The sequence below is a fragment of the Tasmannia lanceolata genome, unplaced genomic scaffold (genome assembly GCF_043159265.1).
Source record: "Tasmannia lanceolata isolate RefF3 unplaced genomic scaffold, GAP_Taslan_0.1 ptg000002l, whole genome shotgun sequence".
Lineage (NCBI taxonomy): Eukaryota > Viridiplantae > Streptophyta > Magnoliopsida > Canellales > Winteraceae > Tasmannia > Tasmannia lanceolata.
Window position 1 is genome coordinate 23,835,559 of NW_027518679.1, and position 72,089 is coordinate 23,907,647.

Here is a 72,089-nt window from a genome sequence, read left to right on the forward strand (position 1 = left end):
TTCGCCCATTCCCGGGTCATGCATGCTTAGATAGACGTTTTCTCGGGGATGATTGTTCCCATTTCGCATGATTTTTGCCCAAGACTCTTCAAAGTTAATTAAAAATGGCATAAGAGATCAAGTGCTTGTACTTGGGCGAATTAGGGGTGCTCTTCAGATCTTCCTCATTCGTCACCAGGCACAGACCTTTGCATCTCTGGTTATCCGTTGCAATAGAGTATTTATGGGGTTCCAGGGCCAGCTCCCCTGGATGGCGACTCTGAGTTATTTTAGGTGCGTCTTGGTTTCGAGGCTCTTGTCTCCGGATCAAGAGGTATCTCATACATATACATCGCCACCCATGCTGTGAGTGGCATCATTTCAAGAGTTCCTTGGTAGAGCTCTCCTTCACATTGTGGAGGTCTCAGAGGATTGACGGGGGATCTCGCGTCCCTTGCTCACCGTCCTCTCGGGATCTGGGGTCCACACCTAGAGTTAGGAGTCCAGCCTCATCACGGCCGGTTGCTATTATTCACATCTGAGTCATAGATTAGGTTCACTAGTTAATCCTTTTTTCCTATAAGACAAGCCTGGTTAACCTAGGATGTAGGACTCACCTGCATTAGTTTAGGGAGTGTCTTGCACTTAGATAGGATCATATAGCATCTTAGATGGAGTCCAAGGATAATAAAATATAATCAACTTGAATTAAATAATCTTTCTAAAACTATTAAGACAGTCTGTCCAGTCTAGATTGGTGTCCTAGATGAGTTAGGCATGTAGCTTAGTTTAGGTCACCGAACTACGTCGACTCTGATTCTAGTGAGGCTTGGGTACGTAGGCAACTTGGATGTTTGGATGACATACCAAGCACAAGTCGACCCTACACACATTTAGTAGGGTTTTAGGGTTTTATTTTATTTCTTTATCATTTTCCAACCGTAAATTAAAGTGATTAAATCACTTAGGATTTTCTCCAAATTAGAATTTCAAGAGGACTTTCACATAGATTGAATCTGAACTAATCAAGAAAATCAAAAGACATATTTAGGAATCACATTGGAGTTAAATCATCTAGGATACATGTCCCGTAGTTTTCACATTAAGAGAGTTTGAATGAGCCTTTTAAAGAAATTTAAATGAGTTATTCATTGGAATTGAAGACCGAATTATCGGGCAAGAATGGTGCATATGGTGGTAATCCGCCATACCTTCCATTCTCTTAATCAAGTAACGAATCTACATTTCTGGGATCGCATATCTTTGCAGTGTCACTTATGGGTCTTAGGTCCTTTACCTAGGTGGTGACTCTGGTCATTCTCTTTTGCGTGAAATTCGAATTTCTTTTGTGATCCCAAGTTTACGGTAAAGATGATTTATATCGAGAATAAAAAGCACACGCCATTCGCGTAGGTACGAGAGACCAAGAGAGAGGCGGGCCGCATCCCTCTCGCGAGATCGGGTCCCACACATACCTTTCTGGAAATCATTTACATTTTCAGATTCCAATCCGCGATCGCCTGGGATACCTCGGTCGACCGGCCCTGCCTGAAAATTATTTTTCTCATTAAAATATAATTTGTAAAAAATACTTTAATTTTCCAATATCATTTTGAAAAATCTTTAACAATCCCTCACCATTTTCAAAATAAAAGTAACTTTCTCATCAAGCTTAAAAATCTTAAGCATAAATGAAGGTATCTCTCGATTTGAACCTTCACTTAGTGAAAACATATCAAAGTTAGCCAGAATTGTATAGTAGACGTATCTTTGAACTAGCTATTCTATTCGGCTAACATGACATATCTCACACAAAAGTTTTTATCTCATTAGGCAGTTTCTAAGAGTCGACACATGTATTGGCCTTGTGTCTATATTTTGGTTTCATGAGCGCTCCAGAGACTAGCCAAGTCTCATAGGAAGCGGCACCACTCCCACATTCACATAGGTAGACTTATTAAGAGTGCCCCTGTAACTAAAACACTCCAACACCATGTTATAAGTCTATTAAGAGCCCAATTGCTCAGCCTTATCCTTTTAAACATTACAGGCACCAAGCACTTTACCTTAGGATGACAATAAAATATATTATAGTGCTTGCAACCACTCCATTTGATGTACTTGGACTCATTGAACTCAAGGCTTGGTGTTTGTTCAAGTGTTGAGTCGAGGTTCCTTCATTGGTGATTATAGGTTAATGGCTTTAACTCCATCCCCTTATGGCATTTAAACACCATCCATCTCGCGAGATCTTTCAATCAGATTTTGATCTAGATTTAAATAATCAATTGTTACCACACCACCTGTGAGTAACTATTTTACATAACCACCCTAAGTCATATATCATAACTTACCACTTGGTTGTAAGCCCTCAATAGTACAATAACCCACTACTGAAATTTTAAACAACATTGGCTTATTTCAAATTGAAATTTCCTAAACCAATTTGCCTCTTCATCCTATAAGCCCAATGCATTGAATTCTGGAGCCATAGAATCAATTATCCATCCATGCTTTTAGAGGCCCGGGAGATATACCCCCATCATGAGTGCATATCATTCACTCATTCATGTGTGCACAGTCATCTAACTGGCATTTCCATATCCTTTTATAATTACATGATACAAACTATAGACATTTCTATAGTTCAAAATTGTTTTCAGTCATTTGAAAATCCATACATGTTAATGTACTTGACCTGAACTTCTAGTAAACATACAAGTTTACATATTTCTTTTGTTTTACCAGGTCTAACGGCTATCAAAGAATACAAAAACTATCAATAACATAGTTTTACTTAGACTGAAAATAATTCTTCTACTTTCCAATTTTGGGTTTAAACCAAAATTATATACCTTGGTGAACATTCAAATGATTGAACCTTCGGGTATTTCTATATTGAGACATAACACGACCGTTACTCTTTCTCACATTTACCAATACCCAACAAATCATTTATAACACCAACATTTTATAAATGACAAAACTCTTTGGTATTTGAATACCCAAGTTTTTGTCAGATTTTGATCACAAATTACTTATGACATCTATAATACCAATGTCAACATCAAAATCACATGTTATCCAAAAACGATAACAACTTTAGAATTTTAGATTTGCTATAAGCATACTTATTGCATTATGTATCCTCAAATCATTTGATATTATAATCTTATGAAATATTTCTTATTCTATTTGGATACTTGAGCAAATCATACATTGAGCAAATTATACAATGACTTGCATATCTTATTTCTAGACTAGAAATAATTAAAAAACTCGAAGTCATTCAATATATATTTCTATATACTTTGCCATCAAGATTACCATTCAAGTTACTCTATCTCAATCATCCATTTCATAACTATGGATCTTAGAGAATATGAACATGGATTTCAATCTTAGCATTCAAAGCCTAATTGTGAAAACAATTTATCTTGGCTTCCTTTATAAATCTTTTACAACCATCTAGCTTCAGATTATCTATTGACCTCTATCTCTTGATCTTTGTTCTTGATCCTTTTAAAGATCCACTTATTGCAAAAGAACTTCCACAATAGAGTCTACTTCATTACTATCTTCATTCTACAATAGCATCTAGATACAATAATTCCTCTTTATAATCTGAGGATCAGACTCTACTCTTAGATATACTATGATGGAAGTTTAAGAGGTTATTTATTTTCTCCCACTAAATAAATTATGAAAACAAGATCACACTATCTTTTATTTCTCTTTTCCTTATTCTTATTCATTGGGTATATTCTCTTTAGATTATTATAATGACTTTAAAATGGATTAAAATCTTACAACTTTTGGATAGAGGGTAATTTAATCTCAAAAGATTACAACCCAAAGGTCAACAACTTCATGACCTCACATAGAACATCAAGTTCTACTTCTTAAAGCATGTAAATTTGCACATCTAGGAATATGTACTCAATACCCTTACTTCCTAACTTCTTAGACATGATTAGGTACTTTACATAATAATAACCCAAGTTAGGTTTTCATTTCTTTCAAATTTTATAACGATATACAAGATGTGTTTAGATTTTGGTAAAACTTACCCATTAACTAGGATTCATGCTAACATCCTATTAATTAGTTTTGCTTCATTACCTCATTTAAGTATATGTAAGGCAAAACTTATTTCACATCTTTCATTTATATTTTTATAAAATCAAGAAAGGGTTAATTTTCCTTAATATAATAACTAAGATTCTTGATCTTAGTTTCATTTTGATTTTCTAAAAGGTTTAAAATTTCTCAAAAGTCATCTTCATAATATAGCTAGAAAAGATGCACATACCAAAACTTAGGTAACTTACCATGATATTTCACATACTTTATTAAAGATCATGTATGTATCACCATATAGAGTTGTAAATATTCTTTTAGAAAATAATTTATACTTTAGAATGTATAAAAATATGTATTTTCTAATGATAACCATCTTTCATTATGTGATATCAAATTTGAAGTTTTCAATTGATATCAAGATTAAACATGCAACATATCATTCTTAATCATGACATTAAAATTTTCATACTAACAAGTATGTGGGTAATATAATTACTTATATGATATCAACATTATACAACCGATTATTCTCAAACTATCCTTGAAAGATATCACTTATTTCTTTAAAACAAGTTTATTCCACTTTATCGAAAGTGCTATTAAAGATTACAATATCTTTAGTTTCAAACAAGCAGTGTAAATCGAAAAGATCAAGGAATTTTCTTAGAATAAATTCTAATTCCAATATTCTTTATCTTTTCACTTCATTAGTGACGATTGCCTTTGAAGAGAATGCTTACATTCTCAATTTGACCACTAAGTCAAAATAGGCCATTGTCTTTTAATAGACACAACTTGTCACACCTAAGTCAATAGAAACATTTTCATCTTCGAGGATATAACCTCAGATTACATGGCTTCAAAATTCCTATATCATCTGGTGCATCTAACTTCTTCTAAGAAGTGTGCCCCAACCTAGGCCAACTTTAGCCACAAGAAAAATCAAGCCATATTTGTTCTTATCAAGAACACTTACATGTTTGTTTTTCTTTTCCGAATTCCAACTAAGGAATAAAAGGTTATAAAATTAACTATATCATACATGGATAACATTCACTTTTATCAATTATTATGTCCTAAATGACATTTCAAATTGAAAGTGAATATTCTTATATATATCTTCACATAAATTTTCCTTTTTACAAGAATTACATCTTAAACAAGAAAGTGTTATTTATGCTCTTTCTTACTTATTCATCAATTGGCCGTGTATATGATAGTAAAAGTTTATACTCTACTTTATCTAATTATTGACATTTAAGTCAATTTTCTTAAGAGATTCAACCATTTTAGAGGTAAGAGTTTTAGGTTCTACTTTTCTCTAAATATTGACATAAAGTCAATTTTTCAAGAGAATTAAACCTCCTTGAACACAGACTATTGCGATAGTCATTCCAATATGGTGGATTTCATTCTTTTAAGGAAAATATGAAGATATCACAGGACATATAGAATTAAATATAATTCCCTATGGTTAACTTGATCAAATCAAACATAATTTATAATTTGAAAACAAAAGCGTACCTTATGTAATCAAATCCAACAAAAGTAATTCACACCATTGTATCCAATTTGACTTCTTGTCTTCTTAAAAACATGCCTTGAAGATCTCCATGAAAATTTGTCTTAAGATTGTTGGTGGGATCTGTGGTTGATGGAGATGTAAGATCAACAAGATCAACAAGTAGTGATGCTTCAAGGCGCATGATCGCTTTCCTTAAGACAAATATCACCCCACCAGTAGTGTGCAAAGGGGATCCGCGAATTGCCTCCAAGATACAATGAAGTCTCGTAGGAATATCATACAAATGTTTGACGACGCTTTGCACAAGCGGAATCAAACCCAAAACACCCTTTACGAATTACAAGCCTTAGAGAAAATAACTAAAATATTTTCTGCAGAAAAACAGTATTTAGTGTATTGTTTAGTATAAAACTCATCCTTCAAAAACAAGAGAGTAAACAAGAAAGAAAGGGAATTTCATGAGAGAAAAGTCCAGCAATAACTAATTGTAAAAAGACAGATTTTCTGCTCTTTTTATAGAGCCACAAATGTCTTTTTAATGTGAAAAACATCCCTTCAAAGTACCATAGATTGGTTGTATGATGGCCTTTAGATCACACCTCTTTGCGATATAACTAATCTGGATCATCCATAAAGTGTCTCTTGAGTTTGAAATCATCCATGACTCTTGGGAAGCAAAAGGACACGAAGAGATTCAAAATTTGGAAGTGAAAAGTTGTGTCCACTTTAGCCCCAACGGATAAATTTTCACGCAGCCGCGATCGACCGGGCTACCCGCCGATATGTTTCTAGACTCTTTATTTTTTCGATCCAAAGAACCGCGGTCGACCGGGCTTCCGCGGTCGGCTGGCCATACTTTTCTTGAAATCATTTACATTTTCAGATTCCAATCCACGGTCGCCCGGGATACCCCGGTCGACCAGCCCTGTCTCAAAATTGTTTTTCAAATTAAAATATAATTTGAAAAAAGCACTTTAATTTTCCAATATCATTTTGAAAAAATCTCTAACATATTTCCGTTGCCAATAAATTCGATTTTGTTTAAAAAAGAGTTTTTTTGCACAATATCTATCGACCCTGCGAGATATAATCAAATATTAGTATAATAATAATAATAATAATAATAATAATAATAATAATAATAATAATAATAATAACAACAACAACAACAACAACAACAATAATAATAATAATAAATAATTGACTAAATGCTAATTAAATTACCTCCTCTCTATCACCATCACGAGCTACCCTTGCCTGCTTTGAAAATTGAGGTGGAGTATTGTGATCATCAGAATTTGTCTAAACATTTTCAATTAAAGAATATCAAATATGATAACACAGTTAAATTTCAACAATTCTAAATAATTTAAAACTTAATATTTAATTACCTATGAACTCTCACCAAGATCGGGTGACAAAAAGTGCAGCTGGTTTAATTCGGGATGCAGGTGTTGTAATAGCCTATGTATCGCCCCCATTTCTTATCTCAAGCCAGCTACAACCTCCTGGTCTACAAATTTCTTTATAAGTTGCTCCTGAATATTAACCCCCATCGTCGGTCCATGAGTATTGGATCCGAAGATAGTCCTCGGGTAACTCCTCCTCCAAGTCCCTGCAGATGGCCATGCGAATTCGAATTGAGGACCAGCGCAATGGAATCATCATGACACACTACGACCTTCTGAGATAGGTGATGAGCTCTCCACTTGGCTTTTCGTGCTGGGTCTTCTGGAGCTCTTGGATCTTATTCTATAAATAAATGAAAATTTAAACTAAATATTTCCTATACACAAATATTATTTACCTAACTCACAGATAAATCTATAAAACGTAAAAATTAGAGCAGAAGAACACAACTAAGAGAAGAAGAAGAAAAATTGGAGCAATGTGCAACCCAATTGATAGATTATTAGTTACATAAGTTAATCAAAATCCAAAATCCCCTTCCACACATGGTTTTTGTCCTCTAAGAGAAAATTCTTCCAAGCCTTACCACTAACTAGCTTAGGGACTTACATATCATAAATTGCTTTGAACTCACAAACTTGATTAGTTAGGGAACCCGCACAGTCTACTAAAACAGTGATAACTCTCCGACCACTTATCTGATTTACAAGTGCCTAAACTCATTGGAAAGATGACAAAAAGACCTACAACTTCCTAGTTTACCACTTTTCGAGATTCTGCTATCTAGAAATCCAAGAACAGGCTGTTGTATTATGGTGGCTGGAATGCACTTTAGAACTCCACCCAAGCCACCTAGGCGTGACATGGCTGCCATGTTGGCACTCATCAATTTCAGTATAGCCTTCTAGTTCAAAGATGATACCTTCCTTGCTAAGGAACCTTTAAGCAACTCTATAGAGATTAAGTGCTGCCTATATTTTGACAAAGCTAGCTACCATAGCTTTCAATGTATTGAAAACCAAGGTTTTAACTTTCGACCGAAATCCGAAATTTCAGGTTTCGGTCAACCCTGAAATTGAAATCTGTGATACCTAAAACGTTACATTATTTTGACCGAAATTTAAGAAATTTCACCAAAAAAAATCTGATTTAATTTATTCTTTAATATTTTCCCAAATTTTGAAATTTCGGTAATTTTGGCCAAAATTTTGTATGGGATAAAATATTAATTTTTTTTTTAATTTCGTCCCATTTCAACCCAAATTTTGAAATTTCGGCCGAAATTTCAAACGTTTTGACAACTGAACTAAGGTAATTTTTCTATATACTAACTTAGATGGCCAAATCAAAGCATGGAAATTGCTAAGCAGATGCTACTCACCAAACCCAAATATAAGATAACTCGGTTGTAGTCGAAACATATCTTAAAGAACGAGTCTTTTGTAGCCATTTCAGCTTGTCCACTTGACTGGACATTCTAAACCATCTTGTCAATGGACTTCTCTCCTTTAACGAGTCATGTAATTTCATATAATGCTTACTGATTATTATGGTAATATTATGACCGAGTTTACAACTTTTTTTGGAAAAGATGATTACAATTAAACATCAACGGGTATGGAAAACCAGGTCTACAACTTGTACATGGACTTTCATGCATGGATAATTATGCCACATGTACAATTGAAATAGGGGAAGAATACAACCTTCCTTAGGCTCTGTTCCTTTCAGATTTGGAGTCCCAAACTGATTATTGGACCCAAAATTGCGTTGAGGCCACGTCAATTTTGATATTTTGATAATTGATTGTGAGTCCAAAACAGATTGTTGACTCACAATCAATTCTCAGAAACCAAATCGAACATCACCTTAATTTTGAGTCCAATAATCAGTTTGGGACTCAAATCAATTCTCAAAATCCAAAACGAACAGGGTCTTAGTCTGGCTCTCATGTGAACATACATAACGACCAAGTAACCTCGGCAGAGAAACCTCTACCTAGTCAAAATTTAACCCATTTGTAATTTCATATATTATTCATATTTTACTATGATAATAATATAACTGGGTCCAAATCATATTTTACTATGATAATAATATAACTGGGTCCAAATCTTGTGCATGGACTTTATCCATACACTTATATTATTATATGAATATATGTTGCGTATATAAAGACATGATCTTCCCTCTCCATATCTCAAAACAAATCCCTCATCAGTCCTTCCTCAAGAGAAACTAGCACAAGCATGGCTTCTTTGTCCATTGCAAGATCGCCTTTCTTCCTAATCCTCTCATTTGCAGTGTTACTCCTTCATTCATGTTATGCAGACCCTGACCCTCTGCAGGACTTCTGCGTAGCCAACCTCGAAGCCCAAAACATATCTGTGAATGGTTTCACATGCAAGCCTTCTTCAACGGTAACATCCGATGATTTCTTCTTCGCCGGCCTAGCCAAAGAAGGTGACACGGGAAACATCTTTGGATTAAACGTGAGTAGTGGCGATGTCCTCAATTTCCCAGGGCTCAACACTCTTGGGGTATCCATGAACCGTGTCGACCTTGCTCCTGGAGGAACCAACCCTCCTCATTCGCACCCTCGAGCAACTGAGCTTGTGTTTGTTATAGATGGGAGAGTGCTTGTTGGGTTTGTGACCACTAGCAATGCTCTATTCTCGAAAGTCTTGAATGCTGGAGAGAGCTTTGTGATTCCTAAGGGGTTGATACACTTCCAATTCAATGTGGGGGTGGGAAAGGCGCTCTTAATTACAGCTTTTGATAGCCAATTGCCAGGGGTACAGATCATCCCAGTTGCCCTTTTTGCTTCAAGTCCTTCTATTCCTAATCAAGTGTTGGCCAAGGCCTTCCAAGTAGATGAACAGATTGTGAAAGGCATCAAATCCAAATTTGGTTCCTCCTAAGCTACTAATATCTTTTTATGTTATATCTGCTTCTTTTGTTTTTCTCCTTTTCCTGGAGGGAGGAGCATTCATGTCATGTTCAACAAAATAGGGAACTATGTTAATTATTACCTTCTTCAGCCCTTGTAAATTCCTCACTTGAGGAACCTTTTATTTATTTATTTATTATTTTTGTTATGAAATAATGTTAGTGTGTTATGATGGGGGCGAACATCACTAATAACATCTTGTTGTTTCATGTTGTGGAGACTAGATAATAAATGAAATCCTATTCTCCCCTCTTTTCTTCTTCTATTTTTCTCGTCTCTTTTTGACTTCTAGGCTGATTACTTAATTACCAATTTTCGTTTCATGTTGTGGAAGCTTCCAAAATTTCTTTTTGTTTTTTAATTACCAATTTTTCACCTTCCAAATAAAAATGTTCTTTCATGCCCAATTCGACACGGGTATCAAGTGTTAGATTTGGCAAACCTCAAAAAAAGATTAATAAATTCATCAAAATATTTTAATCAATAATCCAATTTTTAATTTTGCTACTTAATAATATAGTTATAAGTTTATAACAAGCAATACATTAAAAAGAAAAAAAAAAACTTGTCACATGTTAGACAAGGGTACTTCTCTCGTTCAAAAGAATTCGTATTAATAGATAATTATGAGCACTGCTAGTAAAACGGGAATATGTTTTGTTGAGAAAAAAACAAAAACAAAAACGGGTATCGACAATTGGAGCCCTGTCCACTAAAAGACAAATGAAAGGAGCTCAAATCCCCAAAAAGCAATAAATAAATCTTGGAAAGAGATCAAATCAACAGTCATATCACTCTCGTTTTTATTTTCGACAAGGGATCTCGTTTTCAAAGTGTTTTCCATTATATATAGATAATATTGACATTGATGGTTTGACTTGCACTCCAATCTCTATTGTCCTCAATCCATTTTGCCTTTGTTAGATTAGTGTATGTTTGCCCACTTTGAATGGATTGATAATGCCATAAGAGCAAGGTAAGGGAGTTTAGGAGTTACACGGCCAAAGGGCCCGTGTAGAGTTCCACCAAAATATAAAAAGACTTCTATATATCAAAACACACTTAAAAGAAATGTCTACATTTCTTCTCCCTCCAACCTTAAGCCTTAAAGCTTCTCTCTAAGTGTTCTCTTTATGCTCTCTAAGCTTACAATCTCTACAGCAATGGCTCCATACTTATAGATTCAAGACACACCTAAAATAGTACTCAACTCAACTCAACAAAGCCTTTGTCCAAACTAGTTGGGGTCGGCACACACCTAAAGTAGCAAATACATTAAACACTTTGTTGTAGTTCCCATGAGTCCTTTAGAAATCCTAATCAACAACATAGGAAATCCACATTGTGAAACAACTAGTTACTCCAAAAGCTTAAGCTGTTGGAGAAAGACATTATTTATATTTTATACTTTAACACTCCCCCGCATGTGTGGCCCACTTGGCAAACACGTGGCACATGTGGTCCCACTTTGGGCAAACCATCGCATGTGTATTTTTGCTATCCAGGAGGTTTGAACTCAAGACCTTTGGCTCTGATACCATGTTAAACTACCAGTTACTCCGAAAGAGTGTTGAAGTATAAAAGATAAATAACGCCATTCTCCAACAGCTTAAGCTTTTGGAGAAGTTGGCAAGTTAACATGGTATCAGAGCTCAGGGGGTGGTAACCCCGGTTTTCCCCCGAGGGCGGGAATGTCCCTCGAGGAAGATCTCAGAAACCCCGATGTAGTATCTCGTTGTTCCCATGCATGTTGCCGCCGTGTGGAGGGGCGGGATTGTCCACGTTGCTTCCGCGTGGAGGTGGAGATTGTTGGGGTCCACGTAAAAGGCAAATAGTCCCACATCAGATAAGTGAAATGGATGGGGATGGGGAATGGGCACCCTCCCTCTAACATCTAGCTTTTAGGGGTGAGTTCCGGTCAAAATTCCTTTTCATATTCTAGCCTAGATATTAAGGAATATAGAAAACACAAAAGACATTGCATTTTTCACACATAAAAACTACCTTAGAAGGCTACAAAGACTTTTCACAAAACCATGCACTTTGATTTTGATTTACAATTTCCAACAGTGTATTCCCTGTCTATTTACTTTTTAGCATATGAATTTGTGAAACTGCATAAGGTGGTAAATCTTACCTGTGTAGATTGTTTTCTCTCTTTTCATTCATTTAAATATGTTCCCTTGAATCCAACGTAAAATTGAGAAAAAATTTGATCAGGCTAGGTGGTATACTGGATCAAGTACACCCTTTAGTGCTTGTTTGGTTGACTGGAAAGTGGCATTAAGTGGCATTAATAAAAATCTTTTCCAAGTTTTCACCACTTTCCTTTGTTTAGTTGCACAAAAAAGGCATTTCCATCATGGAAGGAAAAAGCCATTTTTCAACTTAAAGTTTTCCATCTTAAAAATCCTTAGATGAGGCTTGGAAGGCTTTTGTCTTAAAGTTTTTCATCTTAAAACCTTGTATGTGGTTGTTCTTTCCATTTGGCAAAAACTGTTTGGTAACATCCGCACAAGTGGAGTCCATTGGTTTTGATAACTAGTATATAACTTGGGGCCATGATAAATTCGCACCCCCTGTAGGATAATTCACAGCCCTCTGAAGGAGGGTATGTGGCAGACTTTAACGCTTTTTAACGTAAATTCATTTTAAATGGTTGCGATTCATTGGGTGCGAATTTATCATTTCCCTATAACTTGTTATGATATGTGGGTCTCCTTGGTTTTTTAGGGTCCCTCATCTTAACTCCACTGGTAGATGATTGATTAATATACATGTACAGTCCATTGTATTTTAGCCATTAGGCTCTCTACATAGCCCATACTAGTAGATCACTGATCTGAATGTTAGAGGGTTGATCCTAACCCTCAATAGATCGGAGGGTTAGATCAATCTATGGAAATGATTTTTGGGGCACAACCTATTTAGGCTGTGGCCCATCTAATGGACGGTTTTGATCATCCTATGATGCGGGCCATGCCATACTTTTAATAAAGTGAGGAGTGCGATCATCAAAATACAGTAGTGCTGATACCATTTCCCTAATTTATATGTGAGCTCAATTCTTTTTTGGGTTTCTCTTATTTTCTATATTGCTTTGATCAGAACAATCATAGCGGTTCTGATCCCCGGGCTTTTTCTTTCTATTAATTCAATTATTTTCGAGTAAAAAGAATGATGCATCAATACACGTACGGGTATCGGAATTTGATAGGGTATCTAAGTATCAAATTGGTCAAACCTCCAAAAGAAAGATTCATAGATTCGTCAAAATATTTTAATCAATTCTCAAATTTTAATTTTTGTTAATAATATGGATATATCAAGTAATATATTAAATTTTTTTAACAGGTTTAGTAAATATAACAATTTATTTTCATATAAAAACATACTACTAGGATGGATAAAACTCAAAACATGCGATAATTATCTAAGTTGTGATAGACTTCATTCCACATAAGCTAAGGTTCGTACTCTTCACCAGGGTATGACCATTTTTAACACACCTGGAAGTGGAAAGTGATTCTTAGAGGATGCTAGAGGTTTGATTGACATGCAAGATAAGTCTTTGTGCTTCTCAGTGGGGCATAATGTGATGCTGCCAGTTAACTGTGAGGCAGACATTCCCACACCATTAGCGAGTGGGTCCCCACAAAATATAAGTATGTGATAGGGCATAAATACGGCGAGACCGTTAGATCTCACCACGTGTCACCCATACGACAGAAGAATCTAATCATGATTAGAAGAGACATTAATACACGGTAAGACCACGTGATCCTACCACGTGTCACCTCTCCGCCTCCAAAAACTTCATCATCATGATTATGGGCAAGATTACACAACAAAGCTACGCGCGCCGTCGAACCAGGGGAGCAATCCAATCCAACAAAAGAAGGTTTTCTCTTTGAAATGATGAAAAAGGTCCACGTAGCGCCCCATGAAGAGGATTTGCATGCAAGATCAAAGTATAAATACGCCATTAAGCCCCTAAGAGGGAGAGGCTGATCCAGCCTAAGAAAAGGAACGACTCTAAAAAGTAAGGCCATTAGAGGAAGCTCTATACCACTAGTATGGTTTTCCAACTTTAACGAAGAAAGGGAAGAGGCGCTGGACACCCTATCCTTCCCTCAGCCCCCAACTCATCCACCCAGATATTAGAGAAAGAACTCGTACATTGGTCCTGGTAAACCTGATTGTACGTCCGCCATTTCTTGTTGTTCTTTATATCGTTGGTCCAGAATCTGACTTGGGTGTCGAAGTGGTCATCCGGGACCCAACCCGGACCTCATTGACCCATTTGTTTGTGATTGCAGACCCCAGCGGAGGCTCTCTACCCACCGCGCGATCGCGAACCCAGATTCTGGCTCCATCATATTGGCGCCATCCGTGGGACTCGTCTAAGCCTGAACACTTTGTGACGATGATAAACCACTCCCAACAGCAAGAAATATGAGTAATGACCAGGAGCCAAGCCCAACATGCACAATCTCATGTCTCTAATTCTCGGGAGCAGAACTCGCAGGCCTCGGGCCTGCATAGGCCCACCTCCAGCACACCACAGATGGTCCCTACCATGAAAATGTTCAATGAGCTTCGCCAGGAGCTCTTCCTACGGTTGCCTCTACAACCGAAGCCTCCAGTTCCGGGAATGCCTCCGGCAACCCATGGTCGGGCTGAAGCCTACGAAGAAGACGGCGGAGAGTCTCCCGAGGAATGTCACCATCAGCGGAGACGCGCACCGGTTCGAGCCGCCTCCCTTTCGACAAATAGCCCTTTACCTCCCCAGCCGGGGAGTACCAACCAGACGTCGAGAAACAAGCTACCCAAAGCCACTCCCTCCATACCCGGACGACTCGATTCCAAGAGTTACCTCCTGTACGGGCGGAGGAGGTGGCTACCTCGGCACAACTGCTAGGACTAGACCAACTGGCTGATTTGCAGAGATAGATCCGAGAAGTTAAGCCATAAATGAAAAAACCTTATGCCCACGACATCCTGGACGAATGGGAAAGAGAGACGGCGTCCCCATTCACCGCGGAGATCTTAAAAACCCCCGAGGAAACAGGGATAGATCTCTCCCGATTCGGTTGTTACGATGGGAGCACAGAACCCCTAGAGTTCCTCCAAACTTTCAGGACGATAATGGCGCTCCGAGGCGCGTCGGATGGATTTATGTGCAAGGCCTTTGCCTCCTTGTTGAGAAAAATCGCTAACGATTGGTACCTACGTTCGGAGCCGGACTCCATTGCATCCTTCCATGAATTTGGAAGGAAGTTTACCGCAAGGTTCGCCAACAATCGCCTCCGCCACAAACCGGCGGATGCCCTCTTGGCCCTCTGACAAGGAAAGAACGAGACCTTGAGAGACTTCATGCTGAAATTCAACGCCAAGTTGGCTCAACTTTCCAACATCGACGTCCAGATAGTAGTTGCAGCTCTGAAGCACACTACCACCAACCAAAACTTCAAACTACACCTCACCCTCAAGCCACCGCGGGACCTACAGGAAGTCGAATCCAAAACTAATAAGTTCATACGAGCGGAAGAAGCCTGCGTACGGGAGCGGAGCCGGGCCGGCCACGAGGAGAAAAAGAAAGAAGATGGTGGGGGGCCGGGAAACTGCGGGCAGAAGAAAGACCATCAAACTGGAACCCCATTCCCGTCTTTAAAAAGTTAGGAAATGCTCCCCTAAAGGTCCCCCACTCCCATGTCCTGTTCGCCATCAGAGATTAGGGTCTCCCAAGAAAATGAGCACTGACCCGAAGAAACGCTCCACCGAAAGGATTTGTTATTTCCACAGGGACCACGACCACGAAACCAACCATTGCTTCTATCTCAGACTTCAGTTAGAAAAACTGGCCAAGGAAGGTCATTTAGATCAGTACCTTAATAGCCCAGCGCGAATAGAGCGCTCCCACTACCAGAGTGAAACGCACCGCTCTTCCCCTGCCGACAGGTTGAGAGGTTGGCACCGATCCCGCAGCAGACACCGTTCTCGCAGCATACATCGCTCCCGAGGCAGTCGCCACCGCTCGGGGCACCACCGGTCCCCCAAAGGAGAAGAACCTCCTCGCCATGCACTGGCCCCAGAGCAGCCGCCCACTATTGTTGGAAAAATCAACATCATCGCGGGAGGGCCTGCGGCAGAGGGCCAACAACAGCCGGTCGACGAGCGTACACAGACCGAGTATTCTCCCTGAAAATGCCTTCTAAAAAGGCCCGGACGGATCCTCTCCAAGAAGGCCAGGTCATCTCTTTCTTCACCGAGGACTACAACGGACTACAAGTCCCGCACGACGATGCGCTAGTCGTCAGATTGATCATCGCCAACTTCGATGTAGGAAAGATCTTGGTAGACACAGGGAGCTCTGTCAACGTGTTACACCTCGAAACCTTCGAAGAAATAAAATTGGGTGAGGGAAGGCTGGAGCCTGCGGAGTATTCCATATACGGGTTTTCTGGGGCGTCCGTACAGGTCAGCGGCAAAATTGGCTCACCCGTCACCTTCGGGACGCATCCCTCTAGAAAACCATTATGACCACCTTTTTAGTCGTGGATATACCATTCACTTACAGTGCCATCATAGGACCCCCAGCCCTGAGGGACCTGGGAGCAGTAGTTTCTACCCCTCACCTCAAAATGTTGTTCCCCACTTTGACCGGGATAGGAGAAGTATGCGGACAACGGATGATAGCGCGCCAGTGCTACGCAGCAAGCATGAAAGGAAGCAACGCCCCAGCTAAAAATTTCACGATTGGAAGTGAAGACCCCCGAGAGCGAGCCCGCATACTTAGAGGGGAGCCAATTGAGGAGCTAGACTCTATCCCTATATCCGAGGACCAGTCAAAGAGAGAGGTCTGGATTGGCTCCCTGCTAAGAGGCACCTTACAGGACCAAATGATTAGCTTCCTTAGAGCCAACAAAGATGTATTCGTGTGGTCTGCTTCGGACATGCCCGGCATACCCGCGGAGGTCGTGGTTCACCGCTTGAATGTAAATCCGACCCTCAAGCCCGTCCGACAAAAGAAGAGAAACTTCGTGGCAGAACGACAAACTCACATCAAACCTGAAGTGGAAAAACTGCTACAAGCCGGATTTGTCAGAAAAATCCGGTACACCGAGTGGCTGTCCAACGTAGTCATGATCAAGAAAGCCAATGGAGGTTGGTGGGCCTGTATAGACTTTACTGATCTGAACTGAGCTGTCCGAAAGACCCCTATCCACTGTCACGCATAGACCAGCTCATCGATGCCACTTCCGGGCACGAGCTCCTCACCTTCCTAGATGCTTTCTCCGGCTACAACCAGATAAAGATGCACGAGCCAGATATTCCAAAAACAGCGTTCATCACTGACCAGGGCGTCTACTATTATACTGTCAAGCCCTTCGGGTTGAAAAACGCGGGACCACGTACCAACGGCTTGTGAATAAGCTGTTCCAGAAGCAGATAGGCAGAAACTTGGAAGTATACGTGGATGACATGTTGGTAAAAGGTCTGGAAGCCCATAAGCACATCTCCGACCTCAAAGAAACCTTTGACACTCTGCGGCGAGCCCGGATGAAACTCAACCCAGTAAAGTGTGCCTTTGGGGTGACCTCAGGGAAATTCTTAGGATTCATGGTTATTCAAAGAGACATCGAGGCCAACCCTGAAAAGATCCAAGCCATCCTAAGCATGGAACCCCCGGCAACGGCGATAGAGGTGCAGCGGCTTGTGGGACGGGTCGCCGCCCTCGACCGCTTCATGTCCAGATCTGCCGAAAAGTGCCAGCCATTCTTTAAGCAGCTAAAGAACATACGGGAGTTCGAATGGACCCCGGCCTACGAAGAAGCTTTCGATGTCTTAAAGCAGTACCTCCAAACACCGCCAGTACTGACCAAACCCGAGCCCGGGCAGGAGCTCTTCCTATATTTGGCTATCAGTCCTACAACGGTAAGCGCGGTACTGGTCCAACAGAGGGACAAGCGGGAACATCCGGTGTACTATGTGAGCAGGATCCTCCATGGTGCGGAGGTCCGGTATTGGAAATAGAGAAGTTCGCCTTCGCCGTCATCACCGCTGCCCGAAAGCTCCGCCCCTACTTCCAGGCCCACCCCATAATACTCTAGACAAACCAACCATTGAGAAAAATCCTACAAAAGCCTGAGACCTCAGGAAGAATGGTAAGCTGGGCCGTCGAGTTGGGCGCATTTGACATACAAGTCCGACCAAGGTCGGCCATCAAATCCCAGGTCCTCGTTGATTTTATAGTGGAATTCACCGCCCCTGCCACGGAACCAGTGCCGGTGGATGGAACCAGTGCCTCCGCTGAAAAATCGGCCCATGGAGACAAGCGCGACGGGCCCAGATCACCTGAGGATGAAAATGAGGTCCATTGGATCCTACACGTGGACGGTTCGACGAGCAAAGGAGGGTACGGAGCGGGAGTGGTCCTCCAGGGCCCGGATGGATTCGTAGCAGAATACGCCCTATGCCTAAACTTCAAAGCCTCCAATAACGAGTCTGAATATGAGGCCTTATTGGCAGGGTTGAACCTAGCCGCGGAACTAGGTGCAAAGAAATTAAAATTCTACAGTGATTCGAAACTGGTGGTCGAGCAAGTAAATGGGACCTACGAAGCCAAGGAGCTCAGGATGAAAAGATACCTCCAGAAAGTAAGAGAAAAGTTAGACGGAATGGGGGAAGTTGAGGTTCTCCAGGTGCCGCGGGGTATGAACGATCGCGCGGACGCCCTCTCCAAAATGGCCTCTGAAGAAACACATGACTTCGGCTCCGTGTACACGGAGATACTGCTTCACCCCAGCATTGATGAAAAGCAAGTCTTGAAAATTTTGGCCGGACCAAACTGGATGGATCCCATAGTGCGGTACCTGAAGGACGAGATATTGCCCGAAGACAAATTGGAAGCCTGGAGATTGATCGCAAAGGCCGCCCACTACGTGCTCCACGGGTCCAAGTTATACAAACGGTCATACACTTGGCCATACCTCCAATGCCTAGTACCCTTTGAGTCAGAATATGCACTACGAGAGGATCTGCGGAGACCACGGAGGCGAAAGGACTCTGGCCCAGAAAAACATAAGACACGGCTATTTTTGGCCTACGATCCCCAGAGACACCCAGGAATTTGTTAGAAAGTGCGCCACCACCCCCCGCCGGCCGGCCACCCCCTATACCTCAGTGACAGGCCCGCTGCCCTTCGTCATGCGGGGCATGGACCTGGTCGGCCCATTCCCAAAAGCCCCGGGAGGGCATACAATGATGTACGTCGCCATCGATTACTTCACCAAGTGGGTTGAGGTCAAAGCTGTGGCAAGACCGAACTCTAAGGCAACAGAAATTTTTTTCTATCATGACGTGGTCTGTCCTTTCGGCGTCCCAAAGAGATTCATGACGGACAATGGACCCCAGTTCACAAGTGCTGAATTTTGCAAGTTCTGTAAGAATCTGAGCATTGAACACCGGTTCGCCTTCGTAGCACACCATCAGGCTAATGGACAAGTAGAAGTAACTAACAGGATCCTACCCCAGAGTCTCATGAAGCGGTTCGGAAAAGCAGGAAAGTCATGGGTAGAGGCACTCCCCAATGTCCTCTGGGCCTACCGGACAACACGCCGGGTTGCGACAGGAGAATCTCCCTTTAGCTTAACCTTCGGGGTCGAAGCTGTCATCCCAGTAGAAATTGGCCTCTCCACTTTTCGCACAGAAAACTATGACGAGCATGAAAACTCCGAACTCCTCCGGAACACTCTCGACTTATCTTGAAAAAAAGAGAACGGGCTAGTCTCTGAATCGCCTCCTACCAGCAGAGGGTGGCGAGATACTACAACTCCCGTGTGAAAAGGCACTCAGTGAAACCCAGGGATCTTGTATTATGACGATCAGAGGTATTCGACTCCCGAAACTCCGAAAAACTCGCCCCAAAGTGGGAAGGACCCTACAAGGTCGTTCGAGCACTCTGACCCGGAGCGTACCAGCTTGAACACCTTGACAGGACCCCGGTACCCCGAAGCTGGAACATGGACAGCCTCCGAAAGTTTTACCAGTAAAAAGAAAGGGTAAGAGCTATGTTTTCTTTTAAGTTGTTATGTGTGTTTTGTTTGTCTCTCTTTTTGTTATTTTCAGCACAAACCTATGTATTTCCTTTTGCGATCAATGAAATAGCGCTCCCTCCAAAACTATGCGCATCTCCACTTTCTAACCTATGACGCATGCCGGGCTGAAAGAACACAGGGAGTGGGACAGAGGTAACATCTGGGTTGATCCCCCCGAAAATACCCTAAAACGTTCCCCATGAGAAAAAGACATGTCCTTTGTAAAGGGCAGGCAGGGCCCACCAACTCCGAGTTGATCACTCGAGAGGAAGATTGCCCTTCCACGAGCAAGATACCCTGAAGTGACGCCCCGCGAGGGCGCACTAGAGGTATTCCGGCCTACAAGGTTAAAATTCGACAATATTCCATCAAAAAGGAAACCTATCAAATGGCTCAACCACCCTACATAGTATCACATAAAATATGCAGGAAGCAAGCGAGCCTCCCTTTCCCAGGCCCTCAAAAAAAAAGGAGGAGAGAGAAAGGGGAAAAAAAGAGAGAGTTCAAAAAGTTATTACAGACCCAATATGTCGACCTCAAACAAGGCCTTAAAGAAACAAGGTTCGACAAAAAATCAAAAGTAGCTGCGCTCACCACCTTACTGGCCTCCTACGGGAGCCTCAGCGTCGGTAGAGACGTTTGGAGCGGCCGCCAGATCCTTAAGCGGCTCCCCGGCATCTACCGCCCCCTGAGGGAGGTCCTCCAGGACGGTCTCATCGGCATCATGGATCAACTTCTCCAGAGGGAAAGAAGGATCGACATCACGAACACACTGCCGACACTTGACAAAAGCCTCTATCTCAACATCGATGCTAAACGCAGCCGTGGCCTTTAAGAACTCCTCCGAATCTCGCCATTCCTCCCACGCCTTTGCCAGCTCCTCAGCATGCGTCTGTCGGGCTACCAACAAATTAATCTCCGCCCTGTCCCTCCTCTGCTCAGACATCTGGAGCTGCCCCCGAAGGTCCTTGACGGTGTCATCAAGCCCCGCCCTTTCGGCTTGGACCTTCTCGAGATCCTCACCCAACTTACAGATACGCTCTTCGAAAGTACCCATCTCGGACTCATCCTCGATCATGTACTGCAGCATCTTCCTGGCATAACTCTGAGCCTGCGAAGTCTCACCACAAACGAACCATTAGCAACTCGCCATGTACAATCTCAAGACAACCGAGAAAACAAAAGTCGACTAAGCAATACTTACGCAAGATATAGAACGAAGATACCAAGCCCCCAGCGCCCTGCGAGGAAAATTCTCCAACTCGGCCTCGTCACCGGGGAGGGCGGTCATCAACCCCAACTCTACCCCAACCCGTGGGTTCGACAGGACACCGTCCTCAACACCAATCTTCCACTCTGCCTTGAACATTTCTCCTTGGATCTCGTAACACTGCGCAGGGACCTCCATTTTTTCCAAGAGCAACTTAGTCGTGCCCGACCCCTCAAGCCGACTGGGAATGTCCTCAACAAATGCGGTCGAAGAGTGGACCGACCAACCAGCCTTTCCTTGAGTGGCGCGAGGGGGAATGACCCTCTTGGCAAGAGGCTCCAATTCCTTAGGAAGAAGTCTTGTCGTAACTTTTGCCCCCATCGAGCGGCCGAAGGAGTTAGATGGCGTGGACTCAAGAGGCCTGGCAGCCGACCGGTCTTTTCTGGCCACAGCCATAAAATCAGAGGGAATCTTCGGCTGACCAAATCGACCCTTCATTGGCTCCACCATGACCCCCTTTCCTTTAGCGACGTCCTCGGAGGAAGACATACCTGGCGCCGGGAATAAAAAAAAAATACAGCTCAGAAAGAATACCAAAGAAAGAAAAACCTAGATAAAACTATTAGCAAGGAGAGGGGCTCACCATGAAGACTGGTGGAACTCTCCCCCATATCCTCACCCGTCCAGCGGGCCCTCCTCTCCATAGTACGGAGCAGACCATATTTTCTCAAATTTCCCTCCCATCTAAATTCAGAAACATCAATAGCCTCCCCAGAAGAAAGCTTCTCCATGTCAAATTTGTTATAGTCAGACTCGTGGGGGGTGGACTTTCTTCTCCACTCATCAGAGCGCTTCCAACACCTAGGAAAACCTCAATCCGCATCCGACAGAGGGATTATGAACACATACTCCTCCTTCGACTTCTTAATGGAAGAAGGCAAGTTCGCCACAATCTTCACATGAGGACACTGGGCCAGGTACAACTAGCTGTCCTCACCCTTCACCAAAAGGCTAAGGGCAGCACAACTCCTAAGCAGAGGGAGGGTAGGCTGAACCTTGTGAAGGCTCGCCTTGGCCACAAACGCCAAAAGAGTGTGCCAACTGTTGGGTGCCAGTTGGGAGGGGGCCACCCGGTAAAACTCGATGGCCTCGACTATAATCCCAAGAGCGGGAACCTAACCCCTGCCTTAAAAGCCTCCACATAAAAAGCCACCTCCTCCTCCGTGACGCCCTCGTACACCCCATCCGTAGAAGTAGGGATCCTAATCTCGTAATCATCGGGAGTATGGTACTCCTTTCTAATTCTCTCCGCTGCCCCCTTTTCTAAGAAACTCTTGTACGACGCCACCTGGCCAGGGCGGATAATAGCGTCGGCCCTTATATTCCTAATCTCCGCCTCCCGAGTAGGAGGAGCCTGAGCAAAGGGTTCAGAAGCGCCGGAGCTATCCTCCAAGTCTCTGGACATCTGGTGGTCTCGGGAACCGCCGCCTCCATCCTTTACCAACCGCCTCCTTTTTCTTGGCTAGTCACTCTCCACTACTTCTATTGACTCACTATGTGAATTTTGGGAATCGGTTGTATTAGACATCGTCGATGAGCAAACAAAAAAGAATCAGAAATCAATTGAGACAGGAGGTATGGAACTCACCGGAGCAAATAATGAAGAAGGACAAAAACCAAAGAAGAATTGATGGCAAGAGAAGAAGATTGGTCGGCAGAAAAAATCGCCTCGCAGAAAAACCCACTTCACCCAAAGAAGATGAAGAAACAGGGCGAAATAGTCCTTAGAAAGCCCTAACAGTTAGGGTTTCGACACGTGTCGACCAGCCTCCCGCCTTTTCCAATTGGATGGGACGTACACACATGGCGCCGATTTGGGAATTCGAGGAAACCGCCGAAAATTGAAGCGCCGGTTCTTGCGGCAAAAAGACATTTCTACCCCTGCCGCTACTTCCCGAGCAAGTTATCTCTACAACTTTCCGGCCTAAACCGAGGTGAACGACCATTTGAAAGATCCTCCTCGAACTTGACCCCAGCTAATGAAAAGTCAGAAAAGGACTTGGATTTTAGATCGCCCCGCCGTACCCCCAGTGGGAAAAGGCTCGGAACCTAGCACAAGGGTCCGCCAGGGAAGCACAAGGGTCCGCGAGGGCTACTACAATCCCACCAGATGAAAAATACCAAGTACAGTGGGAAAAGGCTTGGAACCCAGCACAAGGGTCCGGCAGGGCCACTACAATTCCACCAAATGGAAAATACCAAGTATGGTAGGAAAAGGCTAGGAACCCAGCACAAGGGTCCGGCATTCTCGCTACAATCCCACAAAACAGAAAATACAAGTACGGTGGGAAAAGGCTGGAACCTAGCACACGGGTCCGGCAGGGCCACTACAATTCCACTAGATGAAAAATATCAAGTACGGTAGGAAAAGGCTCAGAACCCAGCACAAGGGTCCGATTGGGCCACTACAATTCCACCAGATGGAAAATACCAAGTACGATGGTAAAAGGCCCGGAACCCATCACAAGGATCCGGCACTCTCACTACAACTCCACCAGATGGAAAATACCTAGTACAGTGGGAAAAGGCTTGGAACCTAGCACAAGGGTCCAGCATTACCACTACTACTCCACTCAGATGGAAAAATGGCAAGATTAAACAGAAAAGGCCAGGAACCCGGCACAAGGGTCCGGCATTCTCGCTACAATCCCACAGAATAGAAAATACCAAGTACAACGGAAAGGGCTCGGGTCCCATAACAAAGGCCCCGCCTTACTACTACCTAGGGCTGCAATAGGGTCGGGTGTTTCAAAACCCTAGCCCAACCCTGGATCCCATTATCTCGGCCCTAACCTGCCCTGACCCTGAGTCAGGGCCGAAGAACCTCAACCCATTGCCCACCCTACAAGGCTCAGTGGTGGCCCTGGCTCATCCTATTGGCCCTGATTGGGCAGGGCCGGGCCGACCCTAATTGATCCTAGTGCAAATACCTGTTAAGAGTGCCAAAATAAAGCAACCACTTACCATATAGAGCAAAATGATCAATAAACAAAGAAAGGGAACAAAATAAGACAATATGAATTCAACAACATGACGGGAAACAGAGACAATTAATAATAATAATCTAAAGAAACATCAATCTAAGATAATAGAAAACATTAGCAAAAGAAACATGCACAGATGGTTCAATTCTATAATAGAAAACTTAGGGTCGGGCCGGGTCAGGGTACCCGAGGCATTAACCTAGAACCCGACCCGACCTGAGTCAGGGTCTAAAAAATGAACCCTGACCCGCCCTCAGGGTTGGAAAATCCAGCCCTGACCCTGTTCGGGCTCAAGGCGGGTCAGGGCTGACAGGGCCAAACTTGCACCCCTACTACTACCACTCCGCTCAGATAAACTCAACTACTACACAGATGGGAAAGGAAGCATAAGAAACACATTAGAAGTACAAAAAGAACTGATCATAATTATCTTCTTTTGGCCTGCAGGCATACAAAAAAAAGGGAAGAGAGAAAGAAACAGGAAGATAGGGCATGCAGGCCCGGGCCCCCAGGACCCCCAATACAAAAAAAAAAAGAAAAGAGAAAAAGAGGAAGCCTGGTCCCTGAGAAGCTGACCACCGGTCCCCTACCCCCAAATCAGTCCGAACGACTAGGGAAAGATCTCTCTTCTAGAGAATCCTCCTCCTCCTCCTCCCAGGAGCTCTCCAGCAGGGGGTCCACCTCATATTTGAGCAACTGCTTGTTAAGAGCGTGGACCTTCCTTTGCAGCTCCTCGTTTCTCCTCTTCAAGTCTTCAATCTCCTTGTCCATCTTCAAGACTTGGTCGCACAATTCCATCCCCTGCCGATAGGCCTTGGAGAAAAAAGACCATTTCTTAGCAACATAAGAACGAGAAGGCTTGTCCTTGCGAGGCGAGGGAGAGAGGCGGAGAGGAGGAAAGCCAGAAGGTGGGCTCGGATCCCTCCTAGCCTTCTTTTGATGGGCCATGAGGTCTCCTCCTAGTCAGAATACAAGTCGGGGTCACTCGAAGACTCCTGAGAGAGAGGGGCCTTACCCTTGACCCACGAAGAAGAGTCGGCGAAAAGATTTGGACATATTGTCAAACAAGGGCGGAAAAACGGAAAAGCAATCTGTGAAAAAGGCGAAAAAATCTTCCTTTATAAACCCAAGGAGAAACCCTTGGGTCAGGAAACGAAGCGACTCACCCTATGCATGTCCCCTTCCTATTTGATGACCGACCAGCGCCACATAATGGCACTACAATTCCTCGGGAAGGAACCGCCAAACGAAACAGCACGTCCCCTCGTATTCCATCCCATAAATGCCCTCGTCACGATATTCTTTGACCGGGTAGGAGTAGGGGGTATTATGATAGGGCATAAATACGACGGGACCATTGGATCTCACCACGTGTCACCCATACGGCAGAAGAATCTAATCATGATTAGAAGAGACATAAATACACGGTAAGACCACGTGATCCTGTCACGTGTCACCTCCCCATCTCCAAAAACTTCATCATCATGATTATGGGCAAGATTACACAACAAAGCCACGCGCGCCGTCGAACCAGGGGGCAACCCAATCCAACAAAAGAAGGTTTTCTCTCTGAAATGATGAAAAGGTCCACGTGGCGCCCCATGAAGAGGATTTGCATGCAAGACCAAAGTATAAATACGCCATTAAGCCCCTAAGAGGGGGAGGCCGATCCAGCCTAAGAAAAGGAACGACTATAAAAAGTACGGCCATTAGAGGAAGCTCAATACCGCCAGTAAGGTATTCTGACTTTAATCAAGAAAGGGAACAGGCGCTGGACACCCTATCCCTCCCTCGGCCCCCAACTCACCTAGCCACATATCAGAGAAAGAACCCGTATATTGGTCCTAGTAAACCTGATTGTACCTCCGCCATTTCTTGTTGTTCTTTATATCGTTGGTCCAGAATCTGACTTGGGTGTCGAAGTGATCGTCTGGGACCCACCCCGGACCTCCCTGACCCCTTTGTTTGTGATTGCAGACCCCAGCGGAGGCTCTTTACCCACTACGCGATCGCGATCCCGGATTCTGGCGCCATCACGATGCAGATTCCAGATTGAAACAACTGTTTCTCCCAAGATTTCAAGGACAAACCATGTCTTGACAGTAGGGGTGCAACTAGGGGCGGGTTGGTTCAGGTTGAGCCCGACCCGACCCGACCCGAGGAACCCATTTTCCCAATCCGACCCGATTCGCAACCCGACGAGGTTCAACCTGACACGAGGAACCCATTTTTTCAGACCGAACCCGACCCGAGTTCAACCCGACCCAACCCGAGTTTTTAATCTTATAAAATAAAAAATTCATAAAAAATGTCGGGTTTCACTCGGGTTGGGTTGCTCAAACCCTCAACCCAAACCCTACCCAAACTCAACCCGAGTTGTAAAAACTCAACTCTGTTGAAGCCAGTTTCAGTGGAGACCCCGTTGCCAATAGAGGAGGACCCTCTATTCTTGCGAGGCTCAATGGAAAGAAAGGTAGCCAAGGCAAGACAATCTCTAAAGGGACAATTTTAGAAGCATCCAAGACTTGTATGCTAGTCCAAATCCAGTTCGGGATAGTGATAGCTCATCCTGAGCCCTTGATAGAAATACAAGATCAGTCTAGAGAAATCCTTGACGTGGGAGATGTAGAGAGACTGGATTCCTTCAATAATAGTTCAGTAGAGGCATCAGCCTCAACAGTAATTGGGAAAGACATTATAGGGTTACCAGGAAGTAAAGGAAGTTCAATAATTGGGAAAGACATTATAGGGTTACTAGGAAGTAAAGAAGGTTCAAAAATGTTGGTAAGCAGAATAAGATTACCTCTGCCTAGAATCTCAATAGATCCCTAGATATGGTTAGCACTATAGAGGGGGTTAGCCCTTCCAGATCTGTTCCTTGACAATATAATTTGGGTGCTATCTCAGCAGGCGGGGAACCCTCTCTGGGCCCACAAACAAAGACGAATTGTTAGCCAGTAATCCAAGAATTGATGAACAGAGCTGAAGAAGACAACTACATCTCTAGTTTACTTACGGGCTCAGTAGCCATTGAAGACCTTCCCTAGGTTTCCTAATTGTTGGGAAAAATGTTACTATTGTGGAATTACAGGCCCAAATATAGTTTTTCCGAATTGAGGTTGTGAAATTAAATAGGATTAAAATTGAAAGCGGAAAAATAAATTGACAAATGACACCAGAAATTTTTACCTAGAAAACCCTCAGGGATGAAGGGAAAAACCACGGGACCATAGTCTAGTTGAAAACTTCCACTATAGTAAATAATGGGTTACAACATCACTTGCAGGGTGGATCTCTTGCTCAGTGCACACAGATACCGTGCCTTCAATGTATGGCTATGAGTAGCTAATACTCCCATCACACACTGGCTCACTATTTTCTCCCGGGTTTCGCCGGATTACACAGCTATGAGAGAACTGTGTTTCTCTCTCTCCATCTCTCACTGTACTGCTGGTGTCAGTGCCTTTACTCTCTACAAAGCACTTGTGTTTGTGCTTCTGTTGTTGTGTTAGAGAAGGGTGCTTCTCTCGTTCAAAAGAATTCGTATAACATGGATGGTGTAGACATCAACTGTAAATAGATAATTACGAGGAAGTCGTATAACATGGATGGTGTAGACATCAACTGTAAGTAGATAATTATGAGCACTGCTAGTAAAACGGGAATATGTTTTGTGAAAAAAAGAAAATGGGCTTCGACAATTGGAGCCACGTCCACTAAAAGACAAAGGAATGCAGCTCAAATCCCCAAAAAGCGATAAATAAATCTTGGAAAGAGGTCAAATCAACAGTCATATCACTCCAGCTGTTATTTTCTGAGAAGGGATCTCATTTTCAAAGTGTTTTCCATTATATAGAGATAATATTTACAGTGATGGTTTGACTTGCACTCCAATCTCTATTGTCCTAAATCCATTTTTTCTTTGTTAGAGTAGTGTATGTTGGCCCACTTTGAATGGATTGATAATGTCATAAGAGCAAGGTAAGGGAGTTTGGGAGTTACTCGGCCAAAGGGCCCGTGTAGAGCTCCACTAAAATAAAAATGCAACACAAACTTATAGATATCAAAAGATACTTATAAAAAATGTCTACAGTTCTTCTCCCTCCAACCTTAATCCTTGAAGCTTTTCTTTAAGCTTTCCCTTGAAGCTCTCTAAGCTTACAATCTGATGCAGTTGGAAACTGTCAAGAACGTGCAGCATGGAAATAGTTTCCTATGCTTAACTTCTATTTTTGTCACTTTATTTGTAGCCTATATTTTAGGCATCAAATCTTACTCGTTTGGCTTGATTTTGGTGTAATTAGAAAGGTTTTCCGATTACCTATCTCGTAAGCCCAAGATCACTCGATTTGGGTGTGATTTGAGAAAGTTATGGAGTGTTTTTAGTATGTGGTAAGGTTTATTACGGGATTACTATTTTAGGTAAGTTTTAACTTTTATTTAATTTACTTTAGATTAGATAAGTGGTCGAGATTAATTGCTTAGGCCTTAAGTTAGCTTTAGGGCTTCTTTTCTTATAAATAGGCATCATCAAAGCATTGTAATGAACTTTCTTTGATTATTGAATGGAAATTTTTCTTTAGGCTTTTGGGATCTTTGAGAACTTTATGTGAATTTTATTTGGCTTGATCTCCTAATCTTCTACTAAGGATCTATGCACGTATTGATCGTGGTTTGCTTATTTGTCTTATTGTTAGTTTGAATTTTAGAATATATTTGGGGAAATCTAACGTGCCAAAGTATTTCCAACCTCATCTGAGTTTGATTCGCTTCTCATCCTGTGGAATCGCAGCAATCTCTTCCGGGCTTGCATCACAATCTCTACAGCAATGACTCCATACTTATAGATTCAAGACTCAAGACACACCTAAAGTAGTAAATACATTAAACACTTTGTCATACTTGCAAACTAAAAACTAGGATTTGATTTAAACCCTCATTTATTTATCAGCAGAAACCCTCGATGTAGGGGTTTTATTTGTCTTCATTCACATCATTATCATGCTTTGCACAAAATCCCTAATATTTTAGGGCTTGTTTTTTGTCTTCATCAGTTTTTTTTTCTTCGAATGTGGGGTTTGATGCAGCCATGGGGTGGGATTTCTTCGTCTGTGGTGAAGATTTCTTGAAGAAGAGCCACTTGATGCCCATTAAGGAGGAACCGTTAACTAGGAAGAAACAAGCTCGAAAGGAAATGGCGTAACCCGAATCCCTCTGCAAATGTCTTAAAACCAGTGAGGGTATTTCTGTCCTCAAAATATAACCCAGGTTAGTTTGAGTCATTCCGTAAGGTTAAAGTAACGGACCATCAATGGAGGGGTTCTAGTTAACGGACGGAGAAAAGTCAAGGGGGTGTATTTGATGAACTATATGGTCCAAGTTAAATGTGTCTGATAGTTGAGGGGTGTAATTGTAATTTTCCCAATAAAATAAAAGTAAACTAAAATACACTTTAAATTTAAGGATTTGGTTCCAAAAATGACCTTGGATACAAAATAACAATTTTGGCCTCACTGAATCTGTCAAAAATAAAATAAAATCAAATCAAACTAAAATATATTTTAAATTTAGGGATATTCTAGGGACCATCGCAGAAGGCATTTCGCAAACTGGCTAAGCAGCGCTCAGATTTTGTCGCATTCATTTAATTCGTCTGAGGTGGCTGCTCTCTCATGCAACAGCCTGTCCACGAAATGCCTTCTCTGATAAATCCCTTAATTTATCTCTAACAACTTCCTTAACAGAGACAACAAGAGCTTAAGATCCCCATCTCTAAAAGATTCAGGTGCATCTTTTATCCTTGCTTGCTATCCCCCACACCCTGAAACAATTGGCACCCAGTAGAACAGACTTCAACTAAGGATAATGTAATCCCTCTTTTTTTATCTGAACAAAGAGGATAATATTCTAGCACACCTCTGGTCAAATGGGAAGAACAATTCTTGTAGGAACTTTCTTATATCTAGCCTAACTCTCTATCTTGTGCATCAAAAACGGCCAGGCAAGATTTGCTAGGACTAGATTTCAGTATAGCCTTCTAGTTCAAAGATGATACCTTCTTTGCTAAAGGAACCTTTACACCTCTCTACATAGCAAAGTGTTCCCTATATTTTTAGAAAGCTAGCTACCATAGCTTTTAATGTAATGACAACTGACCTATGGTAATTTTTCTACACTAACTTTGAAGGCCAAATCAAAGCATGGAATTTGCTAAGCAGATGCTACCCATTAAACCCATATATAATATAAGGCTGTAGTTAAAACTTAAAACATATCTTAAAGAATGAGTCTTTTATAGCGATTTCAGCTTGTCCATGTGACCGGGCAGTCTAAACCAACTTCTCAACGGATTTTGGCCCCGTTTAGTTTAAACCAGTCATCTGTAATTTCACATAATGCTTACTGATTATTTTCGTAATATTATAAATGAGTTTACCATTTTTCCTTTTGAAAATATTACTAATTAAAGGAATGAGATTACAAGTGCACAACAAAGGGCATGGAAATCCACATCTTCAAATTTTACATGGATTTTCATGCATCGATAATTATGCCACATGTTTAGTTGAAATAGGGGACAAATACAACCTTCCTTGGGCTTTTGTTCCTTTTATATTTTGAGTTTTTGGACTCAAAATTGGGTAGGGGCCCCTGTTTGTTTTTGTTTTGTAGAATTGATTTGGGGTCCAAACCTGACTGTTGGACTCAAAAATCAAAAATCTTAATTGTGAGTCCAATAATCATTTTGGGACTTAAAATCAATTCTCAAAAATCTTATAGAGTCCAATAATTAGTTTTGGACTCAAATCAATTCTCAAAATCCAACACAAACAGGGACTTGGTCGGGCTCTCATGTGAGCATAACGAACAAGGAACCTCTACCTAGTCAAAATTTTACCCATTTCCAATTTCGTATAATATTCATTTTTTATTATGATAGTAATATAACTGGGTCCAAATCTTGTGCATGGACTTTATGCATACACACATTATTATAAGAATATATATGGTGTATATAAAGACATGATCTCCCCTCTACATATCTCAAAACAAATCCCTCATAAATCCTTTCTCAAGAGAAACTAGCACAAGCATGGCTTCTTTGTCCAATGCAAGATCACCTTTCTTCCTAATCCTCTCATTTGCAATGTTACTCCTTCATTCATGTTATGCAGACCCTGACCCTCTGCAGGACTTCTGCGTAGCCGACCTGAAAGCCCAAAACGTATCTGTGAATGGTTTCACATGCAAGCCTTCGCCCACAGTAACATCCGATGATTTCTTCTTCGCCGGTCTAGCCAAAGAGGGCGACACAGGAAACATCTTTGGATTAAACGTGACTAGTGGTGATGTCCTCAGTTTCCCAGGGCTCAACACTCTTGGGTTATCCATGAACCGTGTCGACCTTGCTTCTGGGGGAATCAACCCTCCTCATTCGCACCCTCGAGCAACTGAGCTTGTGTTTGTTGTAGAGGGGAGAGTGCTTGTTGGGTTTGTGACCACTAGCAATGTTCTATTCTCGAAAGTCTTGAATGCTGGAGAGAGCTTTGTGATTCCTAAGGGGTTGATACACTTCCAATTCAATGTGGGGGTGGGAAAAGCGGTCTTAATTACAGCTTTTGATAGCCAATTGCCAGGGGTACAGATCATCCCTGTTGCCCTTTTTGCTTCAAGTCCTTCTATTCCTAATCAAGTGTTGGCCAAGGCCTTCCAAGTAGATGAACAGATTGTGAAAGGCATCAAATCCAAATTTGGTTCCTCCTAAGCTACTAATATCTTTTTACTTCTCTATATGTTATATCTGCTTCTTTTGTTTTTCTCCTTTTCCTGGAGGGAGGAGCATTCATGTCATGTTCAACAAAATAGGGAACTATGTTAATTATTACCTTCTTCAGCCCTTGTAATTCCTCACTTGAAGAACCTTTTATTTATTTATTTATTTATTTTTGTTATGAATAATGTGTTAGTGTGTTATGATGGGGGCGAACATCACTAATAACATCTCGTTGTTTCATGTTGTGGAGACTAGATAATAAATGAAATCCTTTTCTCCCCTCTTTTCTTCCTCTATTTTTCTCGTCTCTTTTTGACGTCTCTTTTCGACTTCTAGACTGATTACTTAATTACCAATTTTCGTTTCATGTTGTGGAAGCTTCCAAAATCTCTATTGTCCTCAATCCATTTTGCCTTTGTTAGATTAGTGTATGTTTGCCCACTTTGAATGGATTGATAATGCCATAAGAGCAAGGTAAGGGAGTTTGGGAGTTCCACGGCCAAAGGGCCCGTGTAGAGCTCCACCAAAATATAAAAAGACTTCTATATATCAAAACACGCTTAAAAGAAATGTCTACATTTCTTCTCCCTCCAACCTTAAGCCTTGAAGCTTCTCTCTAAGTGTTCTCTTTATGCTCTCTAAGCTTACAATCTCTACAGCAATGGCTCCATACTTATAGATTCAAGACACACCTAAAATAGTACTCAACTCAACTCAACAAAGCCTTCGTCCAAACTAGTTGGGGTCGGCACACACCTAAAATAGTAAATACATTAAACACTTTCTTGTAGTTCCCATGAGTCCTTTAGAAATCCTAATCAACAACATAGGAAATCCACATTGTGAAACAACCAGTTACTCCAAAAGCTTAAGCTGTTGGAGAAAGACATTATTTATATTTTATACTTTAACACTCCCCCACATGTGTGGCCCACTTGGCAAACACGTGGCACATGTGGTCCCACTCTGGGCAAACCATCGCATGTGTATTTTTGCTATTCAGGAGGTTTTAACTCGAGACCTTTGGCTCTGATACCATGTTAAACTACCAGTTACTCCGAAAGAGTGTTGAAGTATAAAAGATAAATAACGCCATTCTCCAACAGCTTAAGCTTTTGGAGAAGTTAGCAAGTTAACATGGTATCAGAGCTCAGGGGGTGGTAACCCCGGTTTTCCCCCGAGGGCGGGAATGTCCCTCGAGGAAGATCTCAGAAACCCCGATGTAGTATCTCGTTGTTGCCATGCATGTTGCCGCCGTGTGGAGGGGCGGGATTGTCCACGTTGCTTCCGCGTGGAGGGGGAGATTGTTGGGGTCCACGCAAAAGCAAATAGTCCCACATCAGATAAGTGAAATGGATGGGGATGGGGATGGGGAATGGGCACCCTCTCTCTAACATCTAGCTTTTAGGGGTGAGTTCCGGTCAAAATTCTCATTGATATTCTAGCCTAGATATTAAGGAATATAGAAAACACAAAAGACATTGCATTTTTCACACATAAAAACTACCTTAGAAGGCTACAAAGACTTTTCACAAAACCATGCACTTTGATTTTGATTTACAATTTCCAACAGTGTATTCCCTGTCTAATTACTTTTTAGCATATGAATTTGTGAAACTGCATACATAAGGTGGTAAACCTTACCTGTGCAGATTGTTTTTTCTCTTTTCATTCATTTAAATATGTTCCCTTGAATCCAACGTAAAATTCAGAAAACATTTGTTCAGGCTAGGTGGTATACTGGATCAAGCACACCCTTCAGTGCTTGTTTGGTTGACTGGAAAGTGGCATTAACTGGCATTAATAAAAATCTTTTCCAAGTTTTCACCACTTTCCTTTGTTCAGTTGCACAAAAAAGGCATTTCCATCTTGGAAGGAAAATAGCCATTTTTCAACTTAAAGTTTTCCATCTTAAAAATCCTTAGATGAGGCTTGGAAGGCTTTTGACGTGAGATGACCTTTCCATCCAGAGAGAAAAATACCCAATTTTTGTCTTAAAGTTTTTCATCTTAAAACCTTGTATGGGGTTTTTCTTTCCATTTGGCAAAAACTGTTTGGTAACATCCGCACAAGTGGAGTCCATTGGTTTTGATAACTAGTATATAACTTGGGGCCATGATAAATTCGCACCCCCTGTAGGATAATTCACACCCCTCTGAAGGAGGGTATGTGGCAGACTTTAACGCTTTTTAACGTCAATTCATTTTAAAGGGTTGCGATTCATCCGACAGTGGGTGCGAATTTATCATTTCCCTATAACTTGTTATGATATGTGGGTCTCATTGGTTTTTTAGGGTCCCTCATCTTAACTCCACTGGTAGATGATTGATTAATATACATGTACATTCCATTGTATTTTAGCCATTAGGCTCTCTACATAGCCCATACTAGTAGATCACTGATAACTATTCGTGTGAAATCCATTAATAGTAATTTTGGGGAAAAAGCAAAAAATATAGCAATAATTTATGGAAAATGTGTAATACACTAGTGGGTCTATACATCTTAGGCCCATTAATATACAATAATAATTTATGGGAAATGTTATTAGCACTACTGTATTTTGATGATCGCACTCCTCACTTTATTAAAGTACGGTATGGCCCTCATCATAGGATGATCTAAACAGTCCATTAGATGGGCCACAGCCTAAATAGGTTGTGCCCCAGAAATCATTTCCATAGGTTGATCCTAACCCTCCGATCTGAATGTTAGAGGGTTGATCCTAACCCTCAATAGATCGGAGGGTTAGATCAACCTATGGAAATGATTTTTGGGGCACAACCTAATTAGGCTGTGGCCCATCTAATGGATGGTTTTGATCATCCTATGATGCGGGCCATGCCATACTTTTAATAAAGTGAGGAGTGCGATCATCAAAATATAGTAGTGCTGATGCCATTTCCGTAATTTATATGTGAGCCTAATTCGTTTTTGGGCATTTTTGGTCTTTTATTTTCTCTTATTTTCTATATTGCTTTGATCAGAACAATCATAGCGGTTCTGATCCCCGGGCTTTTTCTTTCTATTAATTCAATTATTTTCAAGTAAAAAGAATGATGCATCAATACACGTACGAGTATCGGAATTTGATAGGGTATCTAAGTATCAAATTGGTCAAACCTCCAAAAGAAAGATTCATGGATTCGTCAAAATATTTTAATCAATTCTCAAATTTTAATTTTTGTTAATAATATGGATATATCAAGTAATATATTAAATTTTTTTAATAGGTTTAGTAAATATAACAATTTATTTTCATATAAAAACATACTACTAGGATGGATAAAACTCAAAACATGCGATAATTATCTAAGTTGTGATAGACTTCATTCCACATAAGCTAAGGTTCGTACTCTTCACCAGGGTATGACCATTTTTAGCACACAGCTGGAAGTGGAAAGTGATTCTTAGAGGACGCTAGAGGTTTGAGTGACATGCCAGACAAGTCTTTGTGCTTCTCGGTGGGGCATAATGTGATGCTGCCAGTTAACTGTGAGGCAGACATTCCCACACCATTAGCGAGTGGGTCCCCACAAAATATAAGTATGTGATAGGGTATAAATACGTCGGGACCGTTAGATCTCACCACGTGTCACCCATACGACAGAAGAATCTAATCATGATTAGAAGAGACATTAATACACGGTAAGACCACGTGATCCTACCACGTGTCACCTCTTCGCCTCCAAAAACTTCATCATCAAGATTATGGGCAAGATTACACAACAAAGGTACGCGCGCCGTCGAACCAGGGAAGCAACCCAATCCAACAAAAGAAGGTTTTCCCTTTGAAATGATGAATAGGTCCACGTGGCGCCCCATGAAGAGGATTTGCATGCAAGATCAAAGTATAAATACGCCATTAAGCCCCTAAGAGGGAGAGGCTGATCCAGCCTAAGAAAAGGAACGACTCTAAAAAGTAAGGCCATTAGAGGAAGCTCTATACCACCAGTAAGGTTTTCCAAATTTAACCAATAAAGGGAAGAGGCGCTGGACGCTCTATCCCTCCCTCAGCCTCCAACTCACCCACCCAGATATCAGAGAAAGAACTCGTACATTGGTCCTGGTAAACCTGATTGTACGTCCGCCATTTCTTGTTGTTCTTTATATCGTTGGTCCAGAATCTGACTTGGGTGTCGAAGTGGTCGTCTGGGACCCATCCCAGACCTCATTGACCCATTTGTTTGTGATTACAGACCCCAGCGGAGGCTCTCTACCCACCGCGCGATCGCGAACCCAGATTCTGGCTCCATCATATTGGCGCCATCCGTGGGACTCGTCTAAGCCTGAACACTTTGTGACGATGAGAAACCACTCTCAACAACAAGAAATATGAGTAATGACCAGGAGCCAAGCCCGACATGCACAAGCTCATGTCTCTAATTCTCGGGAGCAGAAGTTGCAGGCCTCAGGCCTGCATAGGCCCGCCTCCAGCACACCACAGATGGTCCCTACCATGGAAATGTTCAGTGAGCTTCGCCAGGAGCTCTTCCTACGGTTGCCTCTGCAACCGAAGCCTCCAGTTCCGGGAATACCTCCGGCAACGCATGGTCGGACTGAAGCCTACAAATAAGACGGCGGAGAGTCTCCCAAGGAATGTCACCATCAGCGGAGGCGCCCGGTTCGAGCCGCCTCCCTTTCGACAAATAGCCCTTTACCTCCCCAGCCGGGGAGTACCAACCAGACGTCGAGAAACAAGCTACCCAAATCCACTCCCTCCCTACCCGGACGACTCGATTCCAAGAGTTACCTCCGGTATGGGCGGAGGAGGTGGCTACCTCGGCGCAACTGCTAGGGCTAGACCAACTGGCTGATCTGCAGAGACAGATCCGAGAAGTTAAGCCAGAAATAAGAAAACCTTATGCCCACGACATCCTGGACAAATGGGAAAGAGAGACGGCATCCCCGTTCACCGCGGAGATCCTAAGAACCCCAGAGGAACCAGGGATAGATCTCTCCCAATTCGGTTGTTGCGATGGGAGCACAGAACCCCTAGAGTTCCTCCAAACTTTTACGAGGATAATGGCGCTCCGAGGCACGTCAGATGGATTTATGTGCAAGGCCTTTGCCTCCTTGTTGAGAAAAATTGCTAATGATTGGTACCTACGTTTAGAGCCGGACTCCATTGCATCCTTCCATGAATTCGGAAGGAAGTTTACAGCAAGGTTCGCCAACAATCGCCTCCGCCACGATCCGACGGATGCCCTCTTGGCCCTCCGACAAGGAAAGAACGAGACCATGAGAGACTTCATGCTGAAATTCAATGCCGAGTTGGCTCAACTTTCCAACATCGATGTCCAGATAGTAGTTGCAGCTATGAAGCACACTACCACCGACCAAAACTTCAAACTACACCTCACCCTCAAGCCATCGCGGGACCTACAGGAAGTTGAATCCAAAACTAACAAGTTCATACGAGCGGAAGAAGCCTGCGTACGGGAGCGGAGCCGGGCCGGCCACGAGGAAAAAAAGAAAGAAGATGGTGGGGGCCAGGAAATTGCGGGCCAAAGAATGACCATCAAACCGGAACCCCATTCCCGTCTTTAAAAAGTTAGTAAATGCTCCCCTAAATGCCCCCCTCTCCCATGTCCTGTTCGCCATCAGAGATTAGGGTCTCCTAACCCCTCCCAAGAAAATGAGCACTGACCCGAAGAAACGCTCCACCAGAAGGATTTGTTATTTCCACAGGGACCACGACCACGAAACCAACCGTTGCTTCTATCTCAGACTTCAGTTAGAAAAACTGGCCGAGGAAGGTCATTTGGATCAGTACCTTAATAGCCCCGCGCGAATAGAGCGCTCCCCCTACTAGAGTGAAACGCACCGCTCTTCCCCTGCCGACAGGTCGGCACCGGTCCCGCAGCAGACACCGTTCTCGCAGCATACATCGCTCCCGAGGCAGTCGCCACCACTCGCGGCACCACCGGTCCCCCAAAAGAGAAGAACCTCCTCGCCAAGCACTGGCCCCCGAGCAACCGCCCACTATTGTTGGAAAAATCAACATCATCGCGGGAGGGCCTACGGCAGGGGCCCAACAACAGCCGATCGACGTACGTACGCAGAGCGAGTATTCTCCCTGAAAATGCCTTCTAAAAAGGCCCGGACGGATCCTCTCCAAGAAGGCCAGGTCATCTCTTTTTCCACCGAGGACTACAATGGACTACAAGTCCCGCACGACGATGCGTTAGTCATCAGATTGATCATCACCAACTTCGATGTAGGAAAGATCTTGGTAGACACAGGGAGCTCTGTCAACGTGTTACACCTCGAAACCTTCGAAGAAATGAAATTGCGTGAGGGAAGGCTGGGGCCTGCGGAGTATTCCATATATGGGTTTTCTGGGGCATTCGTACAGGTCAGCGGCAAAATTGGCTCACCCGGCACCTTCGGGACGCATCCCTCTAGAAAACCATTATGACCACCTTTTTAGTCGTGGATATACCATTCACTTATAGTGCCATCATAGGACGCCCAGCCCTGGGGGACCTGGGAGCAGTAGTTTCTACCCCTCACCTCAAAATGTTGTTCCCCACTTTGACCGGGATAGGAGAAGTATGCGGACAACAGATGATAGCGCGCCAGTGCTACGCAGCAAGCATGAAAGGAAGCAACGCCCCAGCTAAAAATTTCACGATCGGAAGTGAAGACCCCCGAGAGCGAGCCCGCACGCTTAGAGGGGAGCCAATTGAGGAGCTAGACTCTATCCCTATATCCGAGGACTAGTCAAAGAGAGAGGTCTGGATTGGCTCCCTGCTAAGAGGCACCTTACGGGACCAAATGATTAGCTTCCTTAGAGCCAACAAAGATGTATTCGCGTGGTCTGCTTCGGACATGCCCGGCATACCCGCGGAGATCGTGGTTCACCTCTTGAATGTAAATCCGACCCTCAAGCCCGTCCGACAAAAGAAGAGAAACTTCGCGGCAGAACGACAAACTCACATCAAACCTGAAGTGGAAAAACTGCTACAAGCCGGATTTGTCAGGAAAATCCGGTACCCCGAGTGGCTGTCCAACGTAGTCATGGTCAAGAAAGCCAATGGAGGTTGGCGGGCCTGTATAGACTTTATTGATCTGAACTGAGCTGCCCGAAAGACCCCTATCCACTGTCACGTATAGACCAGCTCATCGATGCCACTTCCGGGCACGAGCTCCTCACCTTCCTAGATGCTTTCTCCGGCTACAACCAGATAAAGATGCACGAGCCAGATATTCCAAAAATAGCGTTCATCACTGACCAGGGCATCTACTGTTATACTGTCAAGCCCTTCGGGTTGAAAAATGCGGGACCACGTACCAACGGCTCGTGAATAAGCTGTTCCAGAAGTAGATAGGCAGAAATGTGGAAGTATACGTGGATGACATGTTGGTAAAAGGTCTAGAAGCCCAAAAGCACATCTCCGACCTCAAAGAAACCTTCGACACTCTGCGGCGAGCCCGGATAAAACTCAACCCAGTAAAGTGTGCCTTTGGGGTGACCTCAGGGAAATTCTTAGGATTCATGGTTATTCAAAGAGACATCGAGGCCAACCCTGAAAAGATCCAAGCCATCCTAAGCATGGAACCCTGGCAACGACGATAGAGGTGCAGCGGCTTGTGGGACGGGTCGCCGCCCTCGACCGCTTCATGTCCAGATCTGCCGAAAAGCAGCTAAAGAACATACGGGAGTTCGAATGGACCCCGGCCTGCCAAGAAGCTTTCGACGTCTTAAAGCAGTACCTCCAAACACCGCCAGTACTGACCAAACCCAAGCCCGGGCTGGAGCTCTTCTTATATTTGGTTGTTAGTCCTACGGCGGTAAGCGCGGTACTGGTCCAACAGAGGTACAAGCGGGAACATCCGGTGTACTATGTGAGCAGGATCCTCCATGGTGCGGAGGTCCGGTATTGGAAATAGATAAGTTCGCCTTCGCCGTTATCACCGCTGCCCGGAAGCTCCGCCCCTACTTCCAGGCCCACCCCATAATACGCTTGACAAACCAACCATTGAGAAAAATCATACAAAAGCCTGAGACCTCAGGAAGAATGGTAAACTGGGCCGTCGAGTTGGGAGAATTTGACATACAAGTCCGACCAAGGCCGGCCATCAAATCCCAGATCCTCGCTGATTTTATAGTGGAATTCACTGCCCCCGCCACGGAACCAATGCCAGTGGATGGAACCAGTGCCTCCGTTGAAAAACCGGCCCATGGAGACAAGCGCGATGGGCCCAGATCACCTGAGGATGAAAATGAGGTCCATTGGATCCTTCACGTGGACGGTTCGGCGAGCAAAGGAGGGTGCGGAGCGGGAGTGGTCCTCCAGGGCCCGGATGGATTTGTAGCAGAATACGCCCTATGACTAAACTTCAAAGCCTCCAATAATGAGTCTGAATATGAGGCCTTATTGGCAGGGTTGAACCTAGCGCGGAACTAGGCGCAAAGAAATTAAAAGTCTACAGTGATTCGCAACTGGTGGTCGAGCAAGTAAATGGGACCTACGAAGCCAAGGAGCTCAGTATGAAAAGATACCTCCAAAAAGTAAGAGAAAAGCTAGACCGAATGGGGGAAGTTGAGGTTCTCCAGGTGCCGTGGGGTATGAATGATCGCGCGGACTCCCTCTCCAAAATGGCCTCTGAAGAAACACATGACTTCGGCTCCGTGTACACGGAGATACTCCTTCACCCCAGCATTGATGAAAAGCAAGTCTTAAAAATTTCGACAGGGTCAAACTGGATGGATCCCATAGTGCGGTACCTGAAGGACGAGATACTGCCCGAAGACAAATTGGAAGCCTGGAGATTGATCGCAAAAGCCGCCCACTACGTGCTCCACGGGTCCAAGTTATACAAACAGTCATACACTTGGCCATACCTCCGATGCCTAGTACCCTTTGAGTCAGAATATGCACTACGAGAGGTACACGAGGGGATCTGCGGAGACCACGGAGGCGAAAGGACTCTGGCCCAGAAAAACATAAGACACAGCTATTTTTGGCCTACGATCCCCAGAGACACCCAGGAATTTGTTAGAAAGTGCGGCCCGTGCCAGATATTCGCCACCACCCCCCGCCGGCCGGCCACCCCCTATGCCTCAGTGACAGGTCCGCTGCCCTTCGTCATGTGGGGCATGGACCTCGTCGGCCCATTCCCAAAAGCCCCAGGAGGGCATACAATGCTGTACGTCGCCATCGATTACTTCACCAAGTGGGTTGAGGTCAAAGCTGTGGCAAGACCGAACTCTAAGGCAACAGAAATTTTTTTCTATCATGACGTGGCCTGTTCCTTCGGCGTCCCAAAGACACTCGTGACGGACAATGGACCCCAGTTCGCAAGTGTTGAATTTTGCAAGTTCTGTGATAATCTGAGCATCGAACACCGGTTCGCCTCCGTAGCACACCATCAGGCTAACAGACAAGTAGAAGTAACCAACAGGATCCTACTCCAAAGTCTCAAGAAGCGGTTGGGAGAAGCAGGAAGTCATGGGTAGAGGCACTCCCCAATGTCCTCTGGGCCTACCGGACAACACGTCGGGTCACGATAGGAGAATCTCCCTTTAGCTTAACCTTCGGGGTCAAAGCTGTCATCCCAGTAGAAATTGGTCTCTCCACTTTTCGCACAGAAAACTATGATGAGCATGAAAACTCGGAACTCCTCCGGAACACTCTCGACCTTATCTTGAAAAAAAGAGAACGGGCTAGTCTCTGAATCGCCTCCTACCAGCAGATGGTGGCGAGATACTACAACTCTAGTGTGAAAAGGCGCTCAGTGAAACCCGGGGATCTTGTATTATGACGATCAGAGGTATTCGACTTTCGAAACTCCGAAAAACTCGCCCCAAAGTGGGAAGGGCCCTACAAGGTCGTTCGAGCACTCCGACCCGGAGCGTACCAGCTTGAACACCTTGACGGGACCCCGGTACCCCGAAGCTGGAACATGGACAACCTCCGAAAGTTTTACCAGTAAAAAGAAAGGGTAAGAGCTATGTTTTCTTTTAAGTTGTTATGTGTGTTTTGTTTGTCTCTCTTTTCGTTATTTTCCGCACAAACCTATGTATTTCCTTTTGCGATCAATGAAATAGTGTTCCCTCCAAAACTATGCGCATCTCCACTTTCTAACCTGTGACGTATGCGGGGCTGAAAGAACACAGGGAGTGGGACAGAGGTAACATCTGGGTTGATCCCCCCGAAAATACCCTAAAATGCTCCCCATGAGAAAAGGACATGTCCTTTGTAAAGGGTAGGCAGGGCCCATCAACTCCGAGCTGATGACTCGAGAGGAAGATGGCCCTTCCACGAGCAAGATACCCTGAAGTGACGCCCCGCGAGGGCACACTAGAGGTATTCCGGCCTACAAGGTTAAAAGTTGACAATATTCCATAAAAAAGGAAACCTATCAAATGGCTCAACCACCCTACATAGTATCACATAAAATATGCAGGAAGCAAGCGAGCCTCCCTTTCCCAGGCCCTAAAAAAGAGGAGAGAGAAAGGGGTAAAAAAGAGAGAGTTCAAAAAGTTATTACAGACCCAGTACGTCGACCTCAAACAAGGCCTTAAAGAAACAAGGTTCGACAAAAATTCAAAAGTGGCTGCGCTCACCACCTTACTGGCCTCCTACGGGAGCCTCAGCGTCGGTAGAGATGTTTGGAGCAGCCGCGAGATCCTTATCCGGCTCCCCGGCATCTACCATCCCCTGAGGGAGGTCCTCCAGAACGGTCTCATTTGCATCATGCATCAACTTCTCCAGAGGGAAAGAAGGATCGACATCACGAACGCGCTGCCGACACTCGACAAAAGCCTCTATCTCAACATCGATGCTAAACGCAGCCGCGACCTTTAAGAACTCCTCCGAATCTCGCCATTCCTCCCACGCCTTTGCCAGCTCCTCAGCATGCGTCTGTCGGGCTACCAACAAATTATTCTCCGCCCTGTCCCTCCTCTGCTCAGACATCTGGAGCTGCCCCCGAAGGTCCTTGACGGTGTCATCAAGCGCCGCCCTCTCAGCTTGGACCTTCTCGAGATCCTCGCCCAACTTACAGATACGCTCTTCGAAAGTACCCATCTCGGACTCATCCTCAATCATGTACTGCAGCATCTTCTGGCATAACTCTGAGCCTACGAAGTCTCACCACAAACGAACCATTAGCAACTCGCCACGTACAATCTCAAGACAACCGAGAAAACAAAAGTCGACTAAGCAATACTTATGCAAGATATAGAATGAAGATACCGAGCCCCCAGCGCCCTGCGAGGAAAATTCTCCAACTAGGCCTCGTCACCGGGGAGGGCGGTCATCAACCCCAACTCTACCCCAACCCGTGGGTTCGACAGGACACCGTCCTCAACACCAATCTTCCACTCTGGCTTGAACATTTCTCCTTGCATCTCGTAACACTGCGCAGGGACCTCCATTCTTTCCAAGAGCAACTTAGTCGTGCCCGACCCCTCAAGCCGACTGGGAATGTCCTCAACAAATGCGGTCGAAGAGTGGACAGACCGACCAGCCTTTCCTTGAGTGGCGTGAGGGGGAATGACTCTCTTGACAGGAGGCTCCAATTCCTTAGGAAGAAGTCTTGTCGTAACTTTTGCCCCCACCGAGCGGCCGGAGGAGTTGGATGGTGTGGACTCAAGAGGCCTAGCAGCCGACCGGTCTTTTCTGGCCGCACCCATAAAATCAGAGGGAATCTTCGGCCGACCAAATCGACCCTTCATTGGCTCCACCATGACCCCCTTTCCTTTAGCGACGTCCTCGGAGGAAGACATACCTGGCGCCGGGAATAAAAACAAATACAGCTCAGAAAAGAATACCAAAGAAAGAAAAACCCAGATAAAACTATTAGCAAGGAGAGGGGCTCACCACGAAGATTGGTGGAACTCTCCCCCATAACCTCACCCGTCCAGCGGGCCCTCCTCTCCATAGCGCGGAGCAGACCATATTTTCTCAAATTCCCCTCCCATCTAAATTCAGAAACATCAATAGCCTCCCCAGAAGCAAGCTTCTCCAGGTCAAATTTGCTATAGTCAGACTCGGGGCGGGTGGAATTCCTTCTCCACTCATCAGAGCGCCTCCAACACCTAGGAAAACCCCAATCCACATCCGACAGAAGGATTATGAACACATACTCCTCCTTCGACTTCTTAATGGAAGAAGGCAAGTTCGCCACAATCTTCACCTGAGGACACTGGGTCAGGTACAATCAGCTGTCCTCACCCTTCTCCAAAAGGCTAAGGGCAGCACAACTCCTAAGCAGAGAGAGGGTAGGCTGAACCTTGTGAAGGCCCGCCTTGGCCACAAACGCCAAAAGAGTGCGCCAACTGTTGGGTGCCAGTTGGGAGGGGGCCACCCGGTAAAACTCGATGGCCTCGACTATGATGCCCAAGAGCGGGAACCTAACCCCTGCCCTAAAAGCCTCCACATAAAAAGCCACCTCCTCCTCCGTGACGCCCTCGCACACCCCATCCCTAGAAGTAGGGATCCTAATCCCGTAATCATCGGGAGTATGGTACTCCTTTCTAATTCTCTCCGCTGCCCCCTTTTCCAAGAAACTCTTGTACGACGCCACCCGGCCAGGGCGGATAATAGCACCGGCCCTTATATCTCTAATCTCCGCCTCGCGAATAGGAGGAGCCTGAGCAAAGGGTTCAGAGGCAGCGGCCTCCGAGGACGAGCCAGAAGCCCCAGAGCTATCCTCCAAGTCTTTGGACATCTGGTGGTCTCGGGAACCGCCGCCTCCACCCTTTACCAACCGCCTCCTTTTTTCTTGGCTAGTCACTCTCCACTACTTCTATTGACTCACTATGTGAATTTTGGGAATCGGTTGTATCAGACATCGTCGAAGAGCAGACAAAAAAGAATCAGAAATCAATTGAGACAGCAGGTATGGAACTCACCAGAGCAAATAATGAAGAAGGAAAAAAACCAGAGAAGAATTGATGGCAAGAGAAGAAGATTGGCCGGCAGAAAAAATTGCCTCGGAGAAAAACCCACTTCACCCAAAGAAGATGAAGAAACAGGGCGAAATAGTCCTTAGAAAGCCCTAACAATTAGGGTTTCGACACGTGTTGACCAGCCTCCCGCCTTTTCCAATTGGATGGGACGTACACACATGGCGCCGATTTGGGAATTCGAGGAAACCGCCGAAAATTGAAGCGCCAGTTCTTGCGGCAAAAAGACATTTCTACCCTTCCCACTAACTTCCCGACCAAGTTATCTCTACAACTTTCCCGCCTAAACCGAGGTGAACGACCATTTGAAGGATCCTCCCTGAACTTGGCCCCACCTAATGAAAAGTCAGAAAAGGACTTGGATTTTAGATCGCCCCGCCGTACCCCCAGTGGGAAAGGCTTGGAACCGAGCACAAGGGTCCGCCAGGGCAGCACAAGGGTCCGCCAGGGCTACTACAATCCCACCAGATGAAAAATACCAAGTACGGTGGGAAAAGGCTCGGAACTCAGCACAAGGGTCCAGCAGGGCCACTACAATTCCACCAGATGGAAAATACCAAGTACGGTAGGAAAAGGCTAGGAACCCAGCACAAGGGTCCGGCATTCTCGCTACAATCCCACAGAACAGAAAATACCAAGTACGATGGGAAAAGGCTCGGAACCCACCACAAGGGTCCGGCAGGGCCACTACAATTCCACCAGATGAAAAATATCAAGTACGATAGGAAAATGCTCATAACCTAGCACAAGGGTCCAACTGGGCCACTACAATTCCACCAGATGCAAAATACCAAGTACGGTGGTAAAAGGCCCGGAACCCATCACATGGATCCGGCATTATCACTACAATTCCACCAGATGGAAAATACCTAGTACAGTGGGAAAAGGCTCGGAACCTAGCACAAGGGTCCAGCATTACCACTACTACTCCACTCAGATGGAAAAATGGCTAGATTAAACAGAAAAGGCCCGGAACCCATCACAAGGGTCCGGCATTCTCGCTACAATCCCACAGCACAGAAAATACCAAGTACAACGGAAAGGGCTCGGGTCCCATAACAAAGGCCCGGCCTTACTACAACCTAGGGCTGCAACAGGTTCGGGTGTTTAAAACCCTAGCCCAACCCTGGATCCCATTATCTCGGCCCTAACCCGCCCTGACCCTGAGTCAGGGCCGAAGAACCTCAACCCATTGCCCGCCCTACAGGGCTAAGTGCTGGCCCTGGCTCGTCCTGATTGGCCCTGATTGGGTAGGGCCGTGCCGACCCTAATTGACCCTAGTGCAAATATCTGTTAAGAGTTCCAAAAACAAAGCAACCACTTACCATATAGAACAAAATGATCAATAAACAGAGAAAGGGAACAAAATAAGACAATATGAATTCAACAACATGACGGGAAATAGAGACAATTAATAATAATAATCTAAAGAAACATCAATCCAAGATAATAGAAAACATTAGCAAAAGAAACATGCACAGATGGTTCAATTCTATAATAGAAAACTTAGGGTCGGGCTGGGTCAGGTTACCTGAGGCATTAGCCTAGAACCCGACCCGACCTGAGTCAGGGTCTAAAAAATGAACCCTGACCCACCCTCAGAGTTGGAAAATCCAGCCCTAACCCTGTTCGGGCTCAGGGCGGGTCAGGGTTGACAAGGCCAAACTTGCACCCCTACTACTACCACTCCGCTCAGATAAACTCAACTACCACGCAGATGGGAAAGGAAGCATAAGAAACACATTAGAAGTACAAAAAGAAATTGACCATGTAGACACCCCATTTTGACCGGACCATTTTCCCTCAAAATCGAATAAAATCTCGAAGATGAGTCGAGGTTCTGAACCGAATCCCCGAATTCCTGACGGAATGGGCCCAAATGAGAGGAAACCCCAAAATTTTATTGGCCCGCAATGTTCGCTAATTGCTAAAAAATTTCCCAGAAGTGGTTAATGTCCCCGAGAGTGTCCCCGTAATTTTTTAGAAAAATCGGACAAGAGACGGAAGAAAAGAGGGGCTAAATATATCATTTTTGCTTAATTAGAAGAAGTAAAAGGGGGATGGATTATCGGATTGAGGGTGTGCCCATACTAATGCTCATGCATATATAAGCAAAAGAGGAGAAGGGCTATTTGAATGGGTGAAGTTATCAAAGCTGTGGGGTGCTAAAGTTAGCATTTCTTTCTTTATAAAGGTCACTCGGTTAGGGTTTGAAGAAGAGGGAGAGATTCCATTTTAGCTAAAAAATTCCCAAAACAGAGAGAGATAAAGAGGAGAAAAAGGAGAAGAGCAGTCGCATCTGGTTCGCACCTCCGCACCCCATCTTCTTCTCCATCGAAGCTCCATCACTACCACCACCTCCACTTGGACTCTCACCCAAACCCACCTCCATTGATTTCGGCAATCTTGCCGGAATCCGACCACCATCACAGCCGCACCACCCCCCTTCTTCTCCGGTCGGATTCTCACCGGAATTCGACCATCCACCATTAAACCCGACCGGCAACCTCCATTAAACCCCCTCACTCAGCCACCTCCCATCACCCATACCCCTAAACCCATTTTCTTAGCCTTATCATCCATACCCCCAAATCCAACCCCATTAAATCTGATAACCACCATCTCCTTGACCCTAACCATTTTTTCCGGCGAAGCCATCGGAACCCCTTCTCCTAACAGCCACCTCCTCCGACCACCAAAGCCTCTCAACCACCACCACCATCTCCGGCCGCCACCATTTCATCCTCTAACCCTTGAACCCTACCCACATCTAACCCTAATGCCATCGTCTTCTCCCTAGCCATCATTCTAAACCCTCTCTGCCACAGCCATTTATCTGAGGAATCTCCGGTCCGATTGTCATTACCACCTCCATTTCCCACATTTCCCACCTTTTGCAACCTTGATTGAGTCATTTTCATCACCATCGAAGCCCTTTCTAATTTCTCCCATTACAACCGCCAACAGAGTAGAGGAGAAAATAGCAGAGAGAAGAGAAAAATCTCCTCCATCATCCAACTCGAAACTCTTCTTCTCCGGTCGAATCTCCTCTTCTCCGGTCATTTTTCCGATCGATCTCCAGCCGGTTCGTTATTGTCGGCGGATTAGAGCTCCGGCTAGCACCACCACCATCAACCGATCCACCCAAACCCATTTCCCCCCGTTAAATCCTTACTCAAACACTCTTCTTCATTTTCTTCTTCCTCTAAATTCTATCTTTAAACCCGCGGCCGAGCCACCTCCCTCCGGCGAACCACATCTCCGGCGAATTCCTTCTTCCTCCAGTCAGATCCGCGGATTCCACCGTTATCATTTCGATCTTCGGTCTTGTATTCATCCGATCACTTCTGTGACCCGCAAACGTCACCATCTCCTTGCTGACATTGTTCTCAATCCATGAGAAGAGAGAAGCCCTAGCACATAGGTCTCCAATCATAGGTAATTGTCATTCTTTTTCCTTACTCTTTATTTCTTTTGCGTGTTCCTTGCATTGCATTTTGCATGATTTGAACTTCATATGATTTGGTTTTGGTTTTGGAAAATCAGTGACAAATATGTGCTTTATACGTGTGCATGAGCTGCTGGGTGAAACGCAATGTTTGAGTCACATTGGCTTTTCTTGGGCCAGCTTATATGTGCTGATTGTGATCTGAAGTTTTATTTCTTTGAAATTATAATACATTGATTCATGGTTGCTCATCTTGTTTTCTGCTGTTGTGACATTGCTTCTGGCTTTGGATGTTAATTTGATTTTGAATGCAAGATGGCAATCTTATTTTCTGTGATGAACGGATGGTGGAGGGATGTATGCTTAACTGATGTAGGAAATCAGGTTATTACTCTACTCCATGTCATGGGTATGAGTAATATCTGATTTCACAGGAGACCCCATGTCGAGGGTTTGTTTGTGTGTATCACTTGATTTTTGTTTCTTTACCCTATGTTGGGGGTATTACTGGAGGGATTTGTTTTCACTTATTTCAGGAGCATTTGTAGATTCCTGAAGTTTGACATTTTCATATATTTCCTGAACCTTTCTTTAGTTGAGTTAACCCTTGGTTTCTATATTTTGATTTGAAAATGGCATGTGTTAAGTAGATGATGTCTCTGGCATGACTGGTTTTGTTATTCTAGAAGATGGAGCGGGCTATGATGAGGCTACTCGGAGCCCCCTTTTTTCTTTTTTATCTTTTCCCCTTCGGGTTTTGATATCAATATTCGGGTTTATTTGGGATTTCTTGAGCAAACCCTTGTCATCTTGATTTTCCATTAGAGCTTAAGTTTTTCGCAAGTGTTTGGGATCGCCATCGATTTTGGGAACACTTCTCTCTGGTTTAGGCGGCGATGACGGAATATTTCTTGAGCCAACCCCTTGCCCTTCTTATCATTTTTTTCCCATCTTAGGGTGTTCACAGGGTTTGAGGGGTTTCTTTTCTTTCCGGGACTATTCTTTGCACGTTCCTCGGGATCCTTTTCGAGTGTCAGGATTCTGTCAATTTAGTAGTTCTTTTTATAGGGTTTTGTCTGTTCCTTTTGTTTAGAATTTTACTCTTAGGGTTAGAAGCTTTTCATCTCTCGTTTATTTAGGGTTTTCCCTCGCGGGTTAGATATCGTCTCCTTTGGAGATTGATTAGGGTTCTTTAGTTTCGTTTTCGTCTCTTCGAGATTGTTCTTTTCCTTGGGACTTTAGTTCCTCCGTTTTGATTTCTTTCCCCTTAGACTTTAGGGATCCCATTTCCGTCTAAATTACTCTACCGCGATATGGTGGGTAAGGAGGCTCTTCTATCGGATCCCCTTTAGCCGAAAGGGTGTTAACACACTTTTAATCACCAAAAATATAAAAGCACATCAAAAGCATTTGAAAATATCAAAAACCTTTAAAAAATCTAAAGTGTTGAGTTTTATAGCGTATTAGGAAAGTTCGTTTCGAACTAAGTTGGCTTGATCCTCTTCCACGAGGTACGTAGTGCAGCTTGGAATCTTCATCCCAAGTCCAGCCAAACTTTGTAAATAAATCATTTAACCCTTTTTCTTCAAAACTTTGTTTTCAACAAGATCTTCCTCTAGAGTTAGGAGTTTGTCCTAAATAAAGAGTTTTAGAGTTATGAGTTTGTCTTTGATGTGTTGTGTAGTTTGTTTGTATTTGTGTTAGAGTTAGGGTTTGTTACGCCTCCGTCCGGTCAGTTGGCGATTCACATCGCCGACTGATGACTAGGTCTAAGATGCGTTAGTGATCCCATTATTTTCCTTAGGACGCACAACTTAGTTACACATAGGTTGTAGGAACCACCTGCATTAGCTTAGGGCTAACCTGCATTCACTTTGTGGAGATCTAGAGGAGGATGTAGGGACCTGTTCCCTCACCATCCTCGGATCGGGGTCCACAGGCTGGCGACTCTGCTGGGGAGTTCTTGAAACATTGCCTAACTCTGTTAAAATGCCATTTTTACTAACTTTGGAGAAATTTGGGTTAAAATCATTTTAAATGGAAACATTTTCGCTTAGAATCCAGGGGCACCAGATAGGTGCGTAATTAAAACAAGGGATTCACACACTACACATCATGCATTATCATATTTTTTTATTTCTTTCATTGTTTTTTATTGTTTTTCATTATTGGCTCCACGGGATAGATTCAATGCGTGCCCGACTGGGAAGTCATTACACTCTGATGGTACTGTTGAATCTATTTTCAAGCTATGCACCAGTGCTGTAGCCGTAAACACTATGAGTACTTGTGTTTACAGCAGCCGATGAGCAATGAAGCATACTATGTATAACATTGGGCGTACTTTTGTTATACATATTAAGTATGGTTCATACGCATAGTACCCGATAGATTGAGTCCGGAGCCCTACTTTGTTTTCTATATTATATATATACTTACGGTCTTAGTGAAATCGAACTAGGAAGTACCCTTGTTTATATAAGTATATTGCATTCATATAAGGGTCGAACGTGTGTTGCTTACACATGTGGAGCCTAGAGTTAGGAGCTTTGTCCCATTTGTAGACTAGGGTAGCTCATTTTATATGGCTACAACACGGTCTTAACACACTCATCAGTCTGTCATGAGTCGAGACTTCCTTGACTCCGCTAGATTAGAATTAGGGCTGGTGCCCCTGGTTAGGATATATGTATATGTGTATATATATATATATATATACTGATTATATATATTAGGGTTTTCCTCTTAGTTAGAGCTCCTTATTCTTTTCAATCAGTTATATTCATTCATTATTCAGATCTGGATCTAGTCAGTGGTTTTTTATCGCCATTACCTTGGCCAACATCTGTCATTCGATCTATTGGTTTTAGGATTTGACCCGCTGTCATATGTTCTCACATATGGTTAGTCCTTCGTTTGCTTACCTTTCTTTGGTAACCTATTTTCGTTTACCGATTATGAGTTGATTTTGCCACCGTTATTCATATACCCTTTTGTTTAGTCGTGGGGATCCCCTGTATAGCCGTTATGCTGCCAAATTTTATCCAGAGCATTTTTTTGAGCATGACCGCTATTTCTTAGAGTTAGTTAAACCATGAGTTTACCTTATCTTGACTTTCTTATCTAGTCGTTATGCTGCCGAATTTTTAGCGGAATATTTTGAGCATGACCGCTATCCTTTAGAGTTAATTAAACCATGAGTTTACCTTACTTCGACCTTCTTGTATAGGTATTATGCTGCCGGATTTTACCTGGAACATTTTTTAGCATAACTGCTATTCTTCAAAGTCAGGGATAAACCATGAGTTTGTTGTATCGTGATCCTTTTGTTTATTCCTATTTATCTATTTGTGGATTATCATCAGATTCTGGACTATAGTCATAATCTATTTTTTGATCTTTTGTACATGTAATTGATTCATATTTTCCATCATGGATTTACCTTTCTTATATCATGATCATTGATGGATTAGCTAAATCTTGCCTATTTGTCACGAGCGCATGATTGTTGTTGAGGTCCAAACTCATTTAGATTAGGGGTGTTTATCATTCTTAAGTTTTTCATACCTCAAAAGAGAGCAGCCATATCTTAAAAAGACTTAAATGAGTGGATTGAGAATTCCTGGAGACCCTGTTGTTGTAGGTCATATTATCACTGTCTATTTTTTCCTTGACCTTCATAGACAGTATTTCTTTGACTTTAAAAATAAAATGCACATTGATGTGTTCAAGATTACTTTTATCTTTATTTGTTTAGAATTTTTATCCCATGACTATTGAGATAGTGTGATTGCTTCTAAGTCAAAAGTCTGTGTTCAACAAAAAGCCCTTCTTCCAAAAGACTGACCATTTCTGAATTCATTCGATACAACAGTCTATTACTTTACCCATATTGTCAGCATAAGCCTTTTGTTGCCCCATTTAACCTAGACCTTGTGGAGTTGCCTTTTCTGGGATTCCTACTTCGGGATCGAACTTTGTAATTTTCATTATCATGAAGAAAGGTGTATCACCTATAAACTTTCAGTACCGGTTCACTACCTTTGAAGAAGTGTCCTGTGTCTTTAGATTTGTCTTTCATTGAGTGTACATCAACTTTCTTCTCTCTAAGTTGGAAAAGTTCAGTTATGTTGATGTTAAAGAAAAAAGAAAATGTGTCATGTCAATCAGTCTTTCTCGTTCAGAGTCAGTGTTTAGCTCTTTGATTAAATTCAATGTAGAGCCTACTGAGGCGCGTTCAAAGTCATCTATGTACTTCAAAGTATTTCAATTCAATAAAGCATTTGATTCTGTATCTTCAATGTTTTATGATTCACTCTTAGATCTAATGTTTAAACAACTAAAGACCCCCTTCTCGGATGAGAATGCAGACGAAATTCACCTCGAGATCTGAAAGATGATCAAACGACAGGAAGAGCATCGAGCATAGCCACTTGAAGAAGAAATCGAAGCCATTGATAGTGATATCAAAATTCGAAACTCGAGAAAGATGGAGTGGCAAAACTTTATCTCCCGAGGAGCGCAAAGAATTGATAAACCTGTTTAGAGGGGTTTGAGGTAGTCTTGCTTGATCCCATAAGGATAAGCCAGGGGAATGCCCTGTCGTTGAGCAAAGCAAGATTTCATTGTCTTTAGACATCCAGTTGAAAAGTGAAGATTTTAAAGAGTGAAACATCAGACATCCTGTGGAGCTGATGAAATATTGAGAGAAGACTTTTTGGCAAGAAAGTTGTATGATAAATTTGAGCCTTAAGAAAAAAAAAAGAAAAAAATGAAGAAGAAAGAGACAAGGAGTTGTGGAACCTTAAGCATAAATTCAAGATCTTCGAGATGGGAGTGGAGCACAGTGGTTGAAGTTTTGCCTGACATGCCGTCAGACTCCTCGAAAAAAATTCTAAGTCTTTGAACATTAAGCAAAAGAGATTGTACATCAAATACATCAGGAGGCCATCCTTGGACGTCTGAGCTTTTATGGCCAAAATTCCAACGTTTAAAAATCCTTCTATAAACCCTTTGGGCCAAAAGCAAAATTAAACAATTTCTTTTCAAGCACATTATAAACCCCGGACATTTATGCACCCGAACTACGTCGGACCTGATCCCCAACTCTTCAGGGGTACGTAGGCAACTTGATTAATTCAAGTTCGGTCAAACCTTGGGATAAAATCCCTTTCAAATTTTGAAGCTAAGTGCTAAACCATTCTTTGAAAAACCCCAAAGCGAACTACGCGGATCTGATCCTCCATTTTTGGGGTACGTAGGTAGTCTGGCTAGGCCAGATTCGGTCCAAATCATTTGAACTTTAAATATCTCCCCCTTTTTTATCCCAAGCCTACCTAGAAAGTCTTTCTGGTGAAACAAGCAAAAGTTGAGACAAGTGGTCTTTTAGACTGAAAACTTAGAAAACAAAAGTTGAGACAAGTGGTCTTTTAGACCAAAAATTGGAATGCATTAGTTTTGACTTCTTTTGAAAAGAGAAATCAAGGAGACGGAGAAGCAACCATTACACAGGGAAAGATCCTGGAATCCGAGTAGTGTCGACAAGACTTACTTTGATATCTTTTTAAACTAGGGGCATTAAGACTGAGCAATCCGAAGGGGGTAATAACCATGGTGGAATCCTGATGGAGAAAATTAGATCCTCTTGACATGGTTTTCGAGGCTACTCTAAGAGTGACTAGCCTTACGATAATAAAACAACACATTTTATCTAAGAGTGGATCAAAAGTGAGTCAAGTCCCTTGAGTAATTTGAGTCTTCTTTAAATGAGTCATTGGAAGTCTTTCCCTTATTTTTATCATTTTTTCTCTCTCAATGTCCGAAGTATTTGGCACTAGAAGAGCGAGAGTATACCTTTCTAAATGTGAAGAAAATTCAGAGTAGATCCTGGTTTAGAAATCAAGGAAATGGCAAAAGACATTTTGTTCAAATTTGCCAGAGACGTCAAGCTTCAAGTAGTGAGCAATGAAAGAAAAAATTCTCAGACTCAGCCATCGTGAATATCCTTTTACCCATATACCAAAGAAAGAACCCATACAAGCTTGAACTTTCTTGCCAATCCTGGTTTTGCTCTCCTACGAATTCTGTCATGGAAGTAATCATACTAAGGGCATCTTTTATGACTTGCGTCATAAAAGATATAAAAAAAAAGCAAGATATTTGAGATAGATATTCTCAGCAGATAGAGACAAGAGAAGCTTGAGCACATCTCATGAGCTAAACTTCCAAATTTCTAAATTGAACTCATTCTTTGAAAGAGTCAATATTTCAGAAAATCTAGTCCCCATCGGAGTCTAGAATTCACTTTTGCAATCTTCAAATCTTAGCAGAATGCTTTTCCTCTCTTTAAAAGAGTCAGTATCCAAAAATTCCATCAAGTTTTTCGAGTCTGGTCTTCAGCAATGATCATGCACTCCCATTTATTCTCGGCAGGAGATAGCTATGCTATCAATGAACTCGATATAAGATCGATAAACCCATCAATCATGTTTGCAAGCTCTTTGGGCCTAAAAGAAAAGAAAAAAAATCTTTTGATTGTTAATCAGTGAGGTGCCAAGTAGTGGCCTGTTTATTTGTTGCTTGGTGAAAAGTAGTTTCGCCTTGGTATTGAATGTTTGAGAGAGAAGTAGTTTCCTAAAATATTTGAATACCCAGATGATTAGCAATGAAATGTCAAGTAGTGACTTGCTTAATCATCATGTACCGCTACCCAACGAGTTAGGAGTCAGGTATATCTGCGTGGATTTATATGGAACTGTTTGGCAGGGCCATATAAATCTTGGGTGATTCGCTACCTTGAAAGAGAGGAGTCAGAGTTACCCGGATAGCTAAACAGATGGATTTTCAGCAATGGTCTGTATAGCTATCGTCTGGTGAAAAGTAGTTTCACCGTGTTTTTAGATTGGACGAAAAGTAGTTTCCCCTTTGATTGAAAGCATTGGGCGAGAAGTAGTTTCCCCTTTGAATTGGAAGTTTGGGTGAAAAGTAGTTTCCCCTTTGATATAAAGATTGGGCGAAAAGTAGTTTCCCCATTGTTTGAAAGACTGGGCGAAAAGTAGTTTCTCCGTTGATTGAAAGATTGGGCGAGAAGTAGTTTTCCCGTTGATTTTAAGATTGGGCGAGAAGTAGTTTCCCCTTTGAATTGGAAGATTGGGCGAAAAGTAGTTTTCCCGTTGATGGAAAAATTGGGCGAGAAGTAGTTTCCCCATTGTTTTGAAGATTGGGCGAAAAGTAGTTTCCCCGTTGATTGAAAAATTGGGCGAGAAGTAGTTTCCCCATTGTTTTGAAGATTGGCCGAAAAGTAGTTTCCCCGTTGATTGAAAGATTGGGCGAGAAGTAGTTTCCCCTTTTAATTGGAAATTTGGGTGAAAAGTAGTTTCCCCTTTGATTTGAAAGTTTGGGAGAAAAGTAGTTTCCCCTTTGATTTGAAAGATTGGGCGAAAAGTAGTTTCCCCATGATTGGAAATTTGGGTGAAAAGTAGTTTCCCCTATGATTTGAAAGTTTGGGAGAAAAGTAGTTTTCCCATGATTTGAAAGTTTGGGCGAAAAGTAGTTTCCCCGTTGTTTGAAAGATTGGGAGAAAAGTAGTTTCCCCGTTGATTGTAAGATTGGACGAAAAGTAGTTTTCCCATGATTTGAAAGTTTGGGCGAAAAGTAGTTTCCCCGTTGTTTGAAAAATTGGGCGAAAAGTAGTTTCCCCCTTGGTTGGAAGATTGGGCGAAAAGTAGTTTCCCCGTGATTTTGAAGATTGGGCGAAAAGTAGTTTCCCCTTGGATTTGAAGAAGTTTTTAGAGAAAAGTAGTTTCTCAGTGATTTGAAGTTTTTTTGAAGAGAAAAGTAGTTTCTCGAAAATAAAGTTTTGAAGAGAAAAGTAGTTTCTCGATTATTTGAAGATTTTTGGAAGAGAAAAGTAGTTTCTCAATTATTTGAAATTTTTGGAAGAGAAAAGTAGTTTCTCAAAGGCAGAGTTTTTGGAGAGAAAAGTAGTTTCTCAGGTATAGAGATTTTGGAAGAGAAAAGTAGTTTCTCAATTATTTGAAGTTTTTGGAAGAGAAAAGTAGTTTATCATGAATAGAGTTTTTGTAGAAAAGTAGTTTCTCAGAGATAGAGATTTTGGAGAAAAGTAGTTTTTCGTATTTGTGATGTTTGTCGGAAAAGTAGTTTCCTTTTGGTTTTGATTGTTTGAGAGAAAAGTAGTTTCTTTTGATTTAGAATGCTTGTTGAAAGCAGTTTCCCCATAGTTTTGAATGCTTAAGGTGGAAAGTAGTTTCACCAGTATGATATGTCTTGTTGAGTTAAGAGTTTCAAGAGAGACCATCTCATTGAGACGTACCAATTGCAGAGTTAAGGGTCAAAGAGAGAGACTATCTCCTTATTGCTTGCAGTTTTAGAGTTTTGTTAAGAGTCTTTTTCCCAGTTTACCTTCGTGTTTCAAAATCAAAACCCAAAAATTTGTTTTGTTTTGTTTTCGGGTCGATCAAAATGTGTTGTCTGTTCAGCTTTGCCATTCGCGTGTTGCACACGCTCTGCCAAAGAGGGGCATCTGTAGACACCCCATTTTGACCGGACCATTTTCCCTCAAAATCGAATAAAATCCCAAAGATGAGTCGAGGTTCTGAACCGAATCCCGAATTCCTGACAGAATGGGCCCAAATGAGAGGAAACCCCAAAATTTTATTGCCCGTAATGTTCGCTAATTGCTACAAATTTTCCCAGAAGTGGTTAATGTCCCCGAGAGTGTTCCCGTAATTTTTTAGAAAAATCGGACAAGAGATGGAAGAAAAGAGGGGCTAAATATATCATTTTTGCTTAATTAAAAGAAGTAAAAGGGGGATGGATTATCGGATTGAGGGTGTGCCCATACTAATTCTCATGCATATATAAGCAAAAGAGGAGAAGGGCTATTTGAATGGGTGAAGTTATCAAAGCTGTGGGGTGCTAAAGTTAGCATTTCTTTCTTTATAAAGGTCACTCGGTTAGGGTTTGAAGAAGAGGGAGAGATTCCATTTTAGCTAAAAAATTCCCAAAACAGAGAGAGATAAAGAGGAGAAAAAGGAGAAGAGCAACCGCATCTGGTTCGCACCTCCGCACCCAATCTTCTTCTCCATCGAAGCTCCATCACTACCACCACCTCCACTTGGACTCTCACCCAAACCCACCTCCATTGATTCCGGCAATCTTGCCGGAATCCAACCACCATCATAGCCGCACCACCCCCCTTCTTTTCCGGTCGGATTCTCACCGGAATTCGACCATCCACCATTAACCCCGACCGGCAACCTCCATTAAACCCCCTCTCTCAGCCACCTCCCATCACCCATACCCCTAAACCCATTTTCTTAGCCTTATCATCCATACCCCCAAATCCAACCCCATTAAATCCGATAACCACCATCTCCTTGACCCTAACCATTTTTTCCGGCGAAGCCATCGGAACCCCTTCTCCTAACAGCCACCTCCTCCGACCACCAAAGCCTCTCAACCACCACCACCATCTCCGGCCGCCACCATTTCATCCTCTAACCCTTGAACGCTACCCACATCTAACCCTAATGCCATCATCTTCTCCCTAGCCATCATTCTAAACCCTCTCTGCCACAACCATTTATCTGAGGAATCTCCGGTCCGATTGTCATTACCACCTCCATTTCCCACATTTCCCACCTTTTGCAACCTTGATTGAGTCATTTTCATCACCATCGAAGCCCTTTCTAATTTCTCCCATTACAACCGCCAACAGAGTAGAGGAGAAAATAGCAGAGAGAAGAGAAAAATCTCCTCCATCATCCAACTCGAAACTCTTCTTCTCCGGTCGAATCTCCTCTTCTCCGGTCATTTTTCCGATCGATCTCCAGCCGGTTCTTTATTGTCGGCGGATTAGAGCTCCGGCTAGCACCACCACCATCAACCGATCCACCCAAACCCATTTCCCCCCGTTAAATCCTTACTCAAACCCTCTTCGTCATTTTCTTCTTCCTCTAAATTCTATCTTTAAACCCACGGCCGAGCCACCTCCCTCCGGCGAACCACATCTCCGGCGAATTCCTTCTTCCTCCGGTCAGATCTGCGGATTCCACCGTTATCATTTCGATCTTCGGTCTTGTATACATCCGATCACTTCTGTGACCTGCAAACGTAGCCATCTCCTTGCTGACATTGTTCTCAATCCAAGAGAAGAGAGAAGCCCCAGCACATAAGTCTCCAATCATAGGTAATTGTCATTCTTCTTCCTTACTCTTTATTTCTTTTGTGTGTTCCTTACATTGCATTTTGCATAATTTGAACTTCATATGATTTGGTTTTGGTTTTGGAAAATCAGTGACAAATATGTGCTTTATACGTGTGCATGAGCTGCTGGGTGAAACGCAATGTTTGAGTCACATTGGCTTTTCTTGGGCCAGCTTATATGTGCTGATTGTGATCTGAAGTTTTATTTCTTTGAAATTATAATACATTGATTCATGGTTGCTCATCTTGTTTTCTGCTGTTGTGACATTGCTTCTGGCTTTCGATGTTAATTTGATTTTGAATGCAAGATGGCAATCTTTTTTTCTGTGATGAACGGATGGTGGAGGGATGTATGCTTAACTGATGTAGGAAATCAGGTTATTACTCTACTCCATGTCATGGGTATGAGTAATATCTGATTTCACAGGAGACCCCATGTCGAAGGTTTGTTTGTGTGTATCACTTGATTTTTGTTTCTTTACCCTATGTTGGGGGTATTACTGGAGGGATTTATTTTCACTTATTTCAGGAGCATTTGTAGATTCCTGGAGTTTGACATTTTCATATATTTCCTGAACCTTTCTTTGGTTGAGTTAACCCTTGGTTTCTATATTTTGATTTGAAAATGGCATGTGTTAAGTAGATGATGTCTCTGGCATGACTGGTTTTGTTATTCTAGAAGATGGAGCGGGCTATGATGAGGCTACTCGGAGCCCCCTTTTTTCTTTTTTATCTTTTCCCCTTCGGGTTTTGGTATCAATATTCGGGTTTATTTGGGATTTCTTGAGCAAACCCTTGTCATCTTGATTTTTCATTAGAGCTTAAGTTTTTCGCAAGTGTTTGGGATCGCCATCGATTTTGGGAACACTTCTCTCTGGTTTAGGCGGCGATGACGGAATATTTCTTGAGCCAACCCCTTGCCCTTCTTATCATTTTTTTCCCATCTTAGGGTGTTCACAGGGTTTGAGGGGTTTCTTTTCTTTCTGGGACTATTCTTTGCACGAGCCTCGGGATCCTTTTCGAGTTTCAGGATTCTGTCAATTTAGTAGTTCTTTTTATAGGGTTTTGTCTGTTCCTTTTGTTTAGAATTTTACCCTTAGGGTTAGAAGCTTTTCATCTCTCGTTTATTTAGGGTTTTCCCTCGCGGGTTAGATATCGTCTCCTTTGGAGATTGATTAGGGTTCTTTAGTTTCGTTTTCGTCTCTTCGAGATTGTTCTTTTCCTTGGGACTTTAGTTCCCCCGTTTTGATTTCTTTCCCCTTAGGCTTTAGGGATCTCGTTTCCCTCTAAATTACTCTACCGCGATATGGTGGGTAAGGAGGCTCTTCTATCGGATCCCCTTTAGCCGAAAGGGTGTTAACACACTTTTAATCACCAAAAATATAAAAGCACATCAAAAGCATTTGAAAATATCAAAAACCTTTAAAAAATCTAAAGTATTGAGTTTTATAGCGTATTAGGAAAGTTCGTTTCGAACTACGTTGGCTTGATCCTCTTCCACGAGGTACGTAGTGCAGCTTGGGATCTTCATCCCAAGTCTAGCCAAACTTTGTAAATAAATCATTTAACCCTTTTTCTTCAAAACTTTGTTTTCAACAAGATCTTCCTCTAGAGTTAGGAGTTTGTCCTAAATAAAGAGTTTTAGAGTTATGAGTTTGTCTTTGATGTGTTGTGTGGTTTGTTTGTGTTTGTGTTAGAGTTAGGGTTTGTTACGCCTCCGTCCGGTCAGTTGGCGATTCACATCGCCGACTGATGACTAGGTCTAAGATGCGTTAGTGATCCCATTGTTTTTCCTAGGACGCACAACCTAGTTACACATAGGTTGTAGGAACCACCTGCATTAGCTTAGGGCTAACCTGCATTCAGTTAGGGCATATAGAGTGTCCTAAAATCTACAATTCACTGGAATTTAAATAATCGTGCAAGAAGCATTAAGAACTAGTCCGGTCTTTTAGATCGAGTCTAAGATAGAGGTCTAGGTGACTTAGACATCATAGTTTAGAATAGGTGCGAAGAACTACGTTGCCTTGATTCTTGTGGGGGCGGGGATACGTAGGCTTCTTTGGATGAACATCAGACCATCCAAGGACTCGGGCTAAATCATTTAGAGTCTTAGGATTTGTTGTGTTATATTGTATATTTTGTTGTGTTTTCTTACTTTCTTGTGCAGACCTATACCTTTAGCTGTAGCATGCATGTGTTCGTCCACCAGAACTTAGACACCTGTTAGGCATGTCACTCATAACCTAGTTGTCATTAGGTGACACATCTTTTATCTTACTTTATGTGTGTTTATTATTTCTTCCCCGAGTCATGCATGATTAGGTAGTCGTTCACTCGGGGATATTTGTTCCCATTTCACATGATTTTTACCCAAACTTCTTCGAAGTTAATGAAAAATGGCATAAGAGACCAAGTGTTCGCACTAAGGCAAATTGGGGGCGCTCTTCGGACCTTCTCCATTCGTCATCAAGCACGGACCTTTTGTATCTTTGGTTATCCATTGCAAACAGAGCATTTGTTTTGGTTCCATGGCGCATCCATGGATGGCGACTCTGAGTTATTTTAAGATATATCTTGGTTTCGAGCCCTGGCTCCGGATCAGGATGTATCTCTTTCTTTTTATATCGCCACTCATGCTATGCTGTGAGGGTGGCAACAGTTTCGAGAGTTCCCTGGTAGAGCTCTCCTTCACTTTGTGGAGATCTAGAGGAGGATGTAGGGACCTGTTCCCTCACCGTCCTCGGATCGGGGTCCACAGACCATAATTATCTTCTTTTGGCCCGCAGGCATACAAAAAAAAGGGAAGAGAGAAAGAAACAGGAAGATATGACATGCAAGGCCCGGGCCCCCAGGACCCCCAATACAAAAGAAAAGAGAAAAGAGAAAAAGAGGAAGCCTGGCCCCTGAGAAGCTGACCACCGGTCCCCTACCCCCAAATCAGTCCGAACGACTAGGGAAAGATCTCTCTTCTAGAGACTCCTCCTCCTCCTCCTCCTCCCAGGAGCTCTCCAGCAGGGGGTGATGAGGACATTTATGTGTGAATTACAGGTAAGAAAAGCATGTATTTTTCTCATTTTAAGTGGTGCTACTAAGGTATCTTCCTTGTTTTTGGTGTTTCAGGATTCTAATTGGAGTTTTGAAGGAATTGAAGCTAAAAAGATAAAAAGGGCATCGGTTTGGTCGAAAATCAAGAAGTTGGGACAGTTCTGTCACAATGTTGCTGGTCCGTTTTTCAACCACATTTCTACGGTATTAAATGGCAGAATTAGGGAAAGTGGTAAACTACAAAGTTTTAGGTCTTCTCAAGATCTTTCCAACAAGTACTTGTGGCCAACATTTGGAGCAGCGGTTAAAAAGTTATTGCTGATTTAGTAAGTTGTGTCTGTGTGCAATTATTGGACGGTTCGGATTACCCTACGAGAATGATTTAGGGGAGCCATTGATTCATGGTCCACTAATTAGACGGCTGAGATCATCGTACGATGTATGCCATACAACGACCGTCGCTTTCTTCTCTTGTTCACTCAAAATGAATTTACCAATTTGAGTGGGTCCGCAATCATTGGAATGTGAATTTTGTCCAACTTGGATTCGGCCCACTATGTGCAAAATATTAAGTAGGGGAAGAAAATTCATGTTCGGCTTGTGCAAATGGATCCCATGTTTTAACGTAATGGGACAGCACCTCACGCATTGGAATTGTTTAGAGTCATAATCTCTCTCTCTCTCTCTCTTCAGATCAGGGCCAATAGTGGGACCCACTACTAAGGGGTAGCAAAAAGCCCACGTTAATGGCCAAAGACAATAAGGAAATGGGTTGGCTGGAATACCCATATCAAGTGTATATGCATAAGCATACCATGGGGTGATCTGAACCATGGGATGATCTGAACCATTCATCCAATGGGTATTCTCTTTCACTTCTAAACGAAGCAAGCATTCCCTTTATTATTATTTAATGAAAGTCGAGCATTCAACAAGGTGTGGGGGCTTTCTAGAATTTAAGTTACCTTGTGGAATTCGAACATGGTAGTCCCAATATCAATTTGTAAATTCAAAGAGAATGGTAAGGACTGCTCTTATCAACAGAAGAGAGTCAACTTGGGGATGAAATATAGCCCGAATTCTTTAGAAGGGATGTAAGTTTTGCTAATTTAAGGGGGACCCCCTAGAAATTATTTGAAGAGCGAATTCTGTGTGAATTACAAAAAAAAAAGGAAAAGAAAGAAAGACTATAAAGGGTATAAAAGGCATGCGGTGGAGAATTAGCAACACCTCTCACATGGGAAAGCAGCCCACGTGTGGCTCTCTCTTTCATTGAAAGAGAAATTCAGCATTTTTTTTAGAAAGACAAGAACATCTCTTGCATTTTTTTATATTGGCAGGTCATGTCCTGAATTGGGTAAAGCTCTCTCTACGTTTGGGGCAACATATGGGACCCACTTGCTATTCTTGATACTCTTGTCTTTATGATACTTGTTTCCTTTATGATGAAACAACAACAATTTCCACGAAAAAGAAGGTTGCTACAATTGAATGGAAGTTGCAAAAAGTACAATGTGGTGGCATTCCTCGTGAATAGAAAAGAGATCACGATTTCTCTTATTGGAATTAGTGAAAGCCTGCTCATTCTTAGAAAGAAATTGACCGACCTTATCTCTATTATGGAAAGTAGCTCACGAAATTGGTGATTATCTCTATTAATTCTAAAAGAGAGAGAGAGAAGCTGCATGGAATAAGTTTCTCTTGCATCATAAGATTTTATATAGCACTTTCTCATTCTCTCTACTTCCTCTCTACACTTCTTTCCTCTCACTCTATTTTCTCTTTTTCTCTCCACTACTCTCAAGCTCTCTCCCTTAGGTTTTCTTGTTCTTTCTTTTTTCTTTTTCTTTTCAACTCTCAATCCAAGGCATCATCATCCACCATTCAAACTCAAGGTGACATTAAAGCTTGAAGGAGGAAGATGCAACCAAAGTTGGAGGAGAAAAAGACTAAGTTCTATTTAATTTTTGTTATTTATTTTAAGTTCAATTTGATGTAATTTTGTTTCAATTCAAGTTAGTGAAGAAGTAATTAGTTTTTGTTTAATTTTCTTTCAAGTTCTATATGGCAATTCTTCTCCCATCTATCTCGTTTATTTTTGTTTTTCTTCCCTTCTTCATGAGTAACTAAATCCTATTTACTTAGGGTTTAGTTGAAACCATGGGGAAGGAGAAATAATTACAATTAAATCAATCTACTCAATTGAAAAATTGTGTAGGAGTTTGTGTTTGGAAAATCCCAATCATTCATGCCATTGGCTTTCCCCTTTCGTATGAATGATTGTTGATTAACAAATATAAAGTTCTATATAATCAATGTAAATTGGAGAGTGGATTTGATTAATTACTTATAAGGAATGACATCCCTTTGATCTTATTCCTTATTGACTAGTTAATCGAATTTTCAACCCAATTCAAGAGTTGTTTTAATTAATCAATTTAATCCAAACCCATGGTGGATTCTAACCATAAGTAATCTTTTATATTGAATTAAGATTTTTACACTATTCCAAATTACTTTCGCAATTTTTCAATTAACTTAGGCCTTTAGAATTTTAATTTTCTAATTAGATTAGATAAGTAGTTAATAAAGATCATTAGAATTTTGGTACACTTTGCCTAAATTAAGATTTCCAAATCAAGATCGTAGTTGAATTTGATTCTTAGATTGAATAGAATACACGCTTATATATAGTGTTGGCTCCGAGGTCTAAGTCCACGGAAATCCTGAGTCCATTCCAGGCAACATTATATCATAGCTAGTATTCTAATCGGTACAAGAATAGGATTGACAACTAGATTTCTCTTCCCTGAGTTCGACCCGTATTTACACGATCCGTGCACTTGCGGTTATTTAATTTCTCAAACAGGGGGTCCACCTCATATTCGAGCAACTGCTTGTTAAGAGCATGGACCTTCCTTTACAGCTCCTCGTTTCTCCGCTTCAAGTCTTCAATATCCTTGTCCATCTTCAAGACTTGGAGAAAAAAGACCATTTCTTAGCAACATAAGAACGAGAAGGCTTGTCCTTGCTAGGCGAGGGAGAGAGGCGGAGAGGAGGAAAGCTAGAAGGAGGGCCCGGATCCCTCCTAGCCTTCTTTTGATGGGCCATGAGGTCTCCTCCGAGTCAGAATACAAGTCGGGGTCACTCGAAGACTCCTGAGAGAGAGGGGTCTTACCCTTGACCCACGAAGAAGAGCCGGCGAAAGATTTGGACATATTGTCAAACAAGGGCGGAAAAACGGAAAAGCAATCTGTGAAAAAGGCAGAAAAATCATCCTTTATAAACCCAAGGAGAAACCCTTGGGTCAGGAAACGAAGCGACTCACCCTATGCGTGTCCCCTTCCTATTTGATGACCGACCAGCGCCACATAATGGCACTACAATTCCTCGGGAAGGAACCGCCAAACGAAACAGCACGTCCCTTCGTATTCCAAGGCTCCCATAATTGCCCTCGTCACGATATTCTTTGACCGGGTAGGAGTAGGGGGTATTATGATAGGGCATAAATACGACGGGACCATTGGATCTCACCACGTGTCACCCATATGGCAGAAGAATCTAATCATGATTAGAAGAGAAATAAATACACGGTAAGACCACGTGCTCCTGCCACATGTTACCTCCCTGCCTCCAAAAACTTCGTCATCATGATTATGGGCAAGACTACACAACAAAGCCACGCGCGCCGTCGAACCAGGGGGCAACCCAATCCAACAAAAGAAGGTTTTCTCTCTGAAATGATGAAAAGGTCCACGTGGCGCCCCATGAAGAGGATTTGCATGCAAGACCAAAGTATAAATACGCCATTAATCCCCTAAGAGAGGGAGGCCAATCCAGCCTAAGAAAAGGAACGACTCTAAAAAGTACGGCCATTAGAGGAAGCTCAATACCGCCAGTAAGGTTTTCCAACTTTAATCAAGAAAGGGAACAGGCGCTAGACACCCTATCCCTCCCTCGGCCCCCAACTCACCTAGCCACATATCAGAGAAAGAACCCGTATATTGGTCATAGTAAACCTGATTGTACCTCCCCCATTTCTTGTTGTTCTTTATATTGTTGGTCCAGAATCTGACTTGGGAGTCAAAGTGGTCGTCCGGGAGCCACCCCGGACCTCCCTGACCCCTTTGTTTGTGATTGCAGACCCCAGCGGAGGCTCTCTACCCACTGCGCGATCGCGAACCCGGATTCTAGCGCCATCATGATGCAGATTCCAGATTGAAACAACTGTTTCTCCCAAGATTTCAAGGACAAACCATCTCTTGACAGTAGGGGTGCAACTAGGGGCGGGTTGGTTCAGGTTGAGCCCGACCCAACCCAACCCGAGGAACCCATTTTCCCAATACGACCCGATTTGCAACCCGACGAGGTTCAACCTGACAGGAGGAACCCATTTTTTCAGACCAAACCCGACCCGAGTTCAACCCGAGTTTTTAATCTTATAAAATAAAAAATTCATAAAAAATGTTGGGTTTCACTCGGGTTGGGTTGCTCAAACCCTCAACCGAAACCCTACCCAAACTCAACCCGAGTTGTAAAAACTCAACTCTGTTGAAGCCAGTTTCAGTGGAGACCGTGTTGCCAATAGAGGAGGACCCTCTATTCTTGCAAGGCTCAATGGAAAGAAAGGTAGCCAAGGCAAGACAATCTCTAAAGGGACAATTTTAGAAGCATCCAAGACTTGTATGCTAGTCCAAATCCAGTTCGGGATAGTGATAGCTCATCCTTAACCCTTGATAGAAATACAAGATCAGTCTAGAGAAATCCTTGACGTGGGAGATGTAGTAGAGAGACTGGATTCCTTCAATAATAGTTCAGTAGAGGCATCAGCCTCAGCAGTAATTGGGAAAGACATTATAGGGTTACCAGGAAGTAAAGGAAGTCCAATAATTGGGAAAGACATTATAGGGTTACTAGGAAGTAAAGGAGGTCCAAAAATGTTGGTAAGCAGAATAAGATTACCTCTACCTAGAATCTCAATAGATCCCCAGATATGGTTAGCACTATAGAGGCGGTTAGCCCTGTAGACACCCCATTTTGACAAGGCCCTAAAGTCCCCAAAATTGAATATCCAATAAAATTCCCAAATTTCGAGTCCCAAGACATCCCAAAATTAATCTCCGCAAATTCCTGGGGACTGAGCCCAAAATGAGAAGAAGGTTTGAGTCTTGGAGCATCTTATTGTGCGTATTTGTGAGTACAAACTCCCCAAGAGGTTGTTAGTATTCTCGAGAGTCCCCCGGCAAAATTTCAGGGCAATCGGGCGAAAAATGAAGAAAAAGACAGGCAAAGTATGTGCGATAATCAAAGAAACAGCGAAGATGCCAAAGCCATCATCATCACTGTCCCCACCTCTCCTCATTTTTCTTTATTTCCTCCTCATTTTCTTTTACATATATAAATATATATATATATATATATATATATAATATTAAAAAAAAAAAAACGAAGACAGACGAGAGACAGAGAAGATGCCAAAATCATCATCGTCACTGTCCCCACCTCTCCTCATGTTTCTTCGTTTCCTCCTCATTTTCTTTACATATATAAATATATATATATATATAATATAAAAAAAACGAAGACAGACGAGAGACAGAGAAGATGCCAAAATCGTCATCATCACTGTCCCCACCTCTCCTCGTTTTTCTTCATTTCCTCAGCATTTGTCTTCGTCGGCCAGGCCTTCTTTCATAAAGTCCAACCACGAAACAATAAAAAAATAAAAAAATCAACCCAAAACCCCCCAATAAAAAAAACCATTCAAGCACCTTCTTCTGGTCGCCAACCCTCTGCAGACAGAAAAAAGAAAAAGAAGAAACGACAGTAGAAGAAAAACCAGAGAGAGAGAGAGAGAGATCTGCAGAGAAAGGGAGAGAGAGAGAGAGAGAGATCTGTAGAGAGAGAGAGAGATCTGCAGAGAAAGGGAGAGAGAGAGAGAGAGATCTGTAGAGAGAGAGAGAGATCTGCAGAGAAAGGGAGAGAGAGAGAGAGATCTGTAGAGAGAGAGAGAGAGATCTGCAGAGAGAGGTAGAGAGATAGAGAGGGAGAGAGAGAGGGAGATCTGCAGAGAGAGGGAGAGAGAGACAGAGATCTGCAGAGAGAGAGAGGAAGGGTCTTCTCCTCCGGCAACCCAACCGGATTCCGGCCACCTTCTCCGGCATCCTCCCAACCAACCACCGGAGCTCCACCGGCATCCCCATTTCCTCCACCCCACCTCCAGCGGGCCCCACATCAGCGGGCCCCACACAAGCACGACTCTGTCAACACCTTCCTGGATCTTTTGTGGCGTAAGTTCATTTTTTTTATTTTTTAATTATTCATTCTTTGCACTACACGGGTCCCACAGCGGGTCCCACATCAGTAGGACCTACAGCGGGTCCCATATCAGTGGGTCCCACAGCGGGTCCCACATCAGCGGGTCCCACATCCGCGGGTCCCACATCCGCGGGTCCCACATCAGCGGGTCCCACAAGCGGGTCCCACATCAGCGGGTCCCACATCAGTAGGTCCCACAGCGGGTCCCACAGCGGGTCCCACAACAGCGGGTCCCACAACAGCGGGTCCCACAGCGGGTCCCACATCAGTGGGTCCCACAGCGGGTCCCACATCAATGGGTCCCACATCGGCGGGTCCCACAGCGGGTCCCACATCGGCGGGTCCCACAGCAGGTCCCACATCAGCGGGTCCCACAACAGCGGGTCCCACATCAGCGGGTCCTACTATGAATAGTAGTTTTTGAATAGTACTTATAAATAGTAATTATGAATAGTAGTTTTGAATAGTACTTATAAATAGTAATTATGAATAGTAGTTTTGAATAGTACCTATAAATAGTAATTATGAATAGTATTTTTGAATAGTAATCTTGTATAGTAATTATAAATAGTAATTATAACAGTCTTCAGCACAGGAGTCAGTCCTTCAGTCAGTCCAGGAATTTTTCCTGTCATCATAGGGGTTAGGATTCTGTCCATCCTCTCATCAAGTCGTGATCTTTACCCGCTCCGGCAAGGTATAGGATGCTGTCCAACCCTTGCCGAGTTATTTTCCTGTTCGTTCCCCCGCAAAGTATAGGATGATGTCCAACCTTTGCGGGATTCCAGAAGTCTCCCTACCCTTATGATGATAGGATTTTATTCTCTGGTGTCAAAAAAAACAACAAAAACATTTCAAAAATACTTGAAAACAACAAAAACATTTCAAAAATACTTGAAAACAACAAAAACATTTCAAAAATACTTGAAAACAACAAAAACATTTCAAAAATACTTGAAAACAACAAAAACATTTCAAAAACACTTAAAAATTCAAAAACATCTGAAAAATCAAAAATCTCAAAAAATCTTGAGTCATGTGCAGAGTAGTTAGGAATTCTGTCCGAACTACGTTGGCTTGATCCCTTTCAACAGGGTACGTAGTGCAGCTTGGGGTCCACATCCCAGGTCCAGCCAAACCTTTAAAAATAAACATTTCAAATATTCCCAAAAATACAAAAAACTTCAAAACCTTTTCAAAAAGATCTTCCCCTAGAGTTAGGAGTCTGTCCAAGATATTTAGGGTGTTTTAGAGTTAGGAGTCGGTCTTGATTTGTATTGATGTGGTGTGTCCTGTCGTGTGAGTGTCCCTAGAGTTAGGAGGCCTCGAGTCGATCGGTCAGACACTTAGTCGAACCGATGGCTAGACTAGGAAGCATATAGTCAGCCCATGGTTTTCTTTATGTTGCACAGCCTAGATACACATAGGATGTAGGGCCCACCTGCATTAGCTTAAGGCTGATCAACTTGCATTAGTTAGGACATATAGAGAGTCCTAAAAATTACAATCCACTTGAATTTAAGCAATCGCACAAAAAGCTTTAAAAACTAGTCGAGTCTAGTTGATCGAGTCTAGGATAGCGGTCCTAGAGGTTTAGGCATTGTGGTTTAGCATAGGACACCGAACTACGTTGGCTCTGATTCTTCCCGAGGCCGGGATACGTAGTGCAACTAGGATGGATGGCCATCCTGGTCCGAGTCAAGTATTGCATTAGAGTCTAGGGTTTGTCGTGTCGGGTCGTGTGTCGAGTCGTGTTGTGTTGTGTGTTTTGCTGTGTTTTCTTATTTTTATGTACAGATCCTATACCTTTAGCTGTAACATGCATGTGCTTGTCCACCAGAACTTAGACACCAATTAGGCATGTCACTCATAACCTAGCTATTCTTAGGCGACATATCTTTCATTTCTTTTGTGTGTGCTTCTTATTCATCTCCGAGACATGCATGATTAGCTAGACGTTATCTCGGAGATATTCGTTCCCATTTCGCATGATTTTCGCCCAAAACTCTTCAAAATTAATAATAAATGGCATAAGAGACCAGGTGCTAGCACTTGGGCGAATTGGGGGCGCCTAATCCCTTCCCCATTCGTCATCAGGCACGAACCCTATTTTATATCTCTGGTTATCCGTTGCAACAGAGCACAGCATGGGATCCAGGGCCCACTTCCTTGGATGGCGACTCTTCTTTGTTTAAGGTACGCCTCGAATCTGGGCTAGTCCCCGAATCGAGAGGTATCTCACTTTACATCGCCGCTCATGCTGTGAGGGGCACTCTTTCGAGAGTTCCTTGGTGGGGCTCTCCTTCACGTGGACGATCTCCTGAGACTCGCGCGGGGGCCCGTCCTCCACGCCCGTCCCGGATCTGGTTCCACAAGCCCTTCCAGATATGTTCCTTGACAATATAATTTAGGTGGTATCTCAGCAGGCGGGGAACCCTCTCTGGGCCCACAAACAAAGACGAATTGTTAGCCAGTAATCCAAGAATTGATGAACAGAGCTGAAGAAGACAACTACATCTCTAGTTTACTTCCGGGCTCAATAGCCATTGAAGACCTTCCCTAGGTTTCCTAATTGTTGGGAAAAATGTTATTATTGCGGAATTACAGGCCCAAATATAGTTTTTCCGAATTGAGGCTGTGAAATTAAATAGGATTAAAATTGAAAGCGGAAAAATAAATTGACAAATGACACCAGAAATTTTTACCTAGAAAACCCTCACGGATGAAGGGAAAAACCACGGGACCGTAGTCTAGTTGAAAACTTCTACTATAGTAAATAATGGGTTACAACATCACTTGCAGGGTGGATCTCTTGCTCAGTGCACACAGATACCGTGCCTTCAATGTATGGCTATGAGTAGCTAATACTCCCATCACACACTGGCTCACTATTTTCTCCCGGGTTTCGCCGGATTACACAGGTATGAGAGAACTGTGTTTCTCTCTCTCCATCTCTCACTGTACTGCTGGTGTCAGTGCCTTTACTCTCTACAAAGCACTTGTGTTTGTGCTTCTGTTGTTGTGTTTTTCTTCCTCAGCCTTTGCCCATATTTATAGGTACGTAAAGGGGAGTTTGTGCACGCAATCGCAGAATAAACCAACTATCGAAATGCTGACTTTCGCGAATGCATACTCCGAAAGCAACCGACATTCGCGCGTGCTTCACCGAAAGGGATAAAAAAATTTACATGCATGCGCGAAATACGGCGATATCTCTCATGCATTTCAATACTTTATTCTTCTCTTCTCATTCTTGAATAAAGTAATGATATGCATCACCATCGACATTAATACACACACCCACTACCATTACACCCTTTCCTTCTCACCATAAGTGTGGCCAGCACTCCCAAATGGGAGGGACCCGGTCCAACACTAATGAAGTTGAAATGGATATTCAACCTGATAGCCTGGTTAGAAATATTAGAGCTAATTAGATAAGTGGAGTTACTACCCGGTCAGGTAAATCAACGGGTTATCTTCATGATGATGGTCCTTAAATGTCGTATTAAGGGTGCCCATGTTGCTTTGGGTTCATCTCTCTTCTTGGCCTCTTTTCTCTTATCATAGTTGAGGGGTTGGGGCGGGTGGTGGTGCCTCTCTTCCCTTTTGTGGTTGTTTTTAAGGTTTTCATAAATCTTCTTCACTAGGTAAGACTCCGTACATGTTCTCCATATCTTGTAGTTTGATTGATTTAGTATTTCAATGTTACCTACTAACCATTCTGCTCATATCCATCTCCGAAGCACCAATTGAACTTCTTCAACAAGGAAATCTTGAAAAGCTCCAACTACCTTTTTTTTAATGGTAAAAAGCACCAACTACCACCGTTGTGGTTTTGATACTATGTATAGAATAACAAATTTCGCAGCGCCAAAATATCTGCTTCTCAAATAGTGAAACTGAGGTTCACACTAGCCCAAGATCCACAACCGAAATAGAAGAACAATTACCTAACAGATGTATTTCAATATCTATGATAGAAGGACAAGAATACACAATAAGAACAATAAAAAGAAGCCTTCAAAACAGAGAAAATGCGACAAGTTGG

The 72,089-nt window shown here is 43.0% G+C and overlaps 4 protein-coding genes and 1 pseudogene across 4 annotated transcripts; all 5 read left to right on the top strand.

The window, feature by feature from the left end:
- Positions 1 to 9,200: 9,200 nt before the first annotated feature.
- On the top strand, positions 9,201 to 9,930 carry LOC143883004 (germin-like protein subfamily T member 1). Its single transcript, XM_077386379.1, has one exon. It carries the CDS (start codon positions 9,247 to 9,249, stop codon positions 9,916 to 9,918), a length of 672 nt encoding a protein of 223 aa, XP_077242494.1. The 5' UTR covers positions 9,201 to 9,246; the 3' UTR covers positions 9,919 to 9,930.
- An 8,182-nt stretch (positions 9,931 to 18,112) lies between these two features.
- LOC143889755 (uncharacterized) lies at positions 18,113 to 19,087 on the top strand. Its single transcript, XM_077394088.1, has one exon. It carries the CDS (start codon positions 18,113 to 18,115, stop codon positions 19,085 to 19,087), a length of 975 nt encoding a protein of 324 aa, XP_077250203.1.
- Positions 19,088 to 19,214: 127 nt separating this feature from the next.
- LOC143889761 (uncharacterized) lies at positions 19,215 to 19,718 on the top strand. Its single transcript, XM_077394100.1, has one exon. The coding sequence runs from the start codon at positions 19,215 to 19,217 to the stop codon at positions 19,716 to 19,718; it is 504 nt and encodes a 167-aa protein (XP_077250215.1).
- Positions 19,719 to 31,355: 11,637 nt separating this feature from the next.
- On the top strand, positions 31,356 to 32,191 carry LOC143883009 (germin-like protein subfamily T member 1 pseudogene; annotated as a pseudogene).
- A 5,969-nt stretch (positions 32,192 to 38,160) lies between these two features.
- Positions 38,161 to 41,541, top strand: LOC143889770 (uncharacterized). The gene is made up of 3 exons (XM_077394114.1): positions 38,161 to 38,433; positions 39,863 to 40,353; positions 40,467 to 41,541. Exons 1-3 carry the CDS (start codon positions 38,161 to 38,163, stop codon positions 41,539 to 41,541), a joined length of 1,839 nt encoding a protein of 612 aa, XP_077250229.1.
- Positions 41,542 to 72,089: the final 30,548 nt, after the last annotated feature.

Coding starts and splice junctions, on each gene's coding strand:
- LOC143883004 (XM_077386379.1), top strand. CDS start 9,247: ATGGCTTCTTTGTCCATTGCAAGATCGCCTTTCTTCCTAATCCTCTCA.
- LOC143889755 (XM_077394088.1), top strand. CDS start 18,113: ATGGTAAGCTGGGCCGTCGAGTTGGGCGCATTTGACATACAAGTCCGA.
- LOC143889761 (XM_077394100.1), top strand. CDS start 19,215: ATGTACGTCGCCATCGATTACTTCACCAAGTGGGTTGAGGTCAAAGCT.
- LOC143889770 (XM_077394114.1), top strand. CDS start 38,161: ATGCCTTCTAAAAAGGCCCGGACGGATCCTCTCCAAGAAGGCCAGGTC. Junction 38,434..39,862: donor TTTCTGGGGCATTCGTACAG/GTCAGCGGCAAA, acceptor TTTGGTTGTTAG/TCCTACGGCGGTAAGCGCGG. Junction 40,354..40,466: donor GGTTCGGCGAGCAAAGGAGG/GTGCGGAGCGGG, acceptor CCTTATTGGCAG/GGTTGAACCTAGCGCGGAAC.